The following is a 71,238-nucleotide window of genomic DNA, read 5'->3' on the forward strand; positions in this document are numbered from 1 at the left end:
GGATAGGAGATGGGGAGGATAGGGAGAGGCTGGTTAACAGGTACAAACTATCAGCTAGATGGGTTGAATAAGTCTAGTGTTCTATAGCACTGTAGAGTGAATATGGTCACCAATCATTTAGTGCATATTTTTAAAAAGCTAGAGGAGAGGATTTTGAATGTTCTCAACACAAAGAAATGACAAAGGTCAGAGGTGACGAATGTTAGCCAGAATGGATCATTACACATTGTACACATGTATTCAAGTATCACTAATTAATCAAGTCTGTTTTGTACACTACTCTATACCAGTACAGTCCTAGGGTATGTAAAAGATAAAAAGTAAAATGAGGCGGGATTCCATGCTCATGGTGCTCAGCCACTCATTTGGTAATGTCTCCCAATAAGTACACATTAAATAAGTAACTTGAGAGGCCAAGACATCAAGTATGTTTAGTCAATGTGCAAATATCGACATTGTGTGATCGACATTCTGTGTGAAGGTGCCCAGGAAATCTGAAACCATTATTTAACCTTGGCAGTCTTTGCATTATTTTGCCTCCATGGGCAAGTTCCAGTGATTCTGTGAGTTTCTGTTCTTTAATAAATTGAGCAAATATGAACTACAAATGCTGTCATCTTGTCTCTATTCATTGTGCTATGTAATTGGAAGAAGAAATTTCTGTTTGTTTCTTCCCTGTGAAACAGACGGGCAAAAGACCGGTCTTCTGACATTCATACCTGGGACAGTTGCAGAATCTTATGATTCAATGCTTTATAGACTCTTGCTTGCTTAATAGCACAGTGTCTCATTTCCTGGAGTCTATGGGCTGACATTAAAAGCTGTGAGAAGCAAGTAATCAGATAGCTGTTGGTTCCAGAATCATAGACTCTTGGACCCAAAAAGGACCTCAGAAGAAAAAGCAGCAAGCGTAAATTACAAAATATACTTTGAGGGAGAAAAAAAAAGCTAATTAATTATGTAGCAGAACAAATAGCAGTATAAGTGCTCTCATGGGTCTGCTAAACTTTGGCCACTCACAGGGCCACCTTTAGGCCTCACAGATGGGGCAAGACCAGGTCAGAGAAGTGACTCCAGCAAATCGTTAGATACAACTGCCTTGATTTGCAGCTGAAAAATATGAGGCCAGGAGGATTTTCCCAAAATTGCCCAGAAAACAGGACTAGTGTTCTGGCCTCGATGAAATCAATCATGGAGGACATGCTTGATCTCCCACAACCCTGCTCCTGCTGGAGCCTGTTGTTTGACACACTTTTTCTTTCCCGTTAGCTCTTGCATCTTCCTTTCCTCTGCCTTCGTCCTTCTCCTCCCTCCCTGCTCATCTCTTTATGCCTCCATTTTGATCCCTCCACATTGATTTCTAGCTCCTTTCACTCTTCCTTCTTTGGTATATTATATACATTTTTAGTATTTCTATATTTATTAAATCAAGTACTCTGTTTTGAATTATTTTTATGAGTGGATTTGTTAAATATTTTATATTTAGCTCTCTAAACAAGAGAACACTAATAGTTGTGTCACCCAGCATTTACTCTGTGATCTGGATACCACCTCACTACCCCACCAAAATAAGAAATAACAAAAACCAACATTTTTTTCCCCTCCCTGTTCCAGATTCTCCCTCTTGGATCTCAGCATTGGAAAAGTCCTCCTTCCCTCTCTCCCTCCCTCCTTCCCCTTCTTCCTTCCTGCCTGCCTGCCTGCCTGTCTTCCTGCCTGCCTTCCTGCCTTCCTCCCTCCCTCCCTCTCTCCCTTCCTCCCTCTCTTCCTTCCTTCCTCCTCTCCCTCTTTCTTTCTCTTTCTTTCCTTTCTTTCTTTTTCTTTCTTTCTTCCTTTCTTTCTTTTTCTTTCTTTCTCTTTCTTTTCTTGCTTTCTTGCTTTTTCTCTTTCTTTCTCCTTTCTTCTTTCTTTCTTTTCTTTTTTTCTCTTTCTCCCTTCCTTTCTTCCCTCCCTCCCTCCTTCTCTCCCTTCTTTCTCTCTCTCTCTCTTTCTTTTTTCTTTCTTTTCCTTTTTCCTTACCTTCCTCCCTCCCTCCCTCTCTCTTTCTTTCTTTCTTTTCCTTCTCTCTTTTTTCTTTCTTCTTTCTCTCTCTCTCTTTTCTTTCTCTCTCAATTAAATTCTCCAGATAAGACTCTATTGTATGCACAAACCTCAGAAAATAGCAACATATCATGTTCACTATTTACTGTTCTCAGCATTATTCAGTACACAGGTTGTAAAAACAACAAGGCAAATGGATAGGAACTCCCAGCAGTTGATCTGTGTATTCTCTGAGTAAGCCTTTCTTTGAGAGGCTGAACCTTGCCTCTCCACCCCATTAATGCAAACACTGTGGAATGCAGTCTTTAAGGAGCATGGGAACACAGAAGGTGGTGCCAGGCTAGGGTGGAGGGGTGGTGATTTTTTGCAAGATTGAGAAATCCAGGAAGCTGATCAGTCTTGGTAAGTCAAACCAGCAAGGCTGTTTTAAAAACCAGGATCTGTGGCCATTAGAGGAGGAGTCTAATGGGGTCCCATTTATCAGAGATGCCTAATTTGGGAACATGGGCTTTCCATTTCATTACAGACTCAATCTCCTGCTGCCTAGTCAATATATAGGCAAAAAGGCAGCGGAGTGAGAAATTGTTTCCCAGATAGAAGCTTCAGGGTCTGTAGGTGACAAGAGAACGGTTTCCTAGGACAAAGGGTAACTAGCCGTAGAGATTGGACAGCTGTGGACAGTTTAGGGAGACACTATATTAAAAATCTGAATTGCAGACAGAAACTCAGAATTTTCTATAATAAATGAGTAATATGGACTTCTCAATTTTAATTTTTATTATTTAGTTATTTTATAACAGCAGCATTAGGACCCCTCTGAAACGGAGGCAAAAGAGGGTTTATAAAGCCTGCATGTCACAAAATCGATCTGATCCAGCTCAGCCCAGCCCAGCCCACCACTTCCCACATGATCCGTGCAGGGAAGATCCCAATGGTGGGGACTTTGCTGTATTCCCTGCTGTAGGCACCATGCTAGCGCAAAGCAGTCACTCACTGCTTGCAGAGTTCAGCGCACAAGAACAAGGTCTGGTATAAAGAACATGACTTTTTATTCCAAAGCTAGCTTAGGGGAAGAAGTATAGGCTTCCTGCCTTAAGGGTCCTGCTTCACTTTTGGAGCAGAAAGCAGGGGCTTTGAAAAAGGAATGTGGCATGAATGGCATGCAGGGGAGGGAGTGAGCTGGTGGGGAGTCCATGTGACTTGCTTTGGTATTTGACCTACTGGGTGGTTGAACTGGCACCATCATGGTCAGAACTAGGTTGTAGAGTGGTCTTGTCTCCAGATTCTCTCCAGGTGGGACAGAATTTTGTAGCAGGCATACTTTTGGTTATAAATTGACTGTTGTCTCTCAAGGCAATCTCCTGGTGGGAGAGATTTCTGCCCTGGAGCTTTTAAGTAAGCACACAGTTAGATAATTTTGTCTGTTGAAGGGAAGATAAGTGGTTTTAATTGCATTTCTAAAGAGCTAAGTAAGAAGTGGGGGAATAGGGGAAAGAGAGGAAAGAGAAAAGAAGAGAAAAAAAACTTCATTCCATATCTCTTAGAAAAATTGGGATACTCAGTTACACTAGAACAGTACCTTGCATGTTATAGATGATCAATTAATATTGGTTGGATACCCAACTAAGGCTTTTGATGAATTTATAGTGAGAAAGAATTAGGAATGAAGGCTGGAAACCACTTATGTATCATCCCTTGTTTGTTGTGCACAGGTACATTGTCAACTAAACATGCTCATTCCACAGAATGAGATCAGCTAATCCTTGATTTCCCTCATAAAGTTCTGATATAGGATTTTTCTTCTTGATTGCTTTGCAAGCTGAAGATCTCTGGCTGGCAATGCTCCACATGGGCCCCACTCGGCCATGCTGGCATGTCCCAGCTTGCCTGTGTTATAGCTTGTACCCACATTCAGTGATCCCTGAGCTCTTGTACCATACTCAAGAAGAATGAGGATACGCAGGACATTGAAGAGTGAGGAGGATGGAAAAGAATTTTATTGAGCGATGAAACAGCTTTCAGTGGAGAGGGAACGTGGGGGTGGTCCCCCTACCTCAAGGTGTGAAAGTCCCTCTGTGACTGGGTCCGGGGCCTTTCATGGACTCAGAATGTGGAATGCATGCTGATTGGTTTGTGAGTATGCAAAAATGTTTAAAGTGAAGACACCACTCAAAGGTGGGCATGATAATGTAGAAAACCAATTAGGAAAGGGTAGGTATATGTGAAACAGGTTAAGGGTGGGACCAATCAGAGGAAAGCATGCCAAATAGGAAGACAAGTTCTCAATCTGGTCTGAGGATTTAACTTGTAGCTTGGCTTTCAGGCTTTAAACTGTCTTTGGCTTGGAGGTGGAGCTTCACTGGGGACCCGTCCCTATCTGCCTAGGCATTTGACTGCCTGCTGCCACCCTCTGTTCCATATTAAAAGATTTTATAAGAGTAGTTATCTCAACTAGGTACACCTTTCCTAATGACTTCAGTTAAAATTCTGGTAGAATGAACAGAACACAGAAGCGCACTCCTTTTTTCCACTTGCATAGAGCCAAACATTATAGGGAAGAGAAACAAAAGGAAATATCAGCTTTTCTTGAACATTTTAAAAAATTTACTTGGTGTTTCACATACCTGCTGCTGCATAATAAACAACCTTAACACTAAGTAGCTTAAAAATAACAACCATTTTACTTGTATGCAATTCTGTGGGTCAGGGATTCGAAAGGAACAGTGGAGATGGCTCGTTTCTGCTCTGTGTTGTGTCTGCTAGGGCTAGAAGGTCCAAGAAGGCTCCTTCACTCACATGCCTGTTGCTTCTACTAGAATGTCTGGAATAGTTTAGGGCTGGCTGCAATGACTCACCTGGGAAAATGAGCGGGCTCTGCTTCTCCCTATCGACTTGTTCCTTTGACTCTTCTCTGTTGTTTCAGGACCTCTTCCTTTCCACTTGCTCCCTCCTTGTGGTTTTTTCACATGCTTTCCCCAGCGAGACTCAAATGGTGACTGAAGACTCCTAAGAGCCTGAGTTGAAATGATCAGATCTCCTTAACACTTAGGTTCAGTTGGCCAGGTGTGGTGGCTCACACCTGTAATCCCAGCACTTTGGGAGGCTGAGGCAGGCAGATCACCTGACATCAGGAGTTCGAGACCAACTTAACCAACATGGTGAAACCCTGTCTCTACTGAAAATACAAAAATTAGCCAGGTGTGGTGGTGCATGCCTGTAGTCCTGGCTACTTGAGAGGCTGAGGCAGAAGAATCGCTTGAACCTGGGAGGTAGAAGCTGCATTGAGCTGAGATCCTGCCACTGCATCTAGCCTGAGCGATGAAGAAAGACGCTGTTTCAAAAAGATAAAAAATATAAAAAAATTAAAAAACTTAAGCCCAGAAAAAAGCACAGCATTATTATTATTTTTAAACTAAGCTGTTTAAGTTTATAGAACAGTGGAATAGAAAGTACAGAGCATTCCTATACCGTACCTCCACCCTGCCCAGCCACAGTTTTCTCTATTATTAACATCTTGCATTATAGTGGTATATTTGTTACATCCATATGATAATCTGATTACTAACTAAAGTCCATAGTTTACATTAAATTCACTCTTTGTGTCATACAGTCCTATGGGCTTTGATACGTGCAAAATGACTTCTATCCACCATTAATTATAGTGTCACACAGAAAAGTTTCACTGCCCTAAACGTTCCCTGTGCTCCACCTGTTTATCCCTTCCCAATCCATTTCTGTTCCTTTGTGAAAGTTGCAGATACCAGAAAGAAATCACTTTCGTCAGACTCGGACAAATCAGATCTGGGAAGACCCAAAAGAGAGAAGACTCATGCTGACACATCTGAGAGAAGAACTGTTTCCAAGGACTTTCTAAAAACTCTTTCTCATCCTTCATGCATCTCCTGATTTGATAAGGTTTGTCACTAGAAATTCTTCATGATGCACTAATTCAGGCAAGATGTTCTTAGAGGAACACTTTCCCAGCATCTCCAACAATGAACTGACAACTCCAGCTTTGAACCTCTGGAACAAATGAACCCTGTTTCTAAGTGGCTTATGTAAATCTCTTTTCGCTAAAAAGCTTCCCTTAACCTTCCCTCTTTGAAGGCACTGGTGGCTTGCCGTTCCATGCATTCCAGGCTATAATCTTTATTTCTTTTCCCAAGTAAACCCAACATATTTAAAGAATAATTTTCTCTAGCATGTGTGTGTTTCTTTTTTAGGCTGACACCTTAAACCCTTGGCAACTACTGATCTTTGTACTCTCTCTATAGTTTTGCTTTTTCCAAAATGTTACATAGTTTGAATCACACAGTATGTAGCCATAGGCTGGCTTCTTTCACTTAACAATATGCATTTAAGGTTTCTCCATATCTTTTCATGCCTTGACGGATCATTTTTGTAGTGCCGAATAATACTCCATTGTGTGGATGTACCACAGTTTGTGTACCCGTTCAACTATTAAAGGACATTTTTGTTAGTTCCAATTTTTGACAATAAATAAAGCTTCCATAAATACTTGTGTGCAGGTATTTGTGTGGCATAAATTTAAACTTATTTGGGTGGACATGAATTTCAGCCTATTCAGGTAAATACCTAGGAATGCAATTGCTGGATTGCATAGTAACACTATGGTTGGGTTCGTTAAAGAGATCGGCAGGCTGGGGCCAAGTTGGCTGAATAGAAACTACTCTGGCCTTCAGCTCCCAGCGAGACCAGTGTAGAATGTGGGTGACTTCTGCATTTCCAACTGAGGTGCACAGTTCATCTCATCGGGACTGGCTAGGCGGTGGGTGTAACCCACTGAGAGCAAGCCCAAGCAGGGTGGAGCATCGCTTCACCTGCGAAGTGCATGAAGTTGGGGGCCTCGCTCCCCCAGCCAAGGGAAGTGGTGAGGGGCTGTGCTACCCACAAGGAGTATGAAGCTTTTCCCATGGATGTTTGCAATCTATGAATCAAGAGATTCCCTCGTGAGCCTACACCACTAGGGCCCGGGGTTTCAAGCACAAAACAGGGTGACTGTTTGGACAGGCACTGAGCTGCAGAAGTTTTTACATACTCTAGCGGTGCCTAGAACTCCAGTGAGACAGGAGAACTGTTCACTCCCATGGAAAGGGGGCTGAAGCCAGGGAGCCAAGCAGTCTCGCTCAGTGGATCCCACTCCCATGGAGTCCAGCAAGCTAAGCACCCTGGCTTGAAATTCCCATGATCAGAACAGCAGTCTGGAATCTGCCCGGGATGATAGAGTTCCCAGGGGGTAGGGGAGGGGGAAGGGGCGACCACTATTACTGTGGCTTTAGTAGGCGGTTTTCCCCTGACATTGCTAAGGAGACTGGGAGGTTTGGACTTGGTGGACTTTCCCACAGTATAGCAAAATGGCTGTGGCCAGACTGCTTCTCTAGATCCCTCCTCACCAGGCAGGGCCTCCCTGCAGGAATTCCACCAGCTCTAATAAGGAGCTTACAGACAGAGCTCTCATCTCCCTGGGACAGAGCACCTGTGGGGAGGGGTGGCCATGGTCCCAGGTTCAGCAGACTTAATCTTTCCTACCTGCTGACTCTGAAGAGATTGGCTGAATCTGACGAGGGACACTCCTCCAGCACAGAACACCAGCTCTGCTAAGGGACATAATTCTTCCTCAAGAGGGTCGCTGACCCCGTGCCTCCTGTCTGGGTGAGACCTCCCAACAGGGGTTGGCAGACACCTCATACAAGATAGCTCTGTCTGGCTTCAGGTCGGTGCCTCTCTGAGACGAAGCTTCTAGAGGAAGGAGCAGGCAGGAATCTTTGCCATTCTGAAAGCTCTGCTGGTGATACCCAGGCCAACAGGGTCTGGAGTGGACCCCCAGCAAACTGCAGCAGAGCTGCAGAAGAGGGGCCTGACTGTTAGAAGAAAAAACAAACAGAAAGCAACAACAACAATATCAACAAAAAAGATCCCACAAAAGCCCCATCCAAAGGCCATCAGCCTCAAAGATCAAAGGTAGATAAATCCATGAAGAGGAGGAAAAACCAATACAAAACGATGAAAATCCCAAAAACCAGAATGCCTCTCCTCCTCCAAATGATTGCAACACATCTCCAGCAGGGATACAGAACAGGCCTGAAGCTGAGATGGAGGAACTGACAGAAGTAGGGTTTAGAAAGTGGGTAATAATGAATTTCACTGAGCTAAAAGATTATGTTCTAACCCAATGCAAAGAAGCTAAGAACCATAGTAAAAGATTACAGGAGCTTTAACCAGAATAACCAGTCTAGAGAGGAACATAAATGACCTCATGGAACTGAAAAACACAGCATGAGAACTTCATGAGGCAAACACGAAGTATCAATAGCCAAATCAATCAAGTAGAAGAGAGAATATCAGTGCTTGAAGACTATCTTGCTGAAATAAGGCAGGCGGACAAGATTAGAGAAAAAAAGAATGAAAAAGAATGAACAAAATCTCCAAGAATTATGAGACTATGTAGAAAGACTGAACTGGTGACTGATTGGAGTACCTGAAAGATGGGGAGAATGGAATCAAATTGGAAAACACACTTCAGGATATCATCTAGGAAAATTTCCCCAACCTAGAAAGACAGGACAATATTCAAATTCAGAAAATCCAGAGAACCCCAATAAGATACTCCATGAAAAGATCTATCCCAAGACACAAAATCATCAGATTCTCTGAGGCTGAAATGAAGGAAAAAATGTTAAGGGGAGCAAGAAAGGCAGGCCAGGTCACCTACGAAGGGAAGCCCATCAGACTAACAGTGGACCTCTCAGTAGAAACTCTGCAAGCCAGAAAAGATTGGGGACTAATGTTCAACATTCTTAAATAAATTCCAACCCAGAATTTCATATCCGGCCAAACTGAGCTTCATAAGTGAAGGAGAAATAAATTATTTTTCAGACAAGCAAATGCTGAGGGATTTTTGTCACCACCAGGCCTGCCTTGCAAGAGCGCCTGAAGGAAGCACTAAACATGGATGGGAAAAACTGTTACCAGCCACTACAAAAACACACTGAAGTACACAGACCAATGACACTATGAAGCAACTACATTAACAAGTCTGTAAAATTAACTGGCCAGCATCATGATGACAGGATCAAATTCAAGCATAACAATATGAACTTTAAATATAGATGGGCTAAATGCCCCAATTAAAAGACACAGAATGGCAAGCTGGATACAAAGACAACATTCATTGGTGTGCTGTATTCAAGAGACATCTCACGTGCAAAGATGCACATAGACTCAAATAAAGGGTTGGAGGCAAATTTACCAAGCAAATGGGAAGCAGGAAAAAGCAGGGGTTGCAATTCTAGTTTCTGACAAAATAGACTTTAAACCAACAAAGGTCAAAAAAGACAAAGAAGGGCCTTACATAATGTTAAAGGGTTCAATTCAACAAGAAAAGCTAACTATCCTTAATATATATGCACCTAATACAGGAACACCCAGATTCATGAAACAAGTTCTTAGAGACCTACAGAGAGACTTATACTCCCACACAATACTAGTTGAAGACTTAAAACCCCATTGCCAGTATTAGACAAATCATTGAGAGAGAAAGTTAGCAAATATATTCAGGACTTGAACTTAGTTCTAGATCAAGCGGACCTGATAGATACCTACAGAACTCTCCACCCAAAAACAATAGAATATACATTGTTTTGGTGCCCCATGACATTTACTTTAAAATTCATCACATAATTGGAAGTAAAACACTCCTCAGCAAATGCAAAAGAACTGAAATCTTAACAGTCTGTCAGACCACAGTGCAATTAAATTAGATCTCAAGATTTAAAAGTCCACTCAAAACCACACAACTACATGGAAATTGAGCAAGCTGCTCCTGAATGACTCCTGGGTAAATAGTGAAATTAAGGCAGAAATCAATAAGTTATTTGAAACCAATGAAAACAAAGAGACAATGTATCAGAATCTCTGGGATGCAGCTAACGCAATGCTAAGAGGGAAATTTATAGTACTAAATGCCCATATCAAAAAGCTAGAAAGATCTCAAATCGACACCTTAACATCTCAAGTAAAAGAACTAGAGAACCAAGAGCAAACAAACCCCAGAGCTAGCAGAAGACAGGAAATAACCAAGGTCAGAATGGAACTGAAGGAGATAGAGACACGAGTAACACTTCAAAAAATCAATGAATCTGGGAGCTGGTTTTTTGAAAAAATCAATAAAATAGACCATTAGCAAGACTAATAAAGAAGAAAAGAGAGAAGACTCAAATAAACACAGTCAGAAACCATAAGGGGGATAGCACCACTAACCCCACAGAAATACAAACCATCAGAGAATACTATAAACACATCTATGCAAATAAACTGAAAAATCTAGAAGAAATGGAAAAATTCCTGGACAAATATACTCTCCCAAGACTGAACCAGGAAGAAGTTGAATCCCTGAATAGACTAGTAACAAGTTCTGAAATTGAGGCAGAAATCAAGAAGCCTATCAACCAAAAAAAGCTCAGGTCCAGAAGGATTTATCACTGCATTCTACCAGAGGTACGAAGAGGAGCTGGTACCATTTCTTCTGAAACTATTTCAGATAATTGAAAAGGAGGGACTCCTCTCTACCTTATTTTATAAGGCCAGCATAATCCTGATACCAAAACCTGGCAGAGATACAACAACAAAAATGAAAACTTCAGGCCAATATCTCTGATGAACATCAATGCAAAAATCCTCAGTAAAATACTGGCAAACCAAATCCAGCAGCACATCAAAAAGCTTATCCACCATGATCAAGTTTGCTTCATCCCTAAGATGCAAGGCTGGTTCAACATATGCAAATGTAATTCATCACATAAGCAGACCTAAAGACAAAAATCACATGATCATCAATAGATGCAGAAAAGGCCTTTGATAAAATTCAACATCCCTTCATGTTAAAAACTCTCAATAAACTAGCTATTGAAGGAACATACCTCAAAATAATAAGAGCCTTTTATGACAAACCCATAACCAACATCATGGCAAACGAATGGGCAAAAGCTGGGGGCATGCTCCTTGAAAACTGGCACAAGACAAGGATGCCCTCTCACTACTTTTATTCAACCTATTGACAGAAGTTCTGGCCAAGGCAATCAGGAAAGAGAAAGAAATAAAGGTTATTCAAATAGGAAGAGAGGAAGTCAACTTGTCTTTGTTTGCAGATGACATGATCCTATATATAGAATACCCCATCATCTCAGCCCAAAAGCTTCTTAAGCTGGATAAGCAACTTTAGCAAAGTCTCAGGATACAAAATCACTGTGCATAAATCACAAGCATTCCAATACACCAACAACAGACAAGCAGAAATTGAAATCATGAATGAACTCCCATTCACAATTGCCACAAAGAGAATAAAATATCTAGGAATACAGATAACAAGGGAAGTGAAGGACCTCTTTAAGAAGAAATACAAACCACTACTCAAGGAAATCAGAGGGGACACAAGCAGATTAAAAACATTCCATGCTCATGGATAGGAAGAATCAATATTGTGAAAATTGTCATACTGCCCAAAGCAATTTATAGATTCAATGCTATTCCCATCAGACTACCATTGACATTCTTCACACTACTATAAAAAACTATTTTAAAGTTTATATGAAACCAAAAAAGAGCTTGCATAGCCAAGACAATCCTAAGCAAAATGAACAAAGCTGGAGCTCATGGTACCTGACTTCAAGCTGCACTACAAGGCCACAGTAACCAAACAGCATAGTACTGGTACAAAAACAGACACATAGACCAATGGAACAAAATAGAGAACTCAGAAATAAAACTGCACATCTGCAACCATCTGATCTTCAATAAACCCAACAAAAACAAGCAATGTAGAAAAGATTCCCTGTTTAATAAATGATACTGGGAGAACTGGTTAGCTATATGCAGAAAACTGAAACTGGATCCCTTTCTTACACCTTATACAAAAATTAACTCAAGATAGATTAAAGATTTAAATGTAAAACCCAAAACTATAAAACCCTGGAAGAAAATCTAGGCAATGCTCTTCAGGACATAGGCATGGGTGAAGACTTTATGATTAAATCACCAAAAGCAATAGCAACAAAAGCAAAACGTGACAAATGGGATCTAATCAAACGAAAGAGCTTCTCCACAGCGAACAAAACTATCAGCAGAATGAACAGACAACCTGAGTGGGGAGAAGATTTTTGCAACCTGTCCATCTGACAAAGGTCTGATATCCAGAATCTATGAGGAACTTAAGCAAATTTACAAGAAAAAAACAAACAACCCCATTAAAAAGTGGGCAAAACATATGAACAGACACTTCTCAAAAAAAAAAAAAAGACATACATGTGGTCAACAAACACAAAAATAGCTCAACATCAGTGATCATTAGAGAAATGCAAATCAAAATTACAATTAGAAACCATTTCACGTCAGTCAGAATGGCAATTATTTTGGGCCGGGCGCGGTGGCTCAAGCCTGTAATCCCAGCACTTTGGGAGGCCGAGACGGGCGGATCACGAGGTCAGGAGATCAAGACCATCCTGGCTAACATGGTGAAACCCCGTCTCTACTAAAAAATACAAAATAGCCGGGCGAAGCGGCGGGCGCCTGTAGTCCCAGCTACTCGGGAGGCTGAGGCAGGAGAATGGCATAAACCCGGGAGGCGGAGCTTGCAGTGAGCTGAGATCCGCCACTGCACTCCAGCCTGGGCGACAGAGCGAGACTCTGTCTCAAAAAAAAAAAAAAAAAAAAAAAAAAGAAACCATTCACGTCAGTCAGAATGGCAATTATTAAAAAGTCAGAAAACAACAGATGCTGGCAAGGTTGTGGAGAAATAGGAACGCTTTTACACTGTTGGTGGTAATGTAAATTAGTTCAACCATTGTGGAAGACAGGGTGGTGATTCCTCAAAGATTTAGAACCATAAATACCATTTGACCCAGAAATCCCATTACTGGGTATATATCCAAAGGAATATAAATCATTCTATTATGAAGATACATGCACACGTATGTTCACTGCAGCACTACTCACAATAGCAAAGACTTGGAATCAACCCAAATGCCCATCAGTGATAGACTGGATAAAGAAAATGTGGTGCATATACACCATGGGATACTATGCAACCATAAAAAGGAATAAGATCATTTCCTTTTCAGGGACATGGTTGAAGCTGGAAGCCATTATCCTCAGCAAATTAATGCAGGAACAGAAAACCAAAGACCTCATGTTTTCACTTCTAAGTGGGAGCTGAACAATGAGAACACAGTAACACTGGGAGGGGAATAACACTTACTGGGGCCTGTTGGGGGAAGGCAGGAGTGGGAGAGCATTAGGGAAAAAAGCTGATGCATGTTGGGCTTAATACCTAGCTGATAGGTTGATAGGTTTAGCAAACGGTATGGCACATGTTTACCTATGTAACAAACCTGCACTTCCTGCACATATAGCTCAGAATTAAAAGCCAATAAAAAATATAAAAAATTACGTAAAAACCTAATAAAATATAAAAAACCAATAAACATAAAAAATCCATTAAAAAACAATAAAATGTCAAGAAAACAATAAAAAAAGAGATTGCCAAACTGTCTTTCAAAGTGGCAATATTATTTTGCATCTTTCCCAATAACACCCCAATAACAAGTGAGAGTTCATGTTGCTCTGTATCCTCAGCAGCATTTGGTATTGTCAGAGCTTTGGATTTTAGCCATTCAAACAGACATAATGGTATCTCAGTGTTGTCTTAATTTGAAACTCCCTAAGGATATATAATGTTTAACATCTTTTCATATGCTTATTTTCCATTCATATGTCTTTTTTGGTGAGGTGTCTCTTCAGATGTTTTGCTTACTTTTTTTTTTATTGGGTTGTTTGATTTCTTATTGTTGAATTTTGAGAGTTTCTTGCTTGTTTTGGATACAAATCCTCTATGTGATGTGTATTGTGCAAATATTTTCTCCTAGTCTGTGGCATTGTCTTTTCATTCTCTTAACAGTGTCTTTTGTAGCATAGAAGTTTGCAATTTTAATTAAGTCTAACATCAACTTTTTCTTTCTTGGATCATTCTTTGGGTATTGTATCTAAAAACTCATCAAGAAACCTAAAGTCACCTAGATTTTTTCACGGATCGTTTTCTAGAAATTTTATAGCTTTGGATTTGACATTCAAGTCCATGGTCATTTTTGAATTAATTTTTGTAAAAGGTATAAGGTTAGTGCCTAGATTGATTTTTTTTTTTTGTATGTGGTTGTCCAGTTGTTCCAGAATTATTTGTTGAAAAGACTATCCTTTCTTCAGCGAGTTTGCTCTTTGTCAAAGATCAGCTGTCTATACTTGTTAAGGTCTCGTATTAGTCTGTTCTCACACTGCTGTAAAGAACTACCTGAGACTGGTAATTTATGAAGAAAAAAAGGTTTAAGTGGCTCACAATCCTGTGCACTGTACAGGAAATATGATTGGGAGGCCTCAGGAAACTTCCGATCACGGTAGAAGGTGAAGGGGAAGTAAGTATGTCTTATCATGGCACAGCAGGAGAGACAGTGAGAAGTCAGAAGTGATACACACTAAAAAACAAAACAAAACAAAACAGATTTCATGAGAATTCTATCATGAGATGGTGCTAGGGGAATGGTGCTAAGCCATTAGAAAACACCCCCACGATCCAATCACCTCCCTCTAGGCTTCACTTCTAATAATGAAGGATTACAGTTCAACATGAGATTTGGGTGGGGACACAAGCCAAACCATATCAGGTCTGTTTCTGGGATTTTTTTTTTCTATTCTATTGATCCACTTGTCCATTCCTTCACCGATAACACACGTCTTGATTAATATAGCTTTATAGTACGTTTTGAAGTCAGGTAGTATCTGCCCTCTACCAAAAGATACTTTTCTTTTTTCTATAATATTGTATCGGTTAATCCGAGTTTTTTGCTCTTCTATATAAATTTTAGAATTAGCTCTCAGATATCCATGAAGCAATTTGCTGGGACTCTGATTGGGAATATGTTGAATCTACAAACCAAGCTGGAAAGAAATGACAGCGTAACATGACTGAATGTTCTTATCCATGAACATAAAACATGATTCCATTTATTTAGATCTTTGATTTCTTTGATCAAAATTTTGCGATTTTCTTCATCTAGGTCTTATACATACTTTGTTAGATTTATATCTAAGTATTTCTTTTTGGGGATACTGATATAAACAATGCTATGTTTTCAATTTCAAATTCCAATTGTACCTTGCTAGTATATAGGAAAGCAATTGACTTTTGTATATTGACAAAACATCATTTTTGACACATTCTAGTGTTTCAAACAGGTAAGGACACTGCACAAGGTGTAAATATTCAGAGGTTCATTGGGATCAACAAATGTAGGAGACCACCACATTGGAGAGGTAATTTATACACACAAAACTATTAAAGAACCACAAGAACCTCCTTCCATTCATTGTCTAACTGTGTGGTGCTGACCTCAGTCCTAGAAGAAATATTTAAGTAACTTTTAGTGTGAGCAGAGGGAGACTTTGTGGATGAAATCTAAAAAGACTAGTGCCAACCTCCAAATCCTCCCCGTGCTCAGAGAGCTAAGACTTGCAAGCTTTTCCCCAGGAGCTTCTTGACTGTGTATCTTGACTTTGTTAATGTCAATATCCTGGTAGTGACTATGTACTCTAGTTTTGCTGTATGTTACTATTGTGAGAAGTTGACTAAACAGTACACAGCACCTCTGTATTAATTTTCACAATGGCACCTGAGTGCATCTTCAATTTTACCTCAAAATAAAAAGCTTAATTTAAAATAAAACACCTTTCTCCATAAGATCCTCTGGAAAAAAAGGACAAAAACCCCACCATATTGACATATAATTGATTGAAATGCTCAAATCAATCAGTTCAGTCAATTTTGACACTGATACATGCATGCATGTAACCCATTCCCCTACCAGAAAATGAAATATTTCTATTGCTACAGAAAGCTTCTTCTAACCATTTCCAGTCAACCCTCCCCCAAGACCAACTACCACCAATCTGGTTTTCATATTCATGTATTATTATTATTATTTTTTTTTTGAGACGGAGTCTCGCTCTGTCGCCCAGGCTGGAGTGCAGTGGCCGGATCTCAGCTCACTGCAAGCTCCGCCTCCCGGGTTCACGCCATTCTCCTGCCTCAGCCTCCCGAGTAGCTGGGACTACAGGCGCCCGCCACCTCGCCCGGCTAGTTTTTTTGTATTTTTTAGTAGAGACGGGGTTTCACTGTGTTAGTCAGGATGGTCTCGATCTCCTGACCTCGTGATCCGCCCGTCTCGGCCTCCCAAAGTGCTGGGATTACAGGCTTGAGCCACCGCGCCCGGCCATTCATGTATTATTTTTGCTAAAAAGTGTCTACTTCTTTGTGTCCTGGCTTCTTTCACTCAGCATGATGCTTTTTATATTTGTCTATGCTGTTGTGTGTATCAGTAGTTTGGGGCTTTTTAATGTTCTGTATGTTCCATTGTATGGATGTGATGGAGTTTATTCATGCTTTTTCCTCTTGGTGGATATCCAATGTGTGGCCCTTACGTCTATCATCATTCTTGTAGAAGGCTTATCGTGGACATATGCCATTTCTCTTAGCCTGTAACTTGCTTAGTTTCTTAACTGCATCTCTTGATGAGTTTTATAGTTTTTTAAAAAATAAATAGCCCTTTTTCTTTTAGTTTGTTTCAACTAGCAGATTCCTCTTGGCTTATTTGAGGAAAATTCTCCAAGTGTGTAGACGAAAGTAATGAGGGCTATGCAAGTCTTGAAACACCCACGCTTCCTGTACTTAGAAATGTTCATCGTAGTTGAAAGACTCTTTGAAGGAAATGTTAGTTCATAGGGTAGATATATATTTCACTTTTTTAAAGAATCTGGCAGTTTTCCAAAGTGGTTGAACACTGCAGTAGTATTCTCGTTGCTCCATATCTTTGTCTACATTTGGTGTAGTCAGTCTTTCTTCTTTCCTCATTCTAATTGGTGTGAAGTGGAAAGTGTGTGTGTTTTTAATTCGTACTTCTCTGCTGACTAATGATGTTGGACACATTGTTATGTGTTTATTGACTATTCACATGTATTCTTTTTTTTTTTTTTTTTTGAGACGGAGTCTCGCTCTGGAGTGCAGTGGCTGGACTTCAGCTCACTGCAAGCTCCGCCTCCCGGGTTCACGCCATTCTCCTGCCTCAGCCTCCCGAGTAGCTGGGACTACAGGTGCCCACCACCTCGCCCAGCTAGTTTTTTTGTATTTTTTTTAGTAGAGACGGGGTTTCACCGTGTTTGCCAGGATGGTCTCGATCTCCTGACCTTGTGATCCGCCTGTCTCGGCCTCCCAAAGTGCTGGGATTACAGGCTTGAGCCACCGCGCCCGGCCTCACATGTATTCTTTAGTGAAGTGCCTATACAAATATTTTGCCTACTTATATTTAACTTTTCGAGTTGTAATTTTTGTGTATTCTGTGTACAAATACGTGTTTTAGGCCTGCATTGTGAATATTTTCTCCCAGCCTGTGGCTTGCTTAGTTTCTTAACTGCATCTCTTGATGACTTTTATAGTTTTTTTTTTTTAAATAAATAGCCCTTTTTCTTTTAGTTTGTTTCAAGTAGCAGATTCCTCTTGACTTACCTGAGGAAAATTTTCCAAGTGTATAGACTAAAGTAAAGAGGCCTATGCCAGACTTGGAGCATCCACGCTTCCTGTACTTAGAATTGTTCATTGTAGTTGAAAGGCTCTCTCTCTACATCCTGAAAAGTAAAAGAGAATCATTGTTGATGGTTTTTCTTGGGTCTGTGCTTCACGTTTTCCATTTCATTGCATATCTGGGTCTCTATCAAAAGCTAGTCTGACCAATGGAAAGTGCTCTGGGTGTTGTTTGAAAAACTCTTGGTATTCACATGACATGACTGCTTTTGGAAGAATTGCTTTATGTCTGGGAAAGTAAGAATTACGGCTTCTTATTGAAAAATGCTGTGTTTTTGAAAATGTGCTGTCAGAAAATTGTGAAAGTTTTGCAAAAAATGGAAGTTGGTTGTAGCAACCACATTCCAAGGATCTGAGAATCCTGGTAGGTGGGAATGTTGCAAATCACAGCAAAATGCAGTTGCTAGCGTATCCTTCTCACTTTACATTACTGATAATGCGTGGCTCCAGCCTTTGCAGGTAGTCAGTGAGGAAGCCTTTTGTCTGTTCTTGATCAGTTCCTTTTGAATTTTCCAAATTGCCATTCTAAATCTTCATCTCTTGCCTCATTCCAACCTAAAACACAACCCCAACCTCATAAAAAGATGCTCAGTTCAGTTTAGCAAATGGCAATTGAGTGCCTACTAAATGCCAGAAACTTAGCAAAAAGCACAATACTTGTCCATGAGAAATTGATTATCCAGGCAAAACTTCGAAGTCTCCTATATAAAAATGTATTTAAATATGTATCCAAACTTCTCTACTCTTATGTTTGGAAAGAGTTATCTTTCATTTTGGGGAAAGTTGGTTCTTCCACCTGCATTGTTCTTGCTCCCTTAATCTCTTAGGGAAATTTTTCTCCATCAATTGTCCCATTTCTTACCTATAACACCAGGCACCTGTGGTCCATTTTCTTCCTTTCCGCATATAAATTTAGCATACAGCTTAATGTTGAGCTGCCTTATAGACTTTTCTTAATTCTTGTGTTTGGATCAAAGAAATGTAAGCAAATATAAGTATTTATCACAATCTCTCAAGAAAATGCCAAAGAGGTAAGGTTGTCAGATAAAATACAGAACACCCAGTTAAATTTGAATTTCAGATAAACAATGAATACTTTCTTCATATAAATATGCCCCTTATACAGTATAAATCTGTCTCATACAATATTTGGGATATATTTATAAAAATATTCATCATTTGTCTGAAATTCAAATTTAACTGCTCATCCTGTATTTTTATTTGCTAAATTTTGCAATCCTACAAAGAAGGATGACATCCATAATGCCAGTAAAAACTCCTGAAAGTCATCATTCTCTACCCTTTTCAATCTCCCACTCATAGGGCAGATGCTCCAGAGTCTTCTTTATCCCCACTCCCACCCCAAGCTCCAAGAACAGCTAATGCTGCCCAAACAGATTTCTCTTTGTCCAATTCTATTCTTAAAAAATCTGCTAGAATATCTTGATTCTGCAGTAAATTTTTTTCTTTTCCCTTTTGTATGCACACCTTCCCTTTACCCATCACCCCTAATTGTATTAGTTCATTTTCCCACTGCCATAAAGAATACTACCTGAGACTTGGTAATTTATAAGGAAAGAAGTTTGACTCACATTTCCACATGGCTGGGGAGACCTCAGGAAACACAATCATGGCAGAAAGGGAAGCAGGAACATCTCACATGGAGGCAGATTAGAAAGAGAGAGAGAGTGAAGCAGGAAGAGCCCCTTATAAAACCATCAGAACTCACTCACTATCGCGATAACAGCACAGGGGAAACCATCCCCATGATCCAATCACCTCCCACCTGGTCCCTTCCTCAACATATGGGGATTATGGGGATTACAATTCGAGAGGAGATTTGAGTGGGGACACAGCGCCAAACAATATCACTAATGAAACCACAGAGGTGGTCTTGGATCTTCAGCTCTTGTGATCTCCTTCCTCTGAGAGGGCAGGGGAAGTGGTCACACTGTGAATACACATTGTCCATTGCTTTTCCCTGTAAGAGTAAAGTCATGCTTAACAGGATTCTTCAACTTGGCTTCCTCTAACATCATCTATGTCACGACTTTACTGGCAAACTCTGGGAAAGGGCGTGTTCTTCTGTAGTGGGTTCTATGATGCACTGTAGTCTAGATTTTTCCCTCAGTACCCCACTAAAGCAACTTCTGCTAAGATTACTTATTCGCCCAGATTGCCTCCAGGTTCTTCCTTGAAATCCTCCTCCTCCTCTAACTTGTGACAAGGGCCATCAGTTACAGGTGATGTAAGTGTCCTACCCAAGACAAGGTGGGTGGCTGGGGGCAGTAATTAGTCCATCCTCTGCTCTCCAGCCCATGATCACTGTCCTAGGTTATGAAGTCCCTAATAAATAACTCCCCTCACCTCACCTGAGTCCTGCAAAAATGAAGATAAAATCAAATAAATCAGGCAGATAGAGAATAAAAATATATATTACATAATGATAGATTGGAGTCTGGGGATTAGGCATGAGCAAATAATAGGCTTTCTAATTCTTTGATGTACAACCTAGTCACAGGGATTACTGGAGTTTCAAAATCAGGCTTGGCCCTGGGAAAACTTAGGGCAAAAGGAACAGATGAGAATCCATACTTCCTTTGGACGCTTGGCTGCCTATAAAAACAAAACAAAACAAGACAAGACAAAACAAGACAAAACAAAACAAAACTTGAGGGCATTTCTTCTCCAAACCCACCAACACAGGTTAGATGTGTTAGATGCCTTTTGTTAGTCACTTCATGTTCTGCCACCCTACCTCTTAATCTAGCTGCTGCTGAGGCCACCACCAGTTCTGCATAGACTTTAAATAACTTTGTGCATCGCAATCTGGCAGCACTTCCTCTCACACCTTGCTTCCAGCTCCAGGGCTTTGTGATGATGCTTTGGTGTGAATGTGCATACTTGACACTCAAGTGCGATCCGAGTTAACACCCATGGGACCTTCCTTGACTAATGGGGATACAAGCCTGTAGATATATGCTTCCCCTCTTCTTCCTCTGGGTGGACAGCTCTGAGGCACATTTTGTAAGATTCCTCCAAAAGTCCATGGATTCAGGTACCAGTGGCCAATTTTGTAAGAATCGTGTTAACTTTCTTTCCATCTCTGTTCCACCCCTCTGTCTCTTCTGCTTTTTATCCCTGATACCACTTCCTGAATAAACTACATGCATGCGAACCTTTATCCAGGGCTCTGCTTTCAGGGAATCCAGGCTAAGACACTGGGGAGCAGGAGTAAATTCGAGGGTAAAGAGAGGCAGAGTGTTATGGTAACGGATGTCCTTCCAACTGGAAGGAAACATCAGAAATAAGTACTTCCTCTCTGACAGGGAAAATAACAGGAATACAATCTAGATCAAAGGCATAAAAATACCTTCTTTGATTACCCCAATGCTTAGACAGAAAAAAAAAAAAAAGCTAAGAAATTCAACTCCCTTTTTACAGAATCTAAAGAGAGATGAAAACAAAGTTGAAAGGTGGAAGATCAGCACTAATGGTAGATATGAGGTTTTTAAGCCCTGAAAGCCCCCACCTGGAATTGATTCATGTCAGAAAACGTGCTCTGAGCAGAAAAAGACTGGACAGATTTGGGATCCCTTTTAGTTCTGTGTGATTGGTTGTGTACAGTTATTTTTATGAGAACCTTGTGGACAAAATGGGTATTAGGACTATAATTTTAGAACCATGTTTTTTGGTTCTCTTGTCTTGTAGAACGGTTTAGTCTGAAATAAGAGAAGAAATATTCTGTGCTGAAAATGAAGAGAAAATCACTGGCCATAAAGGAATTTCTTCTATCACAAGTGTGGCGCAGTCTGCCATCATTGATTGGCAGGGGTATCAACCTGGGGAGGCTGGGCTGTGGATTGTACGGTCAAGACTGGTCTTTGGGAAGCTGGGCTTTTCTCAGAATACTGATTCTGCCTACTACACACCCCAAATGTGATCTGTCTCTAACTCTCATTCCCATCGCTAATCTGTAATTTTTCTTCCCCACTCCTGAATCATAACTCAGCCTCTGAATTCACTTTGGGTAGGGCTGGCTTGTTGCTCCCACCAAGCTTTTAAACTGAAACCACAGAATAACTCTTGCTTGAGTTATTACTAACTCAATAACTCTTGTGTTTTTTTATGGGACAGGAGTTACCTGCCAGTAGATTGCTGAAGCTCCACATAAAAACATATGCTCCATGCAAGAGAGCCCAGAAGATCTTAGCATGAGTCTTCCTCAGGCCAGGAAGCATCTGCCACAGCTGGGATCTTTCCTATTGAGTAGCTTTGCACCATGTGCACGGACACTGGAGATCCTTGGAATTTTGCATATGGCACTGCCAACTTGTTGGGTTGATGGCAATCTCTTTGATAGACAGCTTGTTCTTCTTGAATAGAGGCCAGGCTTGTCAATATTTTCCCTTAGTAAAACAGAAGGAGGTTAAGAACTGGGTGCAGGATCAGGCATGGTGGTTCACACCTGTAATCCCAGCACTTTGGGAGGTTGAGGCATGGAGATCACGAGGTCAGGAGTTCGAGATCAGCCTGACCAACATGGTGAAACCCTGTCTCCACTCCAGCCTGTGAGACTCCATCTCAAGATAGATAGATAGATAAATAAATAAATAAATAAATAGAAAAAGAACTGGGCGCTTCTCTAAAAAGCACTGGCCATCTTGGGAGTTTCTGGGGGATCTCATTAAAAATTTTATATTTATTTTTTAATTTTTAAAATAGAGATCAGGGTCTCACTATGTTGCCCAGGCTGGCCTCAAACTCCTAGACTCAAGAAACCCTCCCACCTCAGCCTTCCAAAGTGCTGGGATTATAGGAATGAGCCACCATGCTGGGCTCTGGGGATTTAAAGAAGCTCTTGATGGACTTCCTTTTCAGGGCTGTACTTTCCAACCAGCACGTGAAGCTGAATCACTAAGGACACAAATGAAAAGGGAGGGGCAAAATATGAAGGCTTTATATTTCCTTTTGAGGGACGCAGCTCCAGTCTAACTTGCCACACTGTGAACTTCACCACTGGAAAGTAACAAAGGTAAGAGAAATGTTTCTGTACTTTATTATCTCAACTGTGCTTGTTGTCAAAGGGGACAATAAATAAGAGTAAACCATAGCATTTGGACAGGTTGCATAATTAATCAAATGAAGGGGCAACTAACTCATTATTTAATTGAGTATGACTTTTGCTGATCCCTTGATAAATACATTAGCATATTTTGATGTCATTGATAGTGTGCATTTAAAAATCTTGAGGCAGGCTGACTTGATTTCAGATCTTTGTTTAGTAAAATGGAACTCTGTTGATATTTTCTACTTACTAATCTTCATTCAAAACACAAGCTAGTCATGTATGATGTGGCCTCTGTGTATTGAAACACTTCTTAGCTCCTTAGAAGATTTTTTTTTTTTTTTGAGATGGAGTCTGGCTCTGTCGCCCAGGCTTGAGTGCAGTGGCACGATCTCAGCTCACTGCAAGCTCCACCTCCCGGGTTCACGCCATTCTCCCGCCTCAGCCTCCCGAGTAGCTGGGACTGCAGGCGCCTGCCACCATGCCTGGCTAGCTTTTTTTTTTTTTGTATTTTTAGTAGAGACGGGGTTTCACCGTGTTAACCAGGATGGTCTCAATCGCCTGACCTCTTGATCTGCCCGCCTCGGCCTCCTAAAGTGCTGGGATTACAGGCATGAGCCACCACGCCTGGCCAGAAGATCTTAACTTACTATGCTAGCCTTATTAATCACTATGTGTTGGAGACAATTTCTTTCTTTTCCTGCCTCTCAGTTTCCTCTTATAGCTTTAAAATTAGTCTCCTAAGTAATATGTGTATTCTGTACATGCAAGTGAAATATCATGGTTTATGTTTATGTGAACATTCTAAAATGTCTACTATTTTTAGGAATGAGCATATGTGAAATTCACAAAGTTGTAGGGCAGAGAGTGAGACTAAAAGAATAGCTCTGATTTAGGTGCTAGATAAGTGGTCATAAGAGAAGAGTCTTGCCAGAGGGGAAGAATGTACCTAGGGTATGGTACAGATCATAAGATGCTGGTGCCTTAGCCACCCTTGGAGATTATTTCTCCCAAGAGGACAGAACCAGACCCTCTGTCTGTTGCAGTCCTTTAGTGTTAGTATCCCTTCAGATAAGATAAGATGTGTTCCCTTCCACACATATCCCAAATAGAGTTCTCTTCTGGAAATCCCTCTTCTCAACCTTGAAGGGCTACAGCGACAGATATCCTTCTTTTCTTCATTTCTGTCATAACAGCTTCCAGATGGCACACCTCATTTGCTTGAAGAAGATTTTTTTTCTTCCCAAGACACAGCCAACTTTCCCTTATCACGTGAGTGGGCTGTTTTGGGGGTCCATATAGATCTTTGATAAAATTCTGGGAGACTTGGGACTTCTGCCTTCCATGAGTTCTGCTTCCCTGAAATGGACTAGGCAACATTAATTAGACTTGAAGTTGTAAAATATCCAGAATATTGGTTTCCCTAACAAGTATTGATTCCTGGGTGAATGTGGAAGACACTGACAATTTCACAGATGAATTTTCAATGTAATTCAATTACATTGAATAAGAATATTCAATGTAGTGAGGAAGACCAACATATTAAATGAACCAAAATCTGTCAATCCATCCATATACACCTCTGCGTGTGCAAAGACAATCACCCAGATGTAGAGGGAATTGTCAATAAAACTAGTTAAATATATGATTAACATAGAAATTCCATTGTGAAAGATCTCTGCAAACAGCTAGAAAGGTCGAATTTTGGAAAATGAATGAGGAAAGCCCATTCACTTTGGCACTACATTAATAATACAGTTAAAACTCTGTCTTGCCAATAAACAAAGTTCATTTGATATTTAGTATGTCTATTGGCAAGACAGAGTTTTAATATTATTGATTAGAATTTGAATTATTCTAATTCAAACTATAATTAATACAAAGTTCATTTGAATTAATTATAATTATGTATTGCCAATGATTTTTGAGAAAAACTTGAACCTGAAGTATTCCTTCTTGGTACTATGAGCTCAATGCTTGAAGAGCCGTAAGATCTAACTGTGAAGTGAGGCGAACATTATCACTCACCCTGAAAGACTCAAGATTGTGAATAATACACACGTAGTACCTGGCACATACATGAACCCTGTAAGTTAGCCATTTCCTTTACAAAGAAATTCTCACACAGCTGTGTGAGGGAGTAGATGTGCTGATGTTCATCATGGCACTGTTAGTGGTGGCATGAAGAAGGAAACCATCTGGGTATCTGTCATTGGCAAATGAATGGGCAAATGAATATGGTGGAAGTGAAAGAATGGAGCAGTTAGAAGGTATGGACTATATTCCCAGAATAACATGGATGAATCTTAAAAAATAGTACTAAGTGAAAAGTATGTGAAAACTTGTTTTTTTTTTTTTTTTTTTGCTTTGTTTTGTTTTGAGACAGTGTCTTACTCTGTCTCCCAGGCTGGAGTACAGTGGTGCAATCACTGCTCATAGCAGCCTTGACTTCCTGGGCTGAAGCAATCCTCCCACCTTAGCCTCCTGAGTAGCTGGGACTGCAGGCATGTGCCACCATGACTGGCTATTTTTAAAATTTTTTTGTAGAGACGGAGTTTTTGCCACATTGCCCAGGCTGGCTTCAGACTCCTGGGCTCAAGGGATCCACCTGCCTCGGCCTCCCGAAGCTTATGTTAAGTATTATCTAACATAACTTCATTTATGAAAATTTAAAAATGCATAAGATGAGGAAATCAATGTTTTACAGAAGTACATATAAATAAAAGAATACGCTTTAAACAAATTATAAGTGGTGTCTGTGGTGGTGGAGAAGAAAGGAAATGAACTGGGTCAAAGGCCATAAGTAAAGAAGAGAATGGCCTTGTAATCCAGTGATGGCTTTTGCCAAGAACCAGAGTATGTGATGACCTCAACCTTGTGTACTTGTGGTTATAAAAGAAGGAACAAACAAATAAACAGACTAATAATAGTGTCTGCCACACAGTAAGTGGCCTATCAGCATATTCCAAACTCTTTTCTTAGGTGCTCTAGTACCTGTAGGGCTATAATAGCTATGATATGTGAATAGGCGATTTTATAACAACAACATGATATAAATTTAAGATAAATACATTTACATTACATTCCAGAATACAATTCCACTAGCTTACTTAATTCACTAAAATGCAGAACACAGTGTGAAAAGCAATTGACTTGGATATACTTCACGGTTGGAAGGGCTTTCATTATTAAAGTAACTAAACGAAGGGCTGTCAAAGACACTGTCATTACCACATGTAATCCAGAGAGCTGTATTAAAATCACCATGAAGGAAAACATTCTGCCAGAGGTACATAGTTGTATTTTAGGCAAATAGTATTAGTAAAACCCTTCTGTCATATTTTAAAAAACTGTCAAATGCAAAGAAAAGTGTGGTCCAGGCTGGATCCTATTACACTGTGGGTCCTATTGCAACTGCTGGCTCCTATTACACTGTGTTGGGCTGCCTGAGAACTGAAATGCACAGCATCTACTCCTTAAGGATTATTTTAGGGCAACTGGTTTTGATTACAGGATTTGTGAATTTTCCTATGTAAATATCATGGGCCATTATTTTGAAAGTCCACAAGTGACATATATTCAGTCCCTTTTAGTCTCTCTCTGCCTGAAAAAGGATGAAAAGCATGATGTAAATGTCTAAATTGATGGGAAACAAGGACATATCCCAGAGAACACATCTCCAGAAAGCTCAGCCCAGATATGTACTGACTGGAAATAATATCATTAGTAACTGGGATAAATACGTATTGGCCGGGAAATGTATTGGCCTTTGTCATAGTGTCCTATAGCATATATGCTTAGACTTGGATTCCAAAAGAGGGCAAAGCTGTAGTCTAGAAGATGGAAGGTAAAAGAACCAAATATTTATGTATCCCAGGTGGACTAAACAAGGGAATAATGCAACTATGCTACAGAACGGTGAATGTGGAGTAAGTGGGCTAATTGGCCCTAGTGAATTAAGGTGTATAGAAAAACCCTTGAAGTGAGTTAGAATTCTTTTAGCTGCAAGTATCAGAAGACTCAACTAAAATGACTCAAACAATAAGAAAAAATTATTATTTCACATGAAAAGAAATCTCAAGCTAGGGTAGATCCAGGATTGGGTAATCCATTCACTTAATGATGTGTCATCGAGAACGCAAGTTCTGTCCATCCTTCCTCTCTGAAATCCTGGCTTATCCTCTTAAACTACCTTCCTTGTGGTCACAAAATAGCAGCTGCAGTAGTAGACACATGCAGATAACCCAACTGTGAGAGGAAGAAGAGGGATGGTTTCCTCTTGTGGATCTCTTCTTATGGGAAGTCTTTTCCAGGAGCCCTCCAGCAACCTCTCCCGTCTTGTACGAATTATGGCACCTTCTGACTCCTACACTAGAAACTTGGGACATAGAATTCCCTCAATTGGCTTAGACTAATCCAGGCTTGCTCTTGGGGCCTGAGGAAGGGTGAAGCCTCCTCTGAAGCACATGGCTGCATGAAATCTGCATCAAAGGAAGTTCTCTTAGCACAAAACAAAGGAGTGAAAGGGAAGGGCTGAATGGTGGGCAGCCAACCTGTTTTTTTTAATATGCTGTCCAGGGAGAGAGAAGAAGAGAAGGAAAGAGATTTATAAATTGATGATCAGAAAGATGATATGAACTTCTGACTAGGTGACATAAAGACCCAACTCCATCATGAGCTATGTGGGGTGTGATCTCTGATTTCTCATCAAGGGGCATGCCAGGCTTCTAAGGCCATAGTCCTGCCTATATTTGGCCCTACTGCCCACCACTTTTGGACTCTTATTTCATGCACTTATAATATAAAATTTATCTTTCAGGTGTTTGAGTCTCTGCTTATGCTATTCCTTCTGACAGGAGTGCTCCTCTTACATGTGTATACATGGGTGATGCTTATTTCATTCTTCTAGAAGCAGCAGGGATATTATCTCCTCCAGGAAGGCTAACTATAACTCTCAGTTTGGTTCTGTGTCTCTCCTCTCTACTTGATTATGTGCATACCAGCATATCACAGAGTACTTATTGGATTGAAATTCTCTTCTTCATTTCTTCCTTCTGCAAACATGTACTGGGTCACTGTTCTATGGATAGGACTTGTCTGAATGCTGGAATAAAACATAAAACCAAAACGAAATCCTTGCTCTAATGTACTATAGAGCAAAGGGAATCAGAAAATAAATACATATGTAGTAAGCCAGGTGGTGGTATGTGCTACGGTAATGGAATGGTGGGATGTGGGCTGAGATTTCAAACAGAATGAATGGTCAGGGACAGCCTTAGTAACGAGATGCTATCTGAACAGATATGATTAAACTGCTGGAATGAACCATTCAAATATCTTCGGGAAGAACATCATGGAAGAGGAATAGAAAGTGCAAATGCCCTGAGGTTGAATGTGCTTGTTATGTTGAAGGTATGCAAGGAGGTGACATGGCCAAATTGGAGTGAGCTGGTGGAAGAGTGGTAGGAGATGAGGGCTGACAGATCACAGAGGGCCTGTTGGTCACAGTAAGGACTTTGACTTCCTCCCTGAGTAAAAGGGAAGACAGTGGAGTTTTTGAGCAGAGGAGTACCTAACTAACTGATACTTTAAAAATACTAGTCTATCAAATATATCATGGAGGAGGATAAAGACTGGAGTAGAAAGAAGATAGGAGATTATTTAAGTAATTCCGGAGAACCTTTATGCTGTTAAAACTGGGGAGCATGAGAAATGTGCAGATGGGGAATATTTCCAAAGATGGGGAAAACAGGATTTTTTTCACTGATTGAACAAGAATGAGAAAGTACTTAAGGATGATCCCAAGGTTTTTAGCTTGAGAAACTGGAAGAATAGAATTGCCATTTACAGAGGTAAAGAAGGCTGTGAGGGACACAAGCTGGAGAGAGGAGTTAGAAAACCAAGGATTTGCTTTTGGACATGTTCAGTTTGAGATATATATTAGACATCCAAGTGGGGATGTTGAGTAGGCAGTTGGATATATGGGTTTGGAATTCAAGGCAAGCATAAATGCAGGAGCTAATAGCATATTAGTGATATTAGGACATTCCTCCTAATTAGATTCCTAATATCTAATTAGGAGGAATGAGGTTGGATGAGATCACCTGGAGTATGAGTGTTCATAGAGAAGAGGTTCAAGATCTGAATTCTGCTTTATTGTGATGTCTAGAGGTTCAAAATTGAGAACGATTCTGCAAAAGAGACTGAGAAGGAGCAGTCAAGGAGGCAGGCTGTGGACCAAGAGAGAATGACGACTCCGAAGTTAAAAGAAGGAAGTGTTTGATGGCAATGAGGCTCCTGAAGAATGAAGTCTCCCTGAGAGCAGAAACTATTCTTGGTCATTCTTATATCCATAGCCCTCTACAGTGAGCGATGCTCAATTAATGTTTGTGGAACTGAATAGAATGAACTCTTCTTTCCTGACATATTTTTGTCCTGAGATAACACATATTCCAGCATCATCTTTTCTTCTCTTGGATTTTCCTTTTCCATTTCTATTTTCATAAACATGATGGCTGTGGCCTCCAGGCTGAGAGCTCTGACCACTTTCTTATGGTAGGACCTACTTGTTAGTATTGTCTTACATTCATGGAGGGATACAGGGAATGAGGTCCCACTGAGGAGATAAAAACATGCTGGAAATTCTGCAAGTGCTGTCAACTTGTTTGTACAAAAATGACTGAGATGGAAATGTTCTCCTCCTGTGACACTGCAAAAGTGGGTAGTCTAGTGGGAAAATATCTTGATTGGCTGATCGTGTGTAGCTCAAGATTTTTTTCTGCACAAATTCCAGGGTGAGGAATGTCTTAAAGTATAGAAATTCAAAATGCAAAGACCCAATTCCTTTTAATCTTTCGCTCCAGAACAATTATAGATTATTTTTAAATGTACACAAATGATAGTAAGATAGATTTTAACCATTGGCTGAAGGAATAGTAAATCTTCTGTCCATTGGAATGTAAAACTAATGTGAATTCCCCTCTCTAGCATTTATGAATTTCTCAGAATTGTGATAAAGGTATGTAATTTTTCATGAAGCAGTGTGCCCTGATACTTAAACTCATGAAATGCAATAACTGAACTCCAGATACTATCTGTAACTTCAAGTGATGTTCTGAGAATTTTTTTCCTTCTGTCTTCAGGCAGTCATTGGCATAAAAATGGATTCTCTCAGCACAGCTAACTTTGAATTTTGCCTTGATGTGTTCAAAGAGCTGAACAGTAACAACATAGGAGATAACATCTTCTTTTCTCCGCTAAGTCTGCTTTATGCTCTAAGCATGGTCCTCCTTGGTGCCAGGGGAGAGAGTGCAGAGCAATTGGAGAAGGTATGGAATTCCACAGAGATTTGCCCAGGGCCCAGAAGTCTTTCATGCACCCGCTCTGGGTCAGCCAAATTAATTCTATCTTTATATCAATAAAATTGCCATCTTGAGAGAGAGAAAAAAATACACATTGAGTAAATCGTATTTCTTAAAATTTGATAATGGTTTGATTAATGGAGTATGCTGTAGTGCAAGCAATGTAATACAAGCAACACGTGGTCTCTTTTTTACTATCAGTGGTATCACAAATAAATCTCTGCAGTTTACTTTTAGGGTCTCTTCATTCAGTGATTTAAACGTGACAGAGTTACTATTATTGTCCTGTAGAAGGTTAAATTTACAATAAATGTAATGCTATTTTAGACATTACCAAGTTAAAAAAATTTTCATGATTATGTTTCAAATTCGTAACAGTTAGGAATTGTTATCCACACTTTACAGATTGAAAACTGAGACTCAGAAAGGAAAGGTGACTTTTCAGGTTATATAGGCTAACATTAGAGATTTTCCCATTACATATATTTTTATTGCAGTGGAAAGTCTAGAACAATATCACTTAAGAACTCTTAGGATACTTGCAAATCTTATTATTGTTTGTGCTGGGTACTGTCTTAGTTATTAGCCTAAGAACAGTAGGGACAGAAGGGTCTAGCGGATAAGAGATTAGTCCCTGGAGCCTGACAGTGGTCTGAGGCAAGCTGCTTGATCTCTCTTAAACTTATAGTTTCCCTAACATAAAATGAGGGTAATAGTATCTACTTATAAAGTTTTTGGGAAGGTTAAATAAGATATGTAAAGACTTAGTTCAGGATTTGGAATGCAACATTATTAAATTTAGCTATCACTATTGGTCTTGATCTAAAATAGAAAAATAGATCCTTACAACTGTCAACCTTTATAGACTGTACATTGCTTCTGATGCCAATGGATGCTTTTTTTTCTTTTTTCTAGGTGCTTCATTTTCATCCTACTGTAGACTCATTAAAACCAGCATTCAAGGACTCACCTAAGGTATGATAATATTGCTGAGTTGTCAAATGCTCTTTAACGTAAGAGAAGGATGAAATAATTGTCTGAGTGTTGAGTAGAAGAGCTCCTTCTTTTGTCCATGAGGGAACCAGCTATGTGTCCCCCTTTAACCTTCCTGATGGTAACTACAGCCTGTAGAGTTTAATATAATAATGATAATGATAATAACAATAGTAAAGTTTCTTAGATTTTATTACCTGATTTATTGCCATCCTTACTCAAGCTTTTTTGTTCCTTTATGGAGGGTGCCCTACGTTGAGTCTGCCAGTCTTGTCTATGTGGTGTTAGATTTTTCTGTCTAGAGTGGGGACTGAGAAAGGACCCTGATGCTTGGCCATATAATTATGTGCTGGGAAAACATGGCCTGATGTTTCTCAGTCCACACGCTGTGGGACTATGGTCTCTAGTTTTTTCCAGTAGAAGGATTCATTTTGACATCACAATTATATAGAACTCCTACACGAAAATAGTTCTATTTGATTGTGATTGGTTGAGAAAATACACAAATGCATATAGACTCACAGAGCACCAACTTCACGGAACCCAGCTGACTATTAAAAGTTCAAAGTCCATAGTTTAGGAACATTTGCTTTAGGGAACGCTTTAGGGAATATAGGCATATTACCTACAATGTCCATAAATTCTTAGCCATCTTTCAAATGCAACAAAGCTGCAGCTTAGCAGAATTGCTACCACTGAGAAGCAAATTAGTGTGTGAACTAAGTTCAGTGAAGGGCTGAGGTATTTGATCAAATGACCACATGAAAAATGGAGACGTAGAAAAAAAGTGTGAAAGAGAAGAGAAACGATTCTGTAAGTACAAGGGCAGCAATAACACTGGAATTATTGCCCTGAATACCCCACTAGGATCTGTTTATTTATGAAAACTGCCTTTGAATTAAACCGTTAGGACCACAAGTACACATGTATTATGCAGTAACTTACAATTCTGCACACAGACTGCAACTAAAGTTACAGAGTGGTGAAATTAATGTGCTAGCGAAAATCCAAAGAAGAAAATGCTTTAAACTAATTTCCTTGTATTCACAGCCCTTTTATTCAGAGGCAAACACCTTGCTCTCTGGATAGTTATCATTCTCCAATGGCAAAAATCAAGCAATTTAATACACCATTCTTTGTTTACTAATGCTTCAGTGCAGCCAAGCCGGAAGAATTCATTCCGAGTTCGGTGTCTTATTCTCTCAAATCAACCAGCCAGACTCTAACTATACCCTCAGCATTGCCAACAGTCTCTATGGGGCAAAGACAATGGCATTCCATCAGGTAAGTCCATTTGGAAGAATGGTCAACAACTTTCTTGGCATCCTCTGAATTTCATACCACAAAATTGATGAAGAGTGAGAACAGTCACATGACGTTTATCATTAAGAGATTGAATTTAAGCTGACTTACAGTTTCAGTGAAATGGATTTATTGAAACTCTCATGTAAAGTTATAAAATATTACATAAAAATGGCTTCTTCAAGATCGCTAATGCTGTCCAAGAACCAAGGTCAGGGATGAAGCACAAAACAAAGTAGGTAAGAATCATCCCTGTGGACCAGAAGAAAAACAAAACCAATTTTTCATATCATTTTCAGAGGTTCCTAATAGTGGAGTATCAAGAAGTAGTCAAAATTACATTGGACTGTGAGCCAAGAGACAGGAGTTCTGTTTCCATTTAGAATACATAACTTTGGGCAAGTCACTTCTATCTTTAAAATGAGAGGATTAGGCTTAGTTCTTTGTAGCTCCAATATTCTAACACCATTTATGCCCTTTCCCAACGCCATGATCCTATGTAGTTTTATTGAGTATTTACTCTGTGCCAGTCATTCTGCTTAGCTTATTACAGGCATTATCTCCTATAATCCTCACATTGTGCTAAGATATGGGTATAAAATTTCCATTAATTCTGCAGACAGTGAAGCAGATTCTGAAAAGTCGGGCTGACAAGAGTCACAGAGATATTTGAATGGCAAAACCTGGATTTGACCCCTATCCAAATCCATCTTCCTGTTTTTAATTGCTACAACATCCTGCTGTGATTGAGGTGAAATGCAAGCTTTTGTCTGACTAGGGTTATTTAAATGCCGTCTGCGTGAAGCTGGATGAAACCATGAGTTTCTAATGTTCTTCCCTGGCCTGGTAGATCAGGTTATGTCTTGGATGTGACGAGCTTCTGATAGTCAGAATATTTGCAACTTGTGGTAGGTATTATAGACATTTAGAGGGTATTTTCTTTTACTGCCCTGAAAGCATATAGGGAATGATGTATGGAGAGTGTCTAGAGTGGCAGGGATTAACAATCATGGTCCTTCGAGTTGGGATGCCCACTCTTGTGACTTTGCCTTCTCTTTTTTTTTTTTTTTTTTGAGATGGAGTCTCACTCTGTCACCCAGGCTGGAGTGCTGTGGCCGGATCTCAGCTCACTGCAAGCTCCGCCTCCCGGGTTCACGCCATTCTCCTGCCTCAGCCTCCCGGGTAGCTGGGACTACAGGTGCCACCACGTCGCCCGGCTAGTTTTTTGTATTTTTTAGTAGAGACGGGGTTTCACTGTGTTAGCCAGGATGGTGTCGATCTCCTGACCTCGTGATCTGCCCGTCTCGGCCTCCCAAAGTGCTGGGATTACAGGCTTGAGCCACTGTGCCCGGCCTGAGCCACCACGCCCGGCCGACTTTGCCTTCTCAAAACAGTGACCCAGACATAACAGTAGATAAATGTGGATTTGGGAAGATCATTATGGCATCTGTTCCTGAAGTGAGAAGGTCCTCATTAGCATCATGAAGATTGTCTTGAACTATGTCATGAGAGGGACCTTGTAATTTCAGGATTCTGGCTGGAAAAACATCCATTTCCTGGGCTAGGGAGAGTTACTTAAGGTTGTTTCAACCACAGTTGGATCCAGCTCAGGACAAGATTCATTCTGAGGCCCAGATTTTGCTGGTAGTTTATCAGAGGAACGTACCCCCGATAATTCAACATAGGTTCTTTTCTGTTTTCCCTAAGTGTTGGGTGGTCTGAGAAATAAAGGGAAAGAGGACAAGAGAGAGAAATTTTAAAGCTGGGTGTCTGGAGAAGACATCACATGTTGGTAGGTCTGTGAAGCCCCCAAAGCTGCAAAACCAGCAATTTTTTATTAGTGATTTTCAAAGGGGAGGGAATGTACGAATAGGGTGTGTGTCACAGAGATCACATGCTTCACAAGGCAATAAAATATCACAAGGTAAATGAGGGCAGAGCACCGGGGCGAAATTAAAATTGCTAATGAAGTTTCAGGCACTCATTGCCGTTGACAACATCTTATCAGGAGACAGAGTTTGAGAGCAGACGATCGGTCTGACTAAAATTTACTAGGCGGGAATTTCCTCATCCTGATAGGCCTGGGAGCACTACGGGGGACTGAGGCTTATTTCATCTCTTATCTGCAACCATATAAGACAGACATTCCCAGAGCGGCCATTTCAGAGACCTCCCCCTAGGAATTCATTCTCTTTCTCAGGGCTGTTCCTTGCCGAGAAAGAGAATTCAGCAATATTTCTCCTATTCGGTTTTGAAAGAAGAGAAATATGACTCTGTTCCTCCCAGCTTTCAGGCAGCCAGACCTAATGGTTATCTCCCTTGTTCCCTGAACATCGCTGTTATCCCGTTCTTTTTTCAAGGTGCCCAGATTTCATATTGTTTAAACACACATGCTTTATGAACAATTTGTGCAGTTAAATCAATCATCACAGGGTCCTGAGGCAACATACATCCTCAGCTCACGAAGATGATGGGATTAAGAGATTAAAGTAAAGACAGGCACAGGAAATCACAAGAGTATTGATCAGGGAAGTGATAAATGTCCATGAAATCTTCACAATTTATGTTCAGAGATTGCAGTAAAGACAGGCATAAGATATTATAGAAGTATTAATTTGGGGAACTAATAAATGTCCATGAAATCTTCACAATTTATGTTCTTCTGTCACTGTTTCAGCAGGTCCCTCCATTCGGGGTCCCTGCCTTCCCACAACATTAGTTAAGCTTTGTTTTTCTTCTATGCTAGGCACACCTTCCATATTTCGAAGTCTTGTATCATTCTATTCAGTTCATGTTGGGGCATCGGGTCCCACTGGGCTGTGGAGGTATGCTCCTAAGGTCTCAGGAATTGCATCATGGTAAACTCATTTGGGTCTATGTAGATATCACTGTGGTCTTGACAGAAAGACAACAGAAAGTCTCCAGTTCTATAGAAATCTAGGGCCATGGATGGTCATCAATAGTTGCTCCAGAATGAGACATAGGAGGGGCTTGGGAGTAAGGATTTTTGGTTAAAAGAAAGGGTAAGTTCTTTATACTGAGTTTGCACACCACTTTCACTTGGATAATATGTTATAGGTGAACGAAATAATAAATTCCTTAAGATATTTTTGCTCACACTTTATATAAATTTGACAGAAATGCCAACTATTTACATCAGAGAATGTTTTTATTATTAATTATATTTATGGCAGCTTGTGAGGAGATTGATACATACCATGGGAACAACCTTCTGTTAGACTTCAGGAAAGCAAGTCACTTAACCACTCTTCTTCTCAGTTTTCCTGTCTATAATCTGAGAGCAGTAGCTTCCATGTCTACTTTGAAGAGGAAAGAGTAGGAATAGAGTCAGAAGGTGCTCATTGTATTGCAATTTGTCATTTTGCTTTGAACACTTTAAAACTAAGACAGCCAATCATATGACAGAAGTAACAACAAAACATTTCTGAACATTCTTTTTGGAAGGGTTTCAGATTTTGTTAAATTTATTTATTTCATTAAAAATAAGTACATACGCATTCTGCTTCCTCTCAGACTTATTTATAGGAACTGCTTTTTTCTCTGCATTAGCATTTTAGAATACATCGAGCTATAGATTTTGTTTTCCTTACACTGCTTTTGAATTGTTGTTCAATTATCATGTCTTTTATAGCAATATTTAAGCTGTTCTGAGAAATGGTATCAAGCCAGGTTGCAAACTGTGGATTTTGAACAGTCTACAGAAGAAACGAGGAAAACAATTAATGCTTGGGTTGAAAACAAAACTAATGGTAAGGATAAGTCAATAGGTGTCTCTAAATTCTGTGTTGTATTGATAAGCAATCCAAGTCCACTTGCTAACGAGGAAGCTGGCTGAAGTTCGCACCTGACATAGGCAGATCAGTAAGAAAGGAATGGGGCCATATTTTGGAATACCCTTTACAATCAGTTGTTCTAGAATATATACAAAGTGACACTGAATGAACACCATTTCTATTTCATAAATGTATGGTGCATTCTGCAATTAAAATTAATTAAATTTAAATTTCCTTTTCACAATTAAAAACCCATATATATTGCTAAATATTTCTTAAATGTCACATTTAATATTTGGTACCAAGGATATATTCATTTTTATTTAGAAACATTTGGTTAAGGAAAAATTTAAGGATATACAAAAGTAGAGAGAATATATAGTGAACCCTATATACCCATCACTCAATTGCAACATTTCTCACTAATGGCTGGCCTTATTCATGTAATCTTTCACCCTTTCTCCAACACCTCTTTAAGATTATATTGCAGCAAATTCTAGATATTATATCATTTTCCTACACATATTTCACTTTGTTTTTCTAAAAAAATACGGACAATTTTAATACAACCACTACCGTATTATTACATCTGAAAAATTAAAAATAATCATTTCATGTTAAATATTCAGTGTGTTTTCATTTTTCCCCAGCTGGCTCTTTTTTTTTCTTGTTTGAATCAGGAACCAAATAACATTGACATATCACAATTAGTTAATACATCCCTTAAATCTTGATTTTAAAAATGAACTTTATGATTTAAATATACATACATATAGAAAAGTAAATCATTGTATGTGTGCTGTTTGATAAATTATCACAAAGTGAATATACTCATGATTCACTACTCAGGTCAGCAAAATAAGACATTAGTTATCAGAAAGAGGCACTGCAAGGGCCCCCTTAAATCCTCTTCTAGAAATAAGCCCTTTTTTCCCCAAAAGTTAAGGTTTCTCTGACTTCTGTTACCACATATTAGTTCTGCCTGTTTTTAAATCTCATGTAATTGGAATCATAAATTATGTGGGTTTTTTAAGGCCAATATATGTTTGTGAGATTCATCCGCATAGTTACACATTGCATGATTTGTTCATTTTTATTAGTATGTATTTCATTCTCAGAATATTCTAAATATACTTACCCATTTTACTGTTAGTAAATACTTAGGACATTTTTAGTTTGGATCCCTTATCAATAGTGCTGCTGTGAATATTTTCGATACATATCTCTGATACACATATGTATGCACTTTTATTGGGTGTATACCTTGGAATGGAATTGCTGGTCATAAGGCATATATACATTCAATTGTAGTAGATGCCAAGTAACTTTCTTAAGTGATTGTGTCAATTTATTTGCCCAAACAAGAAATGAGAATTTCAATTGTTCCTCCTCCTTGCCAACGCTTGGTAGTGTAAGGCTTGTTAACTTTAGCCACTGTAGTTATTTTAATTTTAATTTGCATTTCCTTTATGAATTACATGGTTGAATAATTTTTCATATGCTACATATCCTCCTTTGTGAAGTTTCTGTTTAAATCTTTTGCCCACCTGTAAGAATGGTTTGTTTGTATTTCTTTTTTTCTGATACATTTTTAGGAGTTCTTTGCACATACTGGATACCTATGTTGCAAGTAACTTCTACTATTTTGCATCTTATCTTTCCCATCCCTTAGTGATGTCTTAGATGAATGGAAGTTTCTAATTTCAAAGGAATAAAATTTATGATCTTTTCCTTTGTAGTTAGTGTCTTTGCACACATTTTTTGGATGATTTTAAAGAAATCTTGTTGTGAAAATATTTTCTAGTTCATGAGAATATTTTCATATGTTATTTTCTAGAAGTTTTATTGTTTTATTAAAGTCAGGATTCATTTTAAAATTAGTTTCATTCCACGTGGATGTCTAATTTATATGGCATTATTTATTGAATAAAGAATCCTTTCATTATTACACTGCAATGTAAATTTTATCATAAATTAGATGACCATATCTGTGTGAATCTATCTGCTCCTGGGTTTTCCATTCTCTTTCATTCGTCAATTTGTTTATTCTCATGATGATGCCACAATTATAGTAGCTTTATAAGTCTTGGAAGCTGGAAGTATAATCCCTCCAATGTTGATCCTCTTCTAGGGTTGCCTTGCCAAATCTTGATCCTTCGTATTTCCATATACATTTTAAAATTAGCTTGTTAACTTCCATAGAATGTATCAGTTGAAATTTTAATAGGATTTACATAGAATCTATAGATTTGGAGAGAAAATACATCTTTATTCAAACTCTAATCCATGACCATGAAATTTACCTCTACACAGGTCTTCTTTAATTTTTTCTTTTGGTAACATTTTGTATTTTCCTATGTTGAAGTTTTGTGCATTTTTTGATAAACTGATTCTAGGTGGTATTTGAGGTGTTTGGTGAATTTTAGGTGGTATCTATTATTTTGGTTTATTTGTTGTTGATGTATAAGTATATACTTTACTTTTGTATATTAACACTGCTGAATTCACTTAATAATTCTACTTTAGCTTTATATTATTTTAGATTTCTTTTAGCATAAAGAAAATGTTTTCTAATATATTTGTCTCCCATTATATCACTTAACAGTGATGAGCTCTCAATAGTATCTTTTTGATTGAGGAACTGACAGATGTCAAGTTTAGTAATAGGTGACCAGATTAACATATGTATCTATTCTATTATTCATATTAAGTCAGAAAATGCTTTAAAAGGTGTATGTATTTTCTCATATCTTTCAATTTACTTAGCACAGTCGTGTAAAAATATGCCTCATCTCTTGTGCTAACTCTAATCCACTGGTAGTTGCTGCTTGGAAAATCTGTATTGAGAGTCTGAGGCTTAAACTTAGGTTACTTGAAAAAGCCCACAATTGAGGTGGTAGACACTAACTCTGTGACAGTAGAGATTTTTGTCTGTTTAGTTTTGTGTTATAGTCTGAGTTTAGTGCTACAGTGTCTAGAACAGTGCCCAGAATCCAGAAAATGCCTAAATTCTTTTGGCATGAATGAAAAGATGATTAGTGTTGTCTGCCATGGGTGTGCATTAGGGATTCACATGTTATATATTTATGTAGAATATTAATGCTATTTCATCATTTGTTTATATCTTTATTTATTGTTTCAACCAAAAATATACATTGTACACTTAAGGTTAGGTATTGCTATCACATGCTAGGATTGTGTTAGGCCTGGAAGTTCAATGAAAATTAAAACTTTCATGAAGCTTAAAGCTGATGTTCAGATATTCCTGTGTTTCATATTGTATAACAGATTACATTTCAAAAAGGTTTTATAAATTGCAATATACCAAAATGCACCAAGAGGGCTGGATGTTTAATTTTGATCAGTTTTATTTACCAAGCAATTCCTGGCATAATTTTATGAATCTTGATTTTCAGATATGTGTTTACTTCAAGTGCTTTTGTATACATATTTGTAATACACTAATTGTAGTGCATTGAAAAAATAAGTATTTTAAAATACTTAACATATTTGCATGTAGTGAAGTGCTGGTAAGCATAAAGTCTTGTAAATATTAGAAGTAAGCCACAAGAAATTATTACATAATATTTAAATAAGCAGTAATATATAAGAAATCACTCGATATAATGAGGCGTAAGACAAATTGATCCATCATGAATACACTGGCTACTTCCTGGATGCCGTCTTCTAGTTAAATAACAAAGCATTAAATATTCCCTGAAATAAATTTCATTTGACAAAGAAGGCTCCATGGCCGGGAGATGAAAGGAGTTCTGGTATCTCAAATTTAAAAGTAGTCTTAAAAAAGAAATGACTCTAAATTTCTCATGACTCTTCACCTCTCTATCATCAGGAAGTTCAAATCCAAATACAATTATCTTATTTTTTACACAAGGAAAAGTCACAAATCTCTTCGGAAAGGGCACAATTGACCCTTCATCTGTAATGGTCCTGGTGAATGCCATATATTTCAAAGGACAATGGCAAAATAAATTTCAAGAAAGAGAGACAGTTAAAAGTCCTTTTCAGCTAAGTGAGGTAAGTATTTTATTTTCAGACTGATGACAAATGTTGGAGAATACAGTAATCATTTAAGGACAACTTAGAAAGATTCAGTAATTTAGTGAAAATATTGGTCTAGGTTTCTGCTGGTTCTTTTACTGTATTTTCTACACATTTTAATTTTTCCTCTATTAAGTGACAATAACTTTTATCACAGAGCACCCAACTAGAGACTTGGGATACTAAGATTCTCTGGCAGAGAAGAAAACCCATTCTTTTCTTAATGTTCTATTGGTTTATTCTTTCCATGTGCACTGTGGTTATTTTCTCCAGCAGCACACTAAAGTTATCAGTGTTATTTTTTTTTTTTCTAGAGAGTTTCTTGAGGAAAGATTAAAAAGAAAATGATTTAATGATGTATCCTTTTTTTTTCCACTAAAGTCATGTTAGCTAGAAATCCTGACTTTGCTTTTGGTAGACCAAGCTATCTATATTTATTATTAGAACAATTCAGTCTCTAACCATGACTTATTTTAAATAAAAAAATGGATAATTTTTGCAAAGGGAAGTAATAAGGAATCTACTTTGTAGTTTCTATTTTACCCATGCTTTTAGAGTGTTCATGCAGATATTCATGTTATGCAAGGTAATCAGTATACACACACGTACGCTCACATATGTAACTATATATACTACCTAATTATAATCCTTTTCTTCTTCACAGGATAAAAATGTAACTGTGGAAATGATGTATCAAATTGGAACATTTAAACTGGCCTTCCTAAAGGAGCCGCATATGCAAGTTCTTGAGCTGCCCTACGTTAACAACAAATTAAGCATGATCATTCTGCTTCCAGTAGGCACAGCTAATGTGAAACAGGTAAAATTATAAGAATGCTAGAATGCAGTTAAAGCATGTGTGCATGTTCACACACACACACACACACACACACACACTGTATCTCATGACATTAGTGTAGTCATTGATTCACAATCTAAGCCTCAGTAGGATTGCCCCAGGGGCTGTGAAAGTAGCAGGGAGACACGTGGCCTCTGCCTTTCAGGACAATGTGTTTATGGAGAACAAGCTATCCTTGCATGAGAAAGGCACATGGAGGCAGAAGTGATGTTTTGTACAAAAACACACAAGTACTGGGTGGTTGATGGTTGGGGGACATCTTTCTACAGTAATGAAGTTATAATGCTATTTGGGCTTCTAGTGTGCAGAAATCTGATTCAGCCAGTTTACCCTCGGGGGCAGTATTTCTGAGCCAATTGTAATGTACTTTCATGGACTAGCCATTATTAACATCTCAGTTTTGTGGAGAAATGTACACCACACCCATTAAGAAGTGATCATGGCAGTGAAAGGAGTTTGGATCCATCCCCCTTTCCCCAGCTGCAGCCAAAGCTGCCCAGGACAGAGCAGGCTGTGCTTCTGACAGCTGAACTTCTGGGAGCTTGCAAAGCTGACACACATATGGATGATATGGCCCAACAATTAGGGGCTTCTAAGCCAGGGAGTGCTGGCTTGAGACGAAAACACGGTGGCACAGATGAGCAAGGTGTGGGTGTGTGTCGGGTCGTAGGGAAGGCTTCTGGAAAGAGCAGGGTCAGGATGTACTCATTTGGCTTCAGAAGTGAGACGGGTGCCCATTGAGAGGGCGCTGTAGTAACAGAAGTGCAGCTGTGGCCATGAGAACAAGTATGCTTATGGTTGTGGCCAAGTCAGAGGGAATCAGGTCCCTGAGGGCTTGTGGTTGACTGGAGTGAAAGACATTTGGAGGCATAAAGCAGTTTGGGAGCAGTTTAGACTCTGAAGAGTTTTCTGGAAGTGGACTTTGGGATTAGAATGAAGGGGTCAGAAAGGGTTTCCTAGTAGAGCAATTTCAGTCTGAGCCTTGCTGGTTGAACAGGAGAATCACAGGGGCCCTGCTAAACTGAGCAGAGCAAAGAGCAGTACAAATGCCTTAGAAGAAGGGCAACGTGAGCTGTGGCATGAAGTCATGGTCTCTTGGATACGGGCAGAAAAGGACAAAAGGAAAAGACACTTTGGAAGAAAAACCACATTTATTTTATGGTGGATATATATATATTGTCATGGTAGGCAGCGGTTGTCAAAACTGTTTTAAATTATCAGATTAAAAAGATGGGATGTGACACAGCATGGTGGTTTGGAGCTGTGGACAGGGCTGGCTGGAGAGTTCAATGCTCAAGGGAGGCATTTGAAAGATTCAGAAACAAATGATGAAACTGGATGGAGAAAATGAGAAGTCAGCGTGCTGAGGCTGCTTTGGGAAACCTGAGCATTGATGTGGGAGCTGACATGCTGGGCAGAGGCACAGGTAGCCCAGAGTTCAGCTTCAGGAGCAGCTACCAGAGACAGTGACAGAGAAGGGCACGAGAAGATGAAAGCTATCAGAATTCACGGGGATCCTGGCATCAGGGATGCCAAACGAGAATCACACTCATAAAGGAGGGTGTCGTGAAATGTTTCAGATATGAGAACCAAGAAGAAATAAATGGTTGAGTCCATCCACGAAACAGGACCATGACAACTTCACAGGCGATAGTGGGAGAAGTGCAGTGAAGCATGTGTGCTGAGGGAATTGAGGGAAAAGACTATAGGATACCTACTTGAGAAGCTTAATTATGAAATTTAGAGGAGAAACAGATGACAGAAAAGGGAAAATGTGTTCCCAGGGAAGTAGACTGTATTAAAGGTAGAAAAAGTGATGAAGTTGAAACACTCACACTGAGAATTATAAAAACATATGACATTTAACGTAGAGGTCATGTGTTTGACTCGTGGGCTTGTCTGTGTTTTGTCTCTTAGATAGAAAAGCAGCTGAATTCGAGCACATTTCATGAGTGGACCAGCTCTTCTAACATGATGGAAAGAGAAGTTGAAGTACATCTCCCCCGATTCAAACTCGAAATTAAGTATGAGCTAAATTCCCTGTTAAAATCTCTAGGGGTGACAGATCTCTTCAACCAGGTCAAAGCTGATCTTTCTGGAATGTCACCAGCCAAGGGTCTATATTTATCAAAAGCCATCCACAAGTCATACCTGGATGTCGGCGAAGAGGGCACGGAGGCAGCAGCAGCCACTGGGGACAGCATTGCTGTAAAAAGCCTACCCATGCGAACTCAGTTCAAGGCGAACCACCCCTTCTTGTTCTTTATAAGGCACACTCATACCAATGTAATTCTATTCTGTGGCAAGCTTGCCTCTCCCTGATCAGATGGGGGTGAGCAAGTGTCAGAGTTGTAGATGAGGTGCAGAGACAATCCTGTGACTTTCCCATGGCCAAAAAGCTCACATCTCACACACCTCTGTGCCTCAGTTTGCTCATCTGCAAAACAGGTGTAGGATCTCTTCCAATAATTTCATAAGTTGTGAAGCTAAGGCTTTGTTAATCATAGAATAAGGTGGATTTATGCAGAAAGCTTTCTGGCTTTCTTATCTGTGGTGTCTCGTTTGATTGCTGTCCAGTGACATGATCAAGTCAATGAGTAAAATTTTAAGGGATTAGATTTTCTCGACTTGTATATATTTGTGAGATCTTGAATAAGTGACCTGACATCTCTGCTTAAAGAAAACCAGCTGAAGGGCTTCAACTTTGCTTGGATTTTTAAATATTTTCCTTACATGTGTAAATAGAATGTGGTGAGTTTTAGTTCAAAATTCTGTGTTGAGAATAATAAATGCATGGAATACCTTAAAGCTCTGTGAAGACTTGTAACATATGGCAGCAATCAAATGGCTTATAAAAAGATACTTTGAACGTGGAGAAGTCTAATTCAGTCAATATTTCAGTGGAATTTTTGGCCAATTGCTTGAATTGAATTGAATTGAATTATACTACTGAATTGAACTATAGATTTTCTCCTCCTCCTTCTCCTCCTCTTCCTTCTTCCTTCTCCTCCTCCTCATCCTTTTCCCCTTCTTTCCCTTTTTCCCCCTCTTCCCCCTCTTCACGCTCTTCTCCCTCCTTCTCCTCCTCCTCCTTTTTCCTCTTCTTCTTCTTCCTCCTCCTCCTCCTCCTCCTCCTCCTCCTCCTCCTCCTCCTTTTTCTTCTTCTTCTTCTTCTTCTTCTTCTTCTTCTTCTTCTTCTTCTTCTCTTCTTCTTCCTCCTCCTCTCCTCCTCCTCCTCCTCCTCCTCCTCCTCTTCTTCTTCTTCTTCTTCTCTTCTTCTCTTCTTCTTCTTCTTCTTCTTCTTCTTCTCTTCTTCTTCCTCCTCCTCCTCCTCTTCTTCCTCCTCCTCCTCCTCCTATTCTCTCCAATCCTCCTCATCCTTCTGCTCCTCCTTCTCTCCCTCCTTTTCCTACCCACCTTCGTCTTCAGCAAGTAAAGGTTCACAACAGAAAAAGGTATAAGTCAATCAGAAGATTTTTGTTTTAAAGAAAGCCTCCTTTTATACTCAGGATAACATGAAGCAATAATCAGATAAAAAGTGTCTATAAAGCATTTACTGCCTTCTCAGTGCCTTCTTGGTGAATATTTTCTCCTGGAACTTCCTCAGAAGTCTTAGTAGAGCAGGAGTCCCCTCCCACTTCTAACTTCCCTAGCCCCATCTTAGAAGAGGTGGCTGGAGGTCAGCCATTGCTTCCCTCCTAGGTGATAGGCAATATTCTTTTAGGATAGACAGTGCTGGCAGCTAATGAAATCTTTTCCCTTCTCCTTGGGGCATTGAAGAATATGGTTTACTTTAATCTTCAATATAGATATTATAAAATTGCAAACAAGCAACAATCTCAGCAAAGTGTAAGACTGAAGAATGTCTACTTACAATAGCATGCGACTTCTTTGCTGTGCTGAATGGCTGTCTTGTTGCACATGGTTGTCCCAGTGATTGTCTACCAGGCCCATCTGTCACATGGCATAAAGACAAGAAGTTGCCTTGGCTAATGTCACAGGATAATCCAAGAGTCCACAGGCACAGTGGGTTTAACTGTGGTAACATGGAGAGACACGAAACAACAATGATGGGTGTAGGAAAAATAAGAATGGTTTTTTGGTATCTACTTTTCACCCTAAACATTGTGAGGTTGTTACCTGGAAGTGTGGGGGTCCTCTGTTTCTGTCATTTTTGAGAGAAAGAATTTGGCCAAGAGACAATTTAGCTAAGAGAGCAGAGAGTTTATTGAATGAGTGTACACGCCAAGAGAGATATGGGTTGTCCTGACTGGAAAACAGCCCATAGAGTCCTGTGTTGTGGTTTTTGTTATGTTAGACTTTTTCTTAATGTTCCCACTATATATATGTTCACCACTGTCAATTATAAAACATACGTATATCTATCTTTATATAATCTATCTATCTATCTATCTATCTATCTATCTATCTATCTATGTCTCTCCATATATTAGGGGTGGGGGGAGAGAGACAGAGACAGAGAGAGAGAGACAGAGAGTTTAATTAAAGGATTTGGCTCATGCAATTGTGGAGGTTGGCAAGTGCAAAATCTGCAGGGCAAGCCTGAGACCCAGGGAAGAATTGATACTGCAGCTTGAGTCTGAAGGCAGTCTGGAGGCAGAGTGCCCTCTTCCTCATGAGACCTTGATCTATCCTCTCTTAAGGCTTTTAACTGGTTGCATGAGGTCTACCCACACTATGGAGGGTAATCTGCTTTACTCAAAGTGTACTGATTTAAATGTTAATTTTATCTAAAATTGCCTTCACAGCAACATCCAGACTGGTGTTTGACCAAATACCTGTGGGCCTAGCCAAGTGGACACATGGAATTAACCATCACAGGCACCGAGGGGGCAGGGAGGTGAATTTTCACCCTTCAAAGAGCTAACAGAAACTCTGCCTCTGCCAGTATGAACAATGTGACAAACCAGCAAGACTCATGGAAATAAGCCACAAAAGCAGCCTTGTATTTCCCTCCTATATTGTCCCTGTAGAGCTGCTTAGAGGGAGATCCATCCCTAGCCCCAGCATGAAAACTCTGGCAGTCCTCATGGCTTTCTGGTTACACCTAAAATCTAGAAAATCTGTGATTGTTCCACATCACAAACATAATCAGATTCAGGAATTAAAAGATTTGGGCCCAGATAGTAATCTAAACCCTTACCATTCCTCAGGTGGTCTGGGGACCACAATACTGGTCTCATGGGAGCTTGTTAGAAATGGAAACGCAAAGTCTCTGGCTCCAACCCAAACCCACGGAAGGAGTCAGAGCCTGCAGTTTAATAAGCTCCCCAGTTGATTTGTGTGCACATGACAGTTTGAGAAGCACTGATCCTAACTAGAAGCCTAATTTAATAGTATATCTTCTTCCCGCCCACCAGCTGCAACAGGTGCAGGGAGAAGCCTGGGATCTAGAAGAGAGGGGTGGCTGTTCCCTCACCCACCTGCTATTTCTGACTCCTAAGAAGAAGCAGTAAGGGAGCAATTGACAAGGGAATGAGACAGTCCTGCAGATTTACAAGCTGGTGTCATGCTCTGGACCTGACATTTTGCCAGTAGGAGCTGTTGTGGGTTCCCTGGACAGAGGGCCCCTCTGCTCCCTCCCATGGGCAGTGCTCTTCCTGCTGGTGAGCTGCTGGCCCCAGTAACATTCCCCATGACCATAATGATTAAATTCCCTTCCCTTTTTGTCAGGATCTCTTTCTCTTGCTTGAGATTTTTTCAATTTCTTGGCCTTACTGGTTCATATTTTTTATTGGATTTTAGAGTGTCCAGTCATTATTTCTTTAAATATATTCGTGTGTGTATGTACATATGTTTCTGCTAAAGGCAAAAACCGCAATTACTTTCGCATCAAACTAAATATATTTTTCTTTTTAAAAATATTTTACTGGCGACAGAGCCTGATCCCATGGAAGTATGGTTCTGGGGCTTTGCTACGGTGGATCTAGATTAGCTCTTATTCGAGGGCTGTGGCCAGCACACTGCAACCTGAGGGCCAAGTCCTGCCTTCCACCTAGTTTTGTATGGTTTTGAAGCTACCACTGGTTTTGTGTGGCCAGTGGTCAGCACTTGGAAGGAGTAGCACTGTGAGCCGCTAAGACACACTCTGGTGTTCCCTCCATTCTCAGTTCTCCTCTCTGCTTCCCGTCCTCAGTGCCTGCTTCCTCAGGCACCACATCAGGCGGCAGAATCTCAGTCCATGAATCAGTGACTTAGCAGAGATGGCCACACCCTCCAGGAGGAGAAAAAATCTGAGTGTTGTTGGGGCTGAGAGAGAAACTGACCCAGGTGGTCGCACCCCTTCCCACCTGCCTACCTGGCCCACCTGGTCCCTCCTCCTTGGGCAGGTCATTCTTCATTCCAAAAATGTTTCCAGCTGGTGGCAGCTAGGCACAAAGTGGGTCACCTCCCAAGATGGCCTATGGGCAAACGGGGAGGGACAAGGTAAGAGTTTATTGAAGTATGTTTTGCCTTATGACCTGCACAAGTTTTAAAGAGTCTCCTACCCAGTGTTGTTGGATCATCTACATATGGTCTAATATCTCATTTGGAAGGCAGCACCTCATTTATTTTGATGCCTCGCTTAAACTTAATTTGGCATCACGTTAGACTTGGCATTAGGTTGCATACTGCTGTTTACTTTTGTGGCAGACATATCAAAATTGTTAGTAACAATGATATCTCATGCTGATTGGAATCTCTGACCAGAAGTTATAGATATCTTTGATGAAGCAAATCTGTGAAACAAAGGCAGTTTTGTGGATAAAATATTTTAAAATATGAAAGAAAAATGATAGAAATGGGGAAAAATTAAGAGATCACTCATGCATCTAGATGCCACTGGCCTGAGTTCATGACAAGAGAAGTGGAGGACTGAGAAAAGAGACTCCTAAATATCCTCACTTGTGTTATTGAGTTAAAGGGAAGCTGAGAAAGATTCAGAATAGCCCACACAATATTGAAGAAGAAGAAGAAAGTCAGAGGATGTCTACCACCTGATTTCAAGACTTACATAAAGCCACAGTAATCAAGACAGTGTCATATTGTTGAAAGAATAACAAATAGATCAGTGGAACAGAATAAAGAGCCCAGAAAGAGACCCACACAAATAAAATCAATTGGTCTTTGGTAAAGGTGCAAAGCCAATTCAATGGAGAAGGAATACTCTTTTCAACAAATGGTGGTAGAACAACTGGATATCCACATGTCAAAAATAATCTAGAATCTGCTTTTACATGCTTCACAAAAAAAATCTCAAAATTGATCATTCACCTAAGTATAACATGCAAAACTACAAAATTTCTAGAAGATGACATGGGAGAAAATCCAGGTGACCTTTGGTTTAGCAATGCCTTTTTAGATACAATACCAAAGGTATTGTATGATCCATTAAAAAATGGATAATTTGGACTTAATTAAAATTAAAAACTTCTGCTCTCAAAAGACACAGGATAAAAACACAAGCCACAGAGTGGAAAAAATATTTACAAAACATATGTCTGATAAAAACAAAGCTGGTATCAAAATATACAAAGAATTCCTAAAATTCAACAATAAGAGGCCAGGCATGGTGGCTTATGTCTATAATCTCAGCACTTTGGGAGGTTAAGGCAGGCAAATTGCTGGAGCTCGGGAGTTTGAGACCATCCTGGGCAAGCAGAAAAACACAGTCTCCCATCCCCCGCCCCCCACCAAAAAAAATTAGCCACGCATGGTGGCACCTGCCTTAGTCCTAGCTGCTTGGGGGACTGAGGTGGGAGGATGAGTTGAGCCCAGGAAGTAGGGGCTGCAGCGAACTAAGATCACAGCACTGCACTTCAGCCCTGGAGACAGAGAAAGATTCTGTTCACCCTAACCCCCCCAGCCCCCCCCCAACACAATTAACAATAAGAAAACAGCTAGTTAAAACTGGGCAAAATATATGCACACCATATCAGAGAAGGTACATAGATGGCAAATAAACAAATGAAAATGTGCTGTACATTGTCTGTCATTAGAGAATTGCAAATTAAAACCTATTAGGATGGCTAAAATCCAAAGCACTGACAACATCAAATGCTGTTGAGGATGTGGAGCAACCGAAACTATGTCGCTCATTGCTTAGGGGTATAAAAAGTGGTATTTTGGGGCAGTCTTATAAAACTAAACATTCTATTGCTATACAATCCAGCAGTTGCACTCTTTGGTATTTACCCAAATGACCTGAAAATTTATATCTATACAAAAACCTGCACACAAATGTTTATAGCAGCTTTATTCATTATTGCCAAAAACTTGGAAGCAACCAAATGTCCTTCAATGCACTAATGATTAAAAAACTGTAGTACATTTATGCAATGGAATATTATTCAGCAGTTAAAAGAAATGAACTATCCAGATATGAAAAGACATGGAGGAACTTAAATGCATATTACTAAGTAAAAGAAGCCAGTCTGAAAAGCTGCATACTATATGATCCCAATTTAGAACATTCTGGGAAGGACAAAACTATGGAAACAATATAAAGATTAGTGGTTGTCAGGGGACTGGAGAGAGGAAGGGAGGGATGAATAGGTGAAGCACAGAGGATTTCTAGGGCAGTGAAACTATTTTCTATGATACTGTAATGGAAAATGCATGCCATTGTACATTTGTTAAAACCCATAGGATATACAACAGAAAGATTGAACTCTAATGTAAACTATAGAATTTAGTCAACAATACTCTATTTAGTTAATAACTATCTAAATTAATAATAATATTAGCTCATCAATTATAACAAATGTACAACACTAATGCAAAATGTTAATAGCAGGAAATACTGGGAGGGAGGGACTAAGGGAGTATATGGGAACCCTATATTCTCTGCTCTGTTTTTCTTTAAAACTAAAACTTCTTCAAAAAAATTAAGAATGCTAATTTTTTCTTTTCTTTTTTTTTTGAGATGGAGTCTCACTCTGTCACCCAGTCTGGAGTGCAGTGGCGTGATTCTTGGCTCACTGCAAGCTCCACCTCCCAGGTTCAAGTGATTCTCCTGCCTCAGCCTCCAAGTAGCTGGGAATTACAGGAGTGTTCCACCATGCCTGGCTAATTTTTCTGTATTTTTAGTAGAGACAGGGTTTCACCACGTTGGTCAGATTGGTCTCAAACTCCTGACCTCAAATGATCCACTCTCCTCGGCCTCCCAAAGTGCTGGGATTACAGGCGTGAGCCACCATGCCTGGCCAAGAATATTGATTTTTAAAGAAGGAAATTGGGAGTTTTGTGTGGGCAGAGCAAGATGGCAGAATAGAAGCCTATACCACTTGCTTCCCCCGCTGGAACACCACATTCTAATAACTATCTGCATATAGAAAAGCACTGTCATGGCTGGGCGTGGTGGCTCACAACTGTAATCCCAGTACTTTGGGAGGCTGAGGCAGGTGGATCACCTGAGGTCAGGAGTTCGAGACCAGCCTGGCCAATATGGTGAAACCCCGTCTCTACTAAAAATACACAAAATTAGTTGGGTATAGTAGTGGGCACCTGTAATCCCAGCTACTCGGGAGGCTGAGGCAGGAGAATCTCTTGAATCCAGGAGGTGGAGGTTGCAGCGAGCCAAGATTGCACCATTGCACTCCAGCCTGGGTGACATGAGTGAAACTTGGTCTAAAAAAATAAAAATAAAAAAGCACTGTCACAAGAACCAAAAATCAGGTGAGCAATCACAGTAACTGGTTTTAACTTCATATCTTGGAAAGGGGAAATGAGGGGGGCAGGAGAGACAATCTTGAATCGCTGATGCCATGCTTTCCCCATCTCTTCTGCAGTGGCCATGCAACATGGAGAAAGAGTCTATGCCCTTAAGAGAGGGAGAGTGCAGCAACTTGGGATTTTACATTGAATTCAGTACTGCTGTATCACAGTAGAGAATAAAGTTTAGCAGAGAATAAGGCCATGCTGGGCTCAGCCAGCTCACCCTTGCACGAAGTGAGCATTTGGAGCAGCCCTAGCCAGAGGGGATTCACCCATCCCAGTGGTTGGAACTAGAGTTTCTTGGCAAAACCTTGCCACCACAGGCTAAAGTGCTTTGGGGTTTTAGGTAAGCTTGAAAGCCAATGTAGGACACAAGGACTTCAATTCCTAGGAAATTCCTAGTGCTAGGGGGGGCTCAGAGCCAGAGGTCTAGGGTGGCACGTGACCTAGGGAGACACTTGCTTCTAAGGGAGAGCTGGTGTCACCCCTCCCCCGACCCCAGGCAGAGCAGCAACACAAGTGATTCTTTCCTTCTATTTAACAAGAGGAGAACCAAAGAGCAAAGAGGACTTTGTCTTGCATCTTGGATACCAGCTCAGCCACAGTAAGATAGGGCACCAGGCAGAGCTGTGAGGCCCCCATTCCGGGACCTGGCTCCTGGACATTTCTAGAGACAACTTGAGCCAAAAGGAAACCTGCTACCTTGAAGAGAAGGACCCACTCCTGGCAGAATTCATCATCTGCTGACTAAGGAGCCCTTGGTTCCTGAATAACCAGCAGCAATACTCAGGTAGTACGCTGTGGGCCCTGGGCTCTGAAATGTGCTGACTTCAGGTGAGCCCAAGCACTTCCAAATGTGGTGGCTATAGTGAAAGGCTCCATCTGTTTGAGAAGCAGAGGGAAAAGTAAAGGGGGAGTTTGTCTTGCACCTTAGGTACCAACCTGGCCACAGTAGAGTAGAACAACGAATAGGCTCTTGGGGTCCCTGAGTCCAGGTCTAAGCTCTTGGACACTATTTCTGGATCCGCCCTAAGACAGACAGGAGCTGACTGCCCTGAAAGGTGAGTCCCAGGCTTGGCAGCATTTATCACAAGTGGACAAATGAGCCCTTGGGCTTTAAGTAAACATCAGCAGTGGCCTGGCAGAACCTGTGTGGATCAGCGTGGTGGTGACCACAGGGAGAGGCTCCTCCTCTGCCTGTGGAAAGGGGAGGGAAGAGCAAGAAAGTCTTTGTATTGTAATTTGAATGACAGCTTAGCAGCAGTAGAATATCAAGTAAGTTGGTAAGGTTCTTCACTCTAATCTCTGGCTCTAAGACAGCGTCTATGGACATGCCTGCAGCTTGGAGGAACTTGTTGCTGTGAAGGAAAGGGCCTTGGGTAATATCCAGTGCTATGTTGGCTTCAGGTGCTGACCCACCACAGTCTCAGTGGTGGTGGCCACAGGGATGCTTGCATCACCACACCCTCAGTTTAAGATGGCTCAGTACAAAGAGAGAGAAAGAGAGAGAGAGAAAGAGAACACACAGAGAGAGACAGATAGATAGAGAGAGAAACAGAGAGAGAGAGAGACAGAGAGACACACACAGACAGAGACTCTGTTTGTTTGGGACTATGTAAGGGAAAAGAACAAAAGCCTCTGTCTGGTAATTCAGAGAATTCTTCTAGGTCTTATCCAAGACTGCCAGAGTGGTACCTCTATGAGTCTGCAAAACTGACAGCATTATGGGGCTTCAGGTCCAACCCCTTCAAGTACTCTGAAAGCCTTCTCAAGGATAGCCACAAATAAGTTCAGACTGTAAAGAATACAGTAAATACCTAGCTTTTCATTGCTTAGACACTGACAAATATCTATAAATATCAAGACCATCCAGGAAAGTATAACCTCACCAAATGAACTCAATAATGAACCAGGGACCAATTCTAGAGAAAGAGACATATGTGAACTCTCAGAGAGATAATTCAAAATAGTTGTTTTGAGGAAACTCAAAGAAATTCAGGATAGCCTACAAAATGAATTAAGAATTCTATCCAATAAATTTAACAGAGATTGAAATAATGAAAAAGAATCAAGCAGAAATTCTTAAGTTGAAACATGCAATTGCCATCATGAAGAATGCATCAGAGCCTTTTAAGAGAATTGATCAATTTAATAGAAGAAAGAATTGGTGAGCTTGAAGATACACCGTCATAGGAGACAAAAGTAAAAAAGAATAAAAAAGAATGAAGCATGCATAGCAATCTAGAAAATAGCCTCAAAAGGGCAATTCTAAGAGTTATTAACCTTAAAGAAAAGGTAGAGAAAGAGATAGGGGTTTATTCAAAGGGATAATATCAGAAAACGTTCCAAATCTGTAGAAAGATATCAACATTCAAGTACAAAGCTATAGAGCACCAAGCAGATTTAACCCAAAGGAAACTATCTCAAAGCGTTTAATAATCAAACTTCCAAATGTCAAGGATAAAGAAAGTGTCTTAAAAGCAGCAAGAGTAAAGAAACAAATAACATACAATAGAGCTCCAAAATATCTGGCAGCAGAGTTTTCAGTGGAAACATTACAGGCCAGGAGAGAGTAGCATGACATATTTAAAGTGCTGAAAGAAAAAAATCTTTTATTCTAGAATAATATATCCAATGAAAATGTCCTTCAGGCACGAAGGAGAAATAAAGACCTACCCAGACAAACAAAAGCTGAGGGATTTCATCAAGACCCAACCTGTTCTACAAGAAATACTAAAGGGAGTTCTTCAATGTGAAAGAAATGGATGTTAACGAGCAAGAAGAAATCATCCGAAGGCACAAAACTCACTGGTGATAGTAACCACAAAGAAAAACAGAATAGTGCCCTGCATAGTGGCTCACACCTGTAATCCCAGCACTTTGGGAGGCTGAGGTGGGAGGATCATGAGGTCAGGAGATCGAGACCATCCTGGCTAACACAGTGAAACCCTGTCTCTACAAAAAATACAAAAAATCTGCCGGGCATGGAGGCACGTACCTGTAGTCCCAGCTACTTGGTAAGCTGAGGCAAAAAAATCGCTTGAACCTGGGAGGCGGAGGTTGCAGTGAGCTGAGATTGTGCCACTGCACTCCAGCCTGGACAACAGACCAAGACTCTGTCTCGAAAAAAAAAAAAAAAAGAGAAAAAGAAAAAACAGACTAGTAAAGCATGGTAATTGCGGTGTGTATATCACTCTTCTCTTAAGTAGAAAGATCAAATGATGAAAAAATCAAAAATAGTAACTACTTTTCAAGACATAGATGGTACAAAATAAGACATAAATAGAAACAACAAGAAGTTAAAAAGCAGGAGGACAAAGTGAAAGTATAGAGTTTTATTAGTTTTTTTTATGGGTGTTTGTTTATGCAACCAGTTTATGGTTGTTTGTTTATGCAACCAGTGTTGACTTGTCATCAATTTAAAATAATGAGTTATAAGATATTTGCAAGCCTAATGGTAACCTTAAAAAAAAACAACAACAACAGATACACAAAAAATAAAAATCAGGAAATTAAAGTATATCACAAGAGAAAATCATCTTCACTAAAAGAAGACAGGAAGGAAGGAAAGAAGGAAGAGAAGAGCACAAAACAACCAGAAAAGAAGTAACGAAATGGTGGGAGTTAAGTCTCTACTTATCAATAATAACATTGAATGTAAAAGAACCAAACTCTTCAATCAAAAAACATAGAGTGGATGAATGGATGAAAAACAAGACCCAATCATCTGTCACCTACAAGAAACACATTTCACCTATAAAGATACATATATACCGAAAGTAAAGGGATGGAAAAAGGTATTGCATGCCAATGAAAACCAAGAAACAGTAGCAGTAGCTCTACTTATATCAGACAAAATAGACTTCAAGACAAAAACTGTAAGAAGAGACAAAGAAGCTTATTATAAATGGTAAAGGGGTCAATTCAGCAAGAAGATATAAAAACTATATATATATATATATGCATCCAACACTGGAGCACCCAGATATATAAAGCTGAAGAGAAAGATAGACTCCAATACAATAATAGCTGGAGACTTCAACACCTCACTTTCAGCGCTGGACAGACTATCAGACAGAAAATCAACAAAGAAATATCGGACTTAATCTGCACTACAGACCACATGAACCTAATAAATATTTAGAGAACACTTTTTCCAATGGCTTCAGGACATTCTTCTTCTTCTCAGCACATGGATTATTCTCAAGGACAGACCATATGTTAGGTCACAAAACAAATCTTAAAACATTCAAAAAGATTGAAATAATATCAAACATCTCCTCTGACCACAATGGAATAAAACTAGAAATCAATAATAAGAGAAATTTTGGAAACTATTCAAACACATGGAAGTTAAACAATACACTCCTATGAAACTACTACAAGAAAACATTGGGGAACTGTTCCAGGACATTTGTGTGGGCAAAAATTTCTTGAGTAATACTCCACAACTACAGGCAACCAAAGCAAAAATGGACAAATGGGATCATATCAACTTAAAACAACCACTGCACAGCAAGGGAAACAATCAACAAAGTGAAGAGATAACCTACAGAATGGGAGAAAATGTTTGCAAACTACCAGCCTGACAAGGGATTAATACCAGAATATATAAGAAGCTCCAACAGCTCTATAGGAAAAAATCTAATACTCTGATTAAAATTGGGTAAAAGAATTGAACAGATATTTCTCAAAAGAAGACATACCAATGGCAAACAGACATATGAAAACGTGCTCAACATCCCTGATCATCAGGGAAATGCAAATCAAATCTCATTCCTGTTAAAATGGCTTTTATTAAAAATTCAGGCAATAACAAATACTGGCAAGGATATGGAGAAAAGGGAATCCTCATACATGCTGGTGGGAATGTAAGTTAGTACAACAATGGAGAGTAGTTTGGAGTTTCCTCAAAAAACTAAAAATTGAGCTACCATATGACTCAACAATTCCACTACTGGGTATTTACCCAAAAGAAAGGAGATCAATATATCTAAGAGATATCTGCACTCTCATGTTTGTTGCAGTACTGTTCACAATAGCCAAGATTTGGAAGCTGCCTAAGCATTCATCAACAGATAAATGAACAAAGCAAATGTAATGCTTATACATAATGGAATACCATTCACCTCTAAAAAAGAATGAGATTCTGTCACTTGCAACAAGATGAATGTAACAAGAGGTTACTATGTTAAGTGAAATAAGCCAGGCACAGAAAGACAAACACTGCATGTGGTCAATTATTTGTGGAATCTAAGAGTCAAGACAAGTGAACTTATGGAGAGAGAGAATAGAAGGATGGTGACCAGAGGCTGGGAAGGGTAGTGGGGGGTTGGGGAGGAGGTGGAATGGTTAATAGATACAAAAATATATAGTTAGAAGAGACAGATAGGACCTAGTATTTGAAACCATGACAGGAAGACTATAGTCAATAATAATTAAATTGTATATTTTATAATAACTAAAAGAATATAACTGGATTTTTTGTAAAGCATTTATCCATTATGCATTGAGGGGATAAATGCTTGAAGGAACAGATACCCAATTTTTCATGTTGTGATTTTTACACACTGCATGCTTGCACCAAAATATCACACGCACCCTATAAATACATATGCCTACTGTGTATCCACAATTCTTTTTTTAAATTTAAAACAGGAAGTTGGACAGAAAGTGGAAAGAAGGTCTTCTTGACCTGGATTTCAAAACACAAAAGACAAGTGTTTATTTTTTTCCTCATTTGTTCATGAATAGTATTTATTATCTCTATTGTTCTCATTTCTTCTGACACCTAAAGCTTTTGAGTTTATTAATAAATTTTTTCCTTCTTACTGGACAAATACTGAGCCCCCAAATCCATGTTTGGTACCTATGATATCATAGTGACTCAGGAAAATTGCTGCATCCCTGTGACAGCACTCACACCCACACCTCTAATGGACAGGAAGCATGGTGCTCCCCCACAGGCGGTCAGTAGCATCAAACCAGATTCTTAATCACAGGGCACCAGTGGGGCATGGAAAGGGCATAGTGCACACGAAAGACAACTTAAAGACAACTTCAATGAGGTGTTTCTGCTCAGAGGCTCCTCCAGGGGTAACCTGATGTAAATTTAAAAGACAAAGTGAAAAGAAGTCACCATTTGGGCAGTGGCACAGTAAGTGTCTGTGTACTTACTGCTCAGTCTAGTTTTTCCTTCTACTTCTTCTAGATCTGTCATCTTTTTTTTTTCTCAGAAATTTTCAGGAAAAGAATGGAATGGCAAAAGTGAGGACTTAATGGGGAGCACTTTCTGGGAACAAAAACCTCAGAAACTCCTGCCTTTGGAAAATCTAGTTCCTTCCCCACATGCTGTCCCTTGAAATATCTGAATTAACAGGTGAATATACGCCTGGGATTCCTGCCTCGGTCCTGGTCTACTCTTGTTGTGCTGGTGTAATGATCAATAGCTTCGTTGAAATGCCAAAACTCTCAAAAGTGTCTTGATTTGGAGGATAAATGATATGGTCACCTTACCTAAATACTACTGGATATTACGCCATGGTTGGAGACTGCTGTATCTATTGGTCATTGGTTACAAAAGGCAGCAGGAAAAAGGGCTGCTAGTAAGAAGCCCTAGTTATCTTGGCAACGGCAACCCCCTGACACTCTACTAGTCACCCAATTCTGCACCGGTGTTTATAAGGAAGCTTTATAGTAAGTTTTGAAATCAGGTTGTGGCATCCTCTGACTTTGCTCTTCTTCAATATTACCTTGGCTATTCTGAATCTTTCCCAACTTCTCTTTAACTCCATAACACAAGTGAGGATATTCAGGAGTCTTTATTTTCTCAGTTCTCCACTTCATTTTGTCATAAACTCAGGCCAGTAGCATCTATACATGAGTGATTTTCTAAATTTTTTCCACTTCTATTATATTCTTCCATGTTTTGAAACATTTTATGCAGAAAACTGATGTAGTTTTACAGATCACACTCTCTTGCCCTCTGTCTTCTTCCTGTGGTACCTTAGTTTTGTAGAGGAAGCTTCCCCTTTTATCCTATCCACTGATGGCACTTGTTCCTTCTTTGTGTCAACAGAAAAAGCAGAGATCAATGAGGTACCCAGCTTGGCCTCAACAGGACCCAAAAAGGAACATACACCTCTAGCCAACAATAGATTTACTGACAAGAGTAAATGACCTTAAAAGATTTTCATTTTAAAAATTCATTGACACCCTTATTCAATTTCATTTATTTTTTGAGACAAGATCTAACAATTTTGTTAAGGCTGGTCTTAAACTGCTGGACTCAAGCTATCCCCCTGCTTCATTCTCCCAAGTAGCTGGGATTACAGGTGTGCACCACCCTACCCAGCAGATTAATTTCTTCAACAAACATTTATGGAGCACCAATTATGGCCCAGATACCATGTTAAGTCACAGAGATATACAGTGAATAACACAAAACCTCAGTCCTCGTCTTCATAAGGCAGAGCAGACAGCTTTAGGGTAGTAATGACAATTGGGTAATTGGTGTCATGAGAAGACTGTTATAAGCAGGGTCCCTTTAGTGGACCCAGTTTCAAAGAGTGAGGGCTGTCTTCCTAAGATAGGGACTTGGTGGTTTATTTTGGTTATGTGTATATAGCATCTCTGACAATTTGGGTGTCACAGTGACAGGCACCATTAGGTGCTTAACTGGGTGATGGAATTGTCCAGTAATTTGGACATGAGTCATAGTCACCTACAATAACCATGACATGAACATGCCAAGAATTTCCCAGCACAGTCTCCAAGCATCTTTGACCATCATTGTTGAAAAGTCTCTTTGTTAAGAGGTAATAAGACTGTTGGGGGGCCGGGCGCGGTGACTCACGCCTGTAATCCCAGCACTTTGGGAGGCCGAGGCAGGCGGATCACGAGGTCCAGAGATCGAGACCATCCTGGCTAACAGGGTAAAACCCCGTCTGTACTAAAAACACAAAAAATTAGCTGGGGTGGTGGCGGGTGCCTGTAGTCCCAGCTACTCGGGAGGCTGAGGCAGGAAAATGGCGTGAACCCGGGAGGCGGAGCTTGCAGTGAGCCGAGATCCCGCCACTGTACTCCAGCCTGGGTGACAGAGCGAGACTCCATCTCAAAAAAAGAAAACAAAAAAAACAAAACAAAACAAAAAACTGTTGGTTGGGAATTTACCAGACTGGGATTTGGCAGCGTTTCCAGGTCTTTTCTCTGTTAAACATTTATTTTAGATCCAGGGGTTAAAAGAGTATATTGCCAATTGTTGGGGATTGGGCTCCAGTGTACCCATGACCCATATAGTGAACATTGTACCTGATAGGTAATTTTTCAATCATTGCCCTCTTACCCTCCCCCCTTTCTGGAGTCCCCAGTGTCTATTATTTCCATCTTTACATTCACGTGGACCCATTGCTTAGTTCCCATTTATAAGAGAACATGCAGTATTTAGAGACTCCAGGTTCTATATCTGAGCCAGAGATTTGTTTTTGTAAATTCTGCTTTTTGTTAATTAAATCTTTGTATCACCCTTATAGCCTGTGTCTTCCAGACAACAACAAACTAATAGTCTGGATTAAATCCCACTGATAACTGTGTTCTTCTGAATCCCACTCCTCCTTCTCCTGGTTCCCCCAAACCTTCTCTGAGATTGACCCCTCTTCCCGAACTCCTCATGCTTTACTCAGTGAAAAATCTGCTCCCATGTCCTGGGCTCACAGAACAGTGGTGAAGCCTATGACTTAGCTGACAGGTCCATGAAGGTCTGACCCTCCTGATGTTGCCATGTCTAGAACTGCTTCTGGCCAGGTGTCCCCGAGTTCCTGGAGCTCCTGCTCCTGCCCAGAAGGCTTGAGAATTTGATGTTGTCAGGTATTTCTGGGCTCGTTGTAGAAGCTGGGGTGGGAAGACTCTCACCATCTGTTGGCTGTATTCCCATTCTGTCATTCCAACTGGGGCTGACTTGACCTCCCAGTCTTGTTCAGATGGTGCAGAAGTTCTTTGAACTGTTCCGTGGTGCCTTTTCTTCCTGAGATTCAGACTGTGGTCTGGGGAGGAACTTGACCTGAGCAGAGAGAGGGCTGCTTACCTAATCACCCCTCATCTCCCAGCCTGAACCACTGTCCTTTGGTCATGGACATCCTGACTCTGACTCTTCACTTGAGCTTAAATTCTTTCCAGGATGTTTCTTGTTTCCTCATGCAAATGATCTCCATTAGGCTCCCTCACCACTTCTTCCTGTGTTCCCACGCCACCTGAATTCCTGCATAATCCCAGGGGTCCATCTGGGACCCTGGCCATGCTCCTAATTCCCACTTAGAGATATCAGGCTCTGAGCTTGAGCTTCTGTCTAAATTGCAACCTCAGTACACACTCTCAATCCCTCTTTGCTGTTTTACTTTTCTCATCAGCATTTACTTCTCTCTTGATATATACTTTATTTATTTATCTTGTTTACCGGTAATCTCTCCCCACTAGAGTGTAAGTTTCATGAGGGCAGGGGTTTTATATTTTTGTGTTGTCTCAGCAACAACAATTCCAGGAGCGTGGTAGATCTTTGATAAATATCAGTTGAATGAATGACAGAATTCATTCTTTAACTGTTTTGATGCTTTTAGTGCCTGCCTACTGTGTTCTAGAATTGCAAAGTGAGGAGCAATGGCCTGAATGAGATAAGCTGGGTGGGGTTAGTGCACTGAACTTGGCCCATGACAGCGCTCCACTAACAATTCTAATAAGATTGTTCTATAAGCAAGTTTAAGGTGCAGTGTAGAAAAAAATGTTTTATTTCTACATACACGTTCTCTTCTTAGAAAGGAGATGAAAGAGTCTGCGTACTACATATATCAGATGGTTTAAAATACAACTTGTGTTGAGCTGGGTTCCCAGAAGATCTAAGCTACAGTTTAGAAAGGGGAAGCCCAGACTGTCTAACTGAATTCAAGGTGTTGATAACAGAGAGCTTATCATTTAGTGGTTGCTGATTTGTTAGGATACGATTCAAATCTTGTAAAATTGTTAGGGATGATTGGTCAAGCATTGTGGCTCATGCCTGTAATCTCAGCACTTTGGGAGGCCGAGGAAGGCGGATCATGAGGTCAGGAGATTGAGACCAGCCTGTCCAACATGGTGAAACCCTGTCTCTACTAAAAATACAAAAACTAGCTGGGTGTGGTGGCGAGTGCCTGTAATCCCCGCTATTCGGGAGGCTGAGGCAGGAGAATCGCTTGAACCCGGGAGGCAGAGGTTGCAGTGAGCTGAGATCCCACCACTGCATTCCAGCCTGGGTGACACAGCAAGACTCTGTCTCAAAAAAAAGAAAAAAAAATTTTTTAGGGATGATCAAGAATCTTCTGACATCTCTAAAACAAAGTTTCCTAATGTTAAATAAGTTAATCAGTTTTGCCAACTATTCATTGAAATTTTATTCAGCTTTTACATTAAAGTTATAATCCTTTTGTCAACCAGTGTGTATTGAGCTCCTCCTTGTGGATGAGGCAATAACACGGGATGAATAAAAGATGTAATCTGTCCTTGTGAAAGTCCATGATGACAACAGAAACAAGAGCTAACATTTATTGCAGTATTATAACTTCATGCCAGGCACCATTTTACATATATCACTAATTTGGTCCCATAACTCTATGTGGCATGTATTGTTGCTATTTTCAGTCCAAGATGAGAAGACAGAGACTTGGACAATGTCATTGGTTTGCCTGGATCACAGTGTTAGTTGCAGAGCTAAGATTTGAGCCTAGCAAGTCCGGGTTTCAGAGTCAATGTCCTGTCCTCTGTGCTGTTGCTATAGTAACAGTCAGGACATTTGTGGATGGGGTTAAATTTGCAGTTTAGAGACCTGAGTTCTAATTTTGATTCTCTATAGCTTCTCTTTCAGTCCCATAACTAAGTCTTTGAGATGAACGACACTAATTTAGTTGGAGCACTGCACTGCTCACTGCAGAAATCAGCTCCTCCCTGTGGCTAAGCTTTTTCCTAGAACCTTTGAATTTTACAAACTTTCTCACCCACCATACAGATGCATCCTCTGTTTCAGCTTGTGTGTCTGATAGTACTGCTCTAGCCTTTGTACTGGGAGGTCATCATTGACTTAGTGCTTATCTCTTTTTTCTTTTCTCTCTCTCTCTTTTTTTTTTTTTTTGAGACGGAGTCTCAGGTGGAGATCACTCAGGCTGGAGTGATCTCGGGTCACTGCAATCTTTGCCTCCTGGGTTCAAGGGATCCTCGTGCCTCAGCCTCCTGAATAGTTGGGATTATAGGCACCGACCACCACGCCTGGCTAATTTGTGTATTTTTAGTGGAGATGGGGCTTCACTATGTTGACCAGGCTGGTCTTGAACTCCTGACCTCAAGCGATCTGCCCGTCCTGCCCTTCTAAAGTGTTGGGATTACAGGTGTGAGCCACCGTGCCCAGCTCTGATCTCCTTATTTCACAAGGCTCAAGGTTTGCACATCCCAGCAGACATCCAGTTGCCTGGGAGATGTCAGTTTCTTCTAGTGGCAAGTACCTCCCTCTGTATGTATGTTTTTCTTTCTCTTAAATCCAGCTCCCCCGCCTATGGTATAAGGTGTGAGGAATTTATCCCCCTCTCTTTCATGTGGAGAGAGACAATATCCCTTTCCCTTTTTCCTCCAAAGAAACCCCCATTCTCTAACCTTCAGGGGAAAATCCTCAGTATCCTCTCCAGTACCTTGGATGTGAGCCTCGAGGTCAGGGTCATCAGACCAGGCCCGTGGTGTCTTGGCCTATCTTGAGTGGATACCCTGGTAGCCCTGTTTACAGCAAGATGCATGTTTATTATCTGCTAATATCTGCCTTGGACCCGCAGACAAACTCAGAAATAAGACAAGTCCCATTTAACAGTATTACATCTATATTTTATTATAAGATGAAGTAGTTGGAATTGGAGTTTTCTGGGGTAGATCTTGAGAGGACAGCCTACAAGAAAATCAGGAATGGGATAAGGTTTAAACAGTCTCTGAGAAGGTGGGGAGCCTGTAATGTACCCCAAAACCTGTTTGCTTAGCTATAACAAGCCAAGTGGGTTAACTCCCTTTGAAGATTTTTATTTCCTCATTATGTAGACAGCTCCAGGGGAGAGCGCCCCAGGAGAGAGGACAGGCAGGAACACCACTGGCGGTGGCTTGGGCTGATGAGAACAACAGCTACACCTTAGCTTCAGGGACAGCCTTCCTCAAAGAAATTACAACTGTTCTGGCCCTTTTGTGCAGGTGGCTGCAGAGGTCGATGCCTTTGAAATAAGTTCCCCAGCAACAGGGTAGAAAAGATACAGTGAGATGCATCATACTTAAGATTCAACCGGGAGCATACCAGGGATGCTCTCTAAGGTGATCAAGGGAAGGCTGAATGAAACAAAGTGATTTATCATCTATAACTTCAAACCTATTTGTGTTTTGACATCAACTCTGTTAACATTGTGTCATAATTTTGTAGAACCTTTGATATACAAATACAATTTTATTTGTGTTTAAAATAAAAGAAAAGGTACAGTGAGGAAGTAACCGCAATTGCCAAAGACAATTGTGCCTGTTGCTCAGTAGGAGATCATAGCTGTGTAACTTACAGTTGTCACTTAAGCTTTTGTCCAAATAAAGCAAGGAAAACATGGGTTCTCAAATATCCTAAGGGCTACATCAGAGAATCATAAAAAATATCAATTATTAATAATAATAGTTTATATTTATTGAGGTCTTACTCTGTGCTTGGTTTGTGTTAAGTGTTTTATAGTTATTTGTCATTTGTTCTGCAACAGCAACAACAGGGTAGGTGAAACAATCAACCACATTTTCAAGTTTAGGCAATGCAGGCTCAGAGAGATTAAGCAATTTACCTGAGGACACACAGTAAGTGGAAGAACCGGAATCTAAACTCAAGTTTCGTTTCAGTTACTATTACTGCATATCAAACTACCTCAAACCTTAGTGAGAGCAGCAGTCATTTCATTATCTCTATTTTTTTTTGTGTGAAGGGCTTGATTAGTTGTTCTGGCTAGGGATATTTTGTATAATATTTAATATAAGTTACATATAATAGATAAAACATATTATATATTTCATATATACATAGTTCATATATATATGAAATCTTGCAGCAGCTCCAGTTCTACAACATTCTATGGGTTATAAATAAATCCCAAACCTGCTCAGATTCAAGGGGAGGTTAATTAGACTCTAACTCTTAAGGGCAAGTGGCAGAATTCTAGAAAACCATGGATAGGAACTTTTGTTGTAAATGTCTTTGAAAAATACAACAACTACAGATCTTTTGAGTCCAAAGCCTAGGTACATAACCACCAGGCTGTATCATTTTCCTGAAGGGGCATCAGGAGCCACACACTGATGTTTCTAGCTTTGATGTATCATAGTATTTTTTAATGAAGTTAAAATAGTTGGTTAACTGTATAACCAAAAGTTGTTCTTTCTTAGCCCTTTAAAAGTTTACGTAATATTTACAAGTCAGAGTTCTTTGCAAATTCATGTTTCCTACTTTTGGGTTTAGATGATATAGTCAAGGTAAGTATAGGAATTTAGATGAAAAAAGTTTTTGTCAGGAAAGGCTTTGTAGAGGGCTTAGGACTTCAGCTGGTTTTGATACATGAGTAGGATTAGGAGGTCAAACGTAGCAGGACATCATTAGGACAGGGGATGAGGGTGATGAGGGCATCGGACCCCAAATGGAGGATCTTAGGGAAGGGGTAAAAGGGCTCAGAGAGATACAGGTCTATTATACGGATGGCCATGACAGTTCTTTGAGATCATTTGGTCTAAGCGTCTTTGTTTAGACATAAATCATCTAAAACCCAACACATTTGAAAGATTTCTCCAAGATCACATAGGAAGTTAATAACTGTAATGGTGAAGAAACTCCAGAGTTCCTTCTCTTCCTTCCTTCCTTCCTTCCTTCCTTCCTTCCTTCCTTCCTTCCTTTCTTTCTTTGTTCTTTCTTTTTCTTTCTTTCTTTCTTTCTTTCTTTCTTTCTTTCTCTCTTTCTTTTTTTCTCTTTCTCTCTTTCTTTCCTTCTTTCTCTCTCTCTCTCTCTCTCTCCCTCTTTCTTTCTCTTCCTTTTTTTTTTTGATGGAGTTTCACTCTTGTTGCCCAGGCTGGAGTGCAATAGCATGATCTCGGCTCATTGAGACCTCCACCTTCTGGGTTCGAGTGATTCTCCTGCCTCAGCCTCCCAAGTAGCTGGGATTACTGAAACCCACCATCACATGCGGCTAATTTTTTTTGCATTTTTAGTAGAGGTGAGGTTTTACCATATTGGCCAGGCTAGTCTCGAACTCCTGACCTCAGATGATCTGCCCACCTTGGCCTCCCAAAGTGCTGGGATTATGAGCCACTGCGCCCGGCCCAGAGTTCTTATTTCTTTACACTTGATAGACAGAGACCAGATTGTGTACTCATTTGAATCCCACATCAATAAATTTGAATGTTATTTGAAAGCTGTAGAGAACACTTGACATTTCTCATTAAGGAAATGAACATATTTAATTCATACATGCTAACTGGCACGTCAAAACCCATGGAAAGATTTTGTACAGATTCTAGGGAACTGTGGATGGCAATTTACCATCCAAACACTAGATAGCAGACTCGGTTGTAGGAGGGAGAGGAGGATGTGGTAGGTATACGGTATTTAATTTGTAAATCTTATGTTAGATCCTCCTGGTAAAATAGTTTTTGGGCTATTTCACTTAGGCATTATAAATATCTATTATTACAAATTTCTACTCATTAAATTTTCTTTCAGTATGAATGTAAGTGCTCCATTTTCCCCTTTATGTATTTATTGTGTGCCAGATCTATAAAAGGAGTATACATCGCAGAGTGGGAAATTTGGCTGCCTCGCTCATGACCACATCTAGAACAGTATCTGGTTTGCAGTAGGGGCTCAAAGATGTTTGAAATTTTATTTGCTTTATTTTTTCATGTTCTGAGCACATCATTTTAAAAAACCTATTTTAATTTGAAGAATCTTTGTCGTATAAAAAAAGCAAACATGGTACGAAGTGTGGTCTTATATCTTTCAGCCCATTAACCAAAACATTAACATCTTACATAACCATAGTACAAATATCTAGAGTAAAAAGTACTATTGGTACAACTGTATTAACGAAACTAAACACCTTATTTGAATTGTACCCATTTGTGCCTCCTACCCTCCAACTAATGCCACCTTTCTGGTTCTGGGATCTTACCCAGAATTTCCGGTTACATTTAGTTACTATTTCTTCTGAGTCTCCTCCATTTTCTGACAGTTCCTTGGTCTTTGTGTTTTGTCACCTTGACAGGTCTGAAGAGTACTGATTAGGAACTTTGTAGATTGTCCACTAGTATTGACTTATCCAGTTATAAATGAGGGTATGCATTTTTGGCAAAAACTCAGGACATAATATTGCGTCCTCAGTGCACAGCATCGAGGTATTTATAATGTTGGTGTGTCTCCTTGTGGGTGATGTTTACCTAGATCACTTGGTTAGTTTGATGACTGCTCATTTCTCCAATGCCAAGTTACTTCCCCCCAACTTTGTAGTACCTTTGAGGAGATTCTCTGAGACAATGCTAATTCTGCTTCTCCTCAAACTCTTCCCCTCAAACTTCAGGATCTGTTTTTGCTCTATAATTATGCTGTGTTATTTGGCCAAATTGCTATTTTGCTGGCTTCATTTTTCATTCTTAGATGATCAAGAATATACATCTACTCTACATCTACTATCTGTTGACTAGTTTTAGTTATAGTATTTTTTTTTACTGATAGCTAATTATTTTCCCAGACTGAAGCTTTCTGCACCTCAGTTTTAATATTTCTAAAGTGAGAAGCTATGTTCTGAAAATACTGGGAAAAAATACCAACAATAATTAGTGGAATAGGTTCTACACTCTTAATTTCATTGAAAATATAAAGAGGCTTGTTTACAAAAATTTATACAGTGGCATAAACATGTAAAAATACAGAAAACCACAAAGAAATAGCTTATTAATAATTCTTCCCTCAACTCTAAACTTTGTTAAAATTATGCAAATATTCTTCCAGAATTTTCCTATGTGTATATTCACATATATCTACATTTGTGTTTTAGAAAGGATCATATTACATATACCATGTTAAATTTCTTTTTGTATTTAACATATTCTAAGCATATCTCTCTCAATAAGCATTCTTCATAAAATAATTATTAAGTGCTATACTGTATTCATCTATGGGATACAGCAGGATTTATATAAATAATTCCTTATTAATGTGTACTTATTATTTGCTTATTTTTTAAAATTGAAATGTAGGAGACAATATTTAGGAATAATATTTGAGGGTTACTTACTTCCTTGATTCTTCATATCCACCTTCTAGGCTTTCCATGTACACTGTCTTCATGAAGAAAGTATATAGGATCTGGAACAAAGACACCACTGAGGTTTCTTAATCAATTTTCTAGACTCACAGCCATGTCAATAGTCTTGGAAGTCTTGACAAAGGTCTGATATCTAGAATCTACAAGGAACTCAAACAAATTTACAAGACAATAACAACCCCATCAAAAAGTGAGCAAAGGATATGAACAAACACTTCTCAAAAGAAGACATTTTTGTATGCAGCCAAAAAACAGGAAAAAATGCTTATCATCACTGGTCATTAGAGAAATGCAAATCAAAACCACAGTGAGATGCCGTCTCACACCAGTTAGAATGGTGATCATTAAAAAGTCAGGAAACAACTGACGCTGGAGAGGATGTGGAGAAATAGGAACGCTTTTACACCATAGGTGGGAGTGTAAATTAGTTCAACCATTGTGGAAGACAGTGTGGTGATTCCTCAAGGATCTAGAACCAGAAATACCATTTGACCCAGAAATCTCGTTACTGAGTATATGCCCTAAGTATTGTAAGTCATTCTACTATAAAGATGCATGCACATGTATGTTTATTGCAGCACTATTTACAATAGCAAAGACTTGGAACCAACCCAAATGCCCATCAATAATAGACTGGATAAAGAAAATGTGGCACATATACATCATGGAATACTATGCAGCCATAAAAAGGAATGAGTTCATGTCCTTTGCAAGGACGTGGATGAAGCTGGAAACCATCATTCTCAGCAATCTAACACAGGAACAGAAAACCAAACACCACCATGTTTTCACTTACAAGTGGGAGGTGAACAATGAGAACACATGGGCACAGGGAGGGGAACACCACACACTGGGGCCTGTTGGGGGTGGGGGATAAGGGGAGGGATAACTTTAGGAGAGATACCTAATGCATGTGGGGCTTAAAACCTAGATGACAGGTTGACGGGTGAGCAAACCACCATGGCACATGTATACCTATGTAACAAACCTACACATTCTGCACATGTATCTCAGAACTTGAAGTATAATGAAAAAAAAGAAAGTCAAGATTTTGCTTGCACATACTGAATTTTAAGGAGACTAGGTTCTTCCCATTTCTGAAATTTGACACTCAGTATACGGGGTGCAAACCATGAAATAAGCAGAATATGCAGCTAATTTGGTACGCATTTCTATTGAGAACTGAAATAGCTGGATTATAACAGAGACCTAAGGTTGGCTCTACAAGATACTTCTCAAGAGTAGTCCAAAGTAGTTGTTGTAATTCATACTTCTATCAGCAGTATATGAGAGTTGCAGTTCCTCTACATCCTCAGCAACACTTGTATTACCAGTCTTACTAAAAATGCTCACTTTAATGGGTGTGCAGTGGTACCTCACTGTGGTCTTAATTTGCATTTCTCTGGTGACTAATGAGGTTGAGATTTTTTTCATAAGCTTTTGGACATTTGGATTTTCTCATTTGTGAAGTTTCTGTTCAAATTTTTTGTGAAGTTCCTGTTTGACATTTTCTACTGGGCTATCTTTACTTTTATTACTGATTTGTGGAAGTGCTTGATACATTCTGGATAGTAGATCTTTTTCAGAAATATTTATTGCAAATATTTTATTTATTTATTTATTTATTTATTTATTTATTTATTTATTGGAAGGGTCATGGAGCTTCCATGTCCTCCCTGGGCATGCCAACCTCCTGGAACCTCCACCATCTAGAAGCTATCTGGGAGTTCTACAAGTATTTTCTACCACTCTGTGGCATGTCTTTTTCTTCTCTTAGAGGAGTTTTTTTTTGATGACCAGAGGTTCTTAATTTTAATGAAGTCAGTTTATTGTTCTTTTTCTTTATAGCTAATGCTTTTTGTGATCCATTAACATTTTTGTCTAAACCAAGTTGACGAAGATATTCCCCTTTGTTATCTTCTAGAAGTCTTATTGTTTAAGCATTTTCCTTTAGATCTATAAGACACCTGAAATTTATTTTTGTGACCCCTGTAAAATATGGATTAAACTTCATTTTTTGAAAAAAGTATGGATATCCAGTTGATCCAGACCATTTACTGAAAAGACTCTTTGTCCCTCTTCCTTTACTTAATGGTGACTGAAAGCAACACGAAATTGGCTGGTCTGTTTTTGGCTTCCCTCTTCTATTCTGCTGCTCTATTTGCCTATCTTTGCACTAATATCACAGTCTTAATTACTGTAGCCTTATAGTTGGCATCTGCTAATGTAAGACTCCAATTTCATTTTTAAACTTCAAGATTGTCTTCGTTATTCTTGGCCTTCTTTCTTTTGATATAAATTTTAGAATCAACCTGGTGATTTACAAACACATATACACCAAAAAACCTGCTAAATTTTGATTGGAATAGCAAAAAAAAGTGATGGAAAATTTGGCAGAATTGACATGTTTATAATATTGAGTGTTCCATTCTATAAACATGATATATCTATCCTACTGTTTAGGTGTTCCTTCATTTCTTCCTGTTATATTCTTCAATTTTTTTTTTCTGGTCTCTCACATACTTTGATTTTTTTTTTGATCCCTTTATAAATGTCATCAGTACTTAAGCTTTACTAATTCACTGTTGTAAATGTCAGGACAGAAGAAGAGATTCAGGGTGATGGGCAAGCCTAGTTGGGAGAATTTGTTTCTGTACAGTCACTTCACTGTTTTGATTGTTTTTGTTCTATTTTCCTTTTTTCTTGTGGTGTTGGTTGTTTTCCAAACACTTGATCTAGGTACAGAGTCCCCTGTAGCCAGGCATCCAGTTCACTTTTGACTGTAACAACCCTGCTTTATTCACTAATTTACAACAAGCCACGTTGGGAATTCATTCTTCCAAAACCTTGCCAATGATGAATTTCTTTGCACATCTGGTTTTCAAGGCCACTTTTGTCAGCCAACTACACACTATAAAGACATATCTTGTCATCTCAGGAAATCCCTCTTCAGGGGCTTTTTGCCCTTATATCCATCTGAATTTCTAGGATCCATTGTCACTCTGCCCTCAAATCCCATCACTTTATGAGCAATAGAGATTCCATATGAAGCTATTCTTGATTGGTCTTGCTGCCTGCACCATCTTCCCCACACGTCCACCCTGCTGTTTTCATGTTCGGGTGTGGAGCGCAGGGCTTCCATCGCCTGCTCCCTCAAGGTCATTGCTCATTGTAATGGTGATTTGCAAGTGAACTCTGGTTATCTTTCCATGAACTTTCTGGTAATGATGTTACTCCCTTATCAACAGTGATGGAGGTTTCCCTTATTACAAATTTTACGTCATTTCTAATAACATTGTATCGGGAATAGGATAAGGCGGGTGAGAATGACATTTGTGTTGTCAAACCTCATCTTCCCCCACAGGTTTGAAATGGTTTTACTAGTGAATATATGAGAGTATAGTGATTCACATTTATGTCTCCATACTCAGAGGGCCGTGACTGTATTCAATATCAAAGTTAAAGTGGCAATATTTTAATGAGCTAGGTAAGATTTGTATTCTCCATACAGATGATGGAGCAGTGCAAAAAATGAAAGGTCTTTTTCTGAAAGGTAATGCAGGAACTGTTAAGCTGTTTACAATGGATATTTATCATCATGACCAACCAAAATACTACCTGTAATGCAATTAATTAAGCACCTACATATCAAGTGCTTACCAGGTTTCTTGTAGTATGTTCAACACAACATAGATTTTAAAACAGCATGGCTTGGTTTCTGTGCTTAGGAAAAGATTTTGTATTTAGTGACTTACAAGTGACGTAAGTAGTGACTTATAAGTGACAATCTAAAATTATACAGCAGGCCGGGCGCGGTGGCTCAAGCCTGTAATCCCAGCACTTTGGGAGGCCGAGACGGGCGGATCACGAGGTCAGGAGATCGAGACCATCCTGGCGAACACAGTGAAACCCCGTCTCTACTAAAAATACAAAAAACTAGCCGGGCGAGGTGGCGGGCGCCTG

At 39.7% G+C, this 71,238-nt stretch overlaps 1 protein-coding gene across 6 annotated transcripts; it reads left to right on the forward strand.

Moving 5' to 3' along the window:
* Window positions 1-22,623: 22,623 nt before the first annotated feature.
* On the forward strand, window positions 22,624-46,702 carry SERPINB11 (serpin family B member 11). Of its 6 annotated transcripts, XR_004428178.1 has the most exons (10): window positions 22,684-22,772; window positions 29,948-30,133; window positions 31,082-31,141; window positions 32,315-32,443; window positions 36,114-36,231; window positions 40,151-40,293; window positions 40,982-41,137; window positions 43,094-43,200; window positions 45,946-46,037; window positions 46,558-46,702. XR_004428178.1 is itself a non-coding variant. In XM_033175050.1 (9 exons), exons 2-9 carry the CDS (start codon window positions 29,966-29,968, stop codon window positions 46,589-46,591), a joined length of 915 nt encoding a protein of 304 aa, XP_033030941.1. In that variant the 5' UTR covers window positions 22,684-22,772; window positions 29,948-29,965; the 3' UTR covers window positions 46,592-46,702. The 6 variants fall into 6 exon arrangements, 5 of the variants coding, with proteins under 5 accessions (XP_033030922.1, XP_033030941.1, XP_033030952.1 ...); XM_033175050.1 differs by lacking the exon at window positions 45,946-46,037; XM_033175061.1 differs by lacking the exon at window positions 46,558-46,702 and having other exon boundaries at window positions 45,946-46,549.
* The last annotated feature ends 24,536 nt before the right edge of the window (window positions 46,703-71,238 follow it).

Source organism: Trachypithecus francoisi, unplaced genomic scaffold (genome assembly GCF_009764315.1).
Source record: "Trachypithecus francoisi isolate TF-2019V2 unplaced genomic scaffold, Tfra_2.0 Contig01474, whole genome shotgun sequence".
NCBI lineage: Eukaryota > Metazoa > Chordata > Mammalia > Primates > Cercopithecidae > Trachypithecus > Trachypithecus francoisi.

Bases quoted from the DNA above. Each gene is read 5' to 3' on its own strand.
- SERPINB11 (XM_033175031.1), top strand. From the start codon at position 29,966: ATGGATTCTCTCAGCACAGCTAACTTTGAATTTTGCCTTGATGTGTTC. The intron at 36,232-40,150 runs GTAAGGATAAGT...TTTTTACACAAG, and splicing joins GGTTGAAAACAAAACTAATG to GAAAAGTCACAAATCTCTTC. The intron at 40,294-40,981 runs GTAAGTATTTTA...TCTTCTTCACAG, and splicing joins GTCCTTTTCAGCTAAGTGAG to GATAAAAATGTAACTGTGGA.